Source organism: Equus quagga, chromosome 15 (genome assembly GCF_021613505.1).
Source record: "Equus quagga isolate Etosha38 chromosome 15, UCLA_HA_Equagga_1.0, whole genome shotgun sequence".
Taxonomy (NCBI): domain Eukaryota; kingdom Metazoa; phylum Chordata; class Mammalia; order Perissodactyla; family Equidae; genus Equus; species Equus quagga.
In genome coordinates, this window is record NC_060281.1 from 27,895,744 (window position 1) to 27,967,617 (window position 71,874).

At 44.6% G+C, this 71,874-nt stretch overlaps 1 protein-coding gene across 3 annotated transcripts; it reads right to left on the minus strand.

Annotated features, from left to right (window-relative positions):
• Positions 1–8,742: 8,742 nt before the first annotated feature.
• On the minus strand, positions 8,743–42,285 carry BRPF3 (bromodomain and PHD finger containing 3). 3 transcript variants are annotated; one of them, XM_046640115.1, is made up of 13 exons: positions 41,982–42,285; positions 37,515–38,973; positions 34,452–34,608; positions 32,001–32,132; positions 29,829–29,957; positions 29,242–29,554; positions 28,236–28,538; positions 26,082–26,588; positions 23,125–23,218; positions 19,338–19,435; positions 16,395–16,492; positions 12,524–12,678; positions 8,743–11,156 (listed from the first exon to the last, which is right to left on the minus strand). In XM_046640115.1, the coding sequence occupies exons 2-13, from the start codon at positions 38,966–38,968 to the stop codon at positions 10,973–10,975; spliced, it is 3,624 nt and encodes a 1,207-aa protein (XP_046496071.1). In that variant the 5' UTR covers positions 38,969–38,973; positions 41,982–42,285; the 3' UTR covers positions 8,743–10,972. The 3 variants fall into 3 exon arrangements, 2 of the variants coding, with proteins under 2 accessions (XP_046496071.1, XP_046496070.1); XM_046640114.1 differs by having other exon boundaries at positions 37,515–38,994; positions 41,982–42,283; XR_006885337.1 differs by lacking the exon at positions 8,743–11,156 and having other exon boundaries at positions 12,624–12,678; positions 16,395–16,488; positions 37,515–38,994; positions 41,982–42,284.
• Between the last annotated feature and the right edge of the window lie 29,589 nt (positions 42,286–71,874).

The following is a 71,874-nucleotide window of genomic DNA, read 5'->3' on the forward strand; positions in this document are numbered from 1 at the left end:
TAGAATCAGATAGATAGGCATGAATTCCAGCTCCACCACTTCCCAGGTGTGTGACCTCGCACAGGTTGCTCAAGCTCTCTGAGGCTCAGTTTCTGGGTGAAAGGGGTAGGACTATGATAATCCCTCCAACCCACCTGGACTGTTGGGAAATTGAGACTGAAGCATTTAAAGCATTTCCATGGAAAACAGTTGCTGTAGCTGTTTAACCAGCCAGGGCCTCCCACTCTCCAGATCAGCTTCTGACCTTCCTGCAGGGCACAGGGAGTTCACCTTTTCCTTTCACACGCAATGCTCCAGGCACCCAGCCCATGGGAGTCCCTCCGCCTTTAGGGTACCAAGTCAAAGCAGAGTGTGTGCTGGGGTGGGGGGGGGGGGGGAGACAGAGAGGTGTCGAGCAAATGCAATGCAATGCTTCCTCCCAGAGGAAAAACCCTGTGTGCTAGCTGCTGGGCTCTCTGGTAACTGGATCCAGCTCCCACATCCCTTCGCCCTGGGCTGCACCTCCTTACTCTGCTAAAAACAGCAATCCTCAAACACAAGCAAGCGTGCATCTGAACTTCTGGTGCAAATCAGATTCCTGGGGGAAGAACCTCACTTGGCCCACTCAGCCCTCCAAGATGGAACTCTAGCCACATCTCCCGTGCTTGGGCCCATGCCCTTTACTCTCTCCCCAAATTACTCACTGGTCCTCAAGCTCATCCACCCCTTTCCACCTTCACCCTCCATGCTTCAGATTTCAAGGATCTCTCCCTCAAGAGCGATTTCTCTGCTTGCCTAAATGATGCCTGCCTTGGCAGGCACAGCTCATCCGTCTCCTCCTGGGAAGCCACTCCAATCTGGGCTTCCTTCCCCTTCCTCTGGGTGCCCTCAGACCCTGATTTTGCATCTGTCATAGCACTATCATGACTTTCTTGAATTACAAGTATCCTCAATAACAAGGAAAGCTATGACTTGCAAGCGCATGAACGTGAGGTGCTTTATGAACATTGGCCCCACTCGGCCCCAATCCCCAGAGAAGTGTTACTATCCCCATTTCACAAAGAAGGGAGAGTCAGGGACGTGGGGGTTCACCTGGGGCAGCACAGCTAACAGGTGCTGGGCTGGGATCTATCTAGTCTTCCTGGTGGTTTTTGGTATAGGTAGAGACTGTACACTCGCTAAGGGTGGAGGTCAGTTTCTTTTCCTTCCCCGGATGGTCTTAAGAAGGAGATGCCGGGGTAGGGACCATCCCTGAGGAATCCGTGTGGAGGCAGGAGTGGCAATGTAGGGGCCAACAGGTTGGTTCACAGGGAATGGGGCAGAAGATGAACATCATCCTCTGAGAGAAAAGATGGTGAGACAAGACGGGGCAGATACGCTTCCCACATTGGGGAACTCGGGCAATCTGGGAATTTGCTGGAAACAGGCAGGCACAGGGACAAAGAGGAGCAAAAACGGTCTCCTGTTTTCACCTACACATCTCGAGAAGTTCCCTTGCAAGAAATCGACATAGAGACGCCCCTGTGTGCAGGCAAGCTTCACCATCCATCTACAAAGCTGCTCATCACAGAACTGGCCGTAAAAACTGGAGCCCACTCAGCGTCTGTCAATAAGGAACTGGTGAAATCCATCCGAATTTCCTATAACAGAACATTCTCCAGCCCAAGAAAGGAGGAGGAAGTCCTCACCGCTCTGAGATGGAACAATTACCAAGACATACTTTGAGTAAAAACTGCAATGTGTGTAATCAGGGAAATGAAAATGAAAACCACGGTGAGTTATGATTTCACACATCGCAGTCTGGAACCTTTTAAAAACTGATCATTCCAAGTATTGGCAAGGAAGTGGAGCAAGGGGAACTCTCAAACACGTTGGTAGGTGTGCAGATGGACACGACCACTCCGGAAAACAGCTTGGCATTATCCACTGAAGTTGACAGTGTGCGTTCCCTAGGACGCTGCAAATGCCCTGGGGACATTCTTACCCAAGTGGCCCCTGCCCCCTCCACACACACCAGGAGAAACGATTAAAAGCCTTCACACCAGCGCTGTCCTAAAAGCAAAAAATTAGAAGAACCCAAATGTCCTTAAATAGTACAATGAAAAATTAATCACAGTATCTTCATGCAATGGGATTGCGTACCAGGGTGAGAACGAACCAATCACAGACACCCACACATGTCAGCACAACTGAATCTCAGGACCATAATGGTGGGTGGGATAACAGCAGGTTGGAGAAAACGGCATGCAATATACTTCCTTCTCCTGAAACCCAAAAAGATGAGACACTACACAATATTTATTGTATGGCGATATAAACGTGTGGCAGGACTATAAGAAAAAATGTTGTGTTATAAGTATAACATTCAGGATAGTATTTAGGAGGTGGGGTTGGGAGGGGCCGCATACAGGATTTTAAAAGCCCTGCTTCTTTGTCTAGGGCAGGTGGTGGGTACCTGGTGGCTTATTGTATTGTGGGTCTTTAAAAATTTTTATATACATTGTGTAACTACTAATTTTGTATTTATTCAATATTTAATAAAAACAATTTTTAAAAATGAAGGCTAGACCAATGTGAATAGTGTGTTACCATGTATAATGGACACACACACACACACACACACCCCCCTTGGAAAGGTACACGTGCCACTGGTAAAACCGGTTGCCTCTGGGAGGGGAACTGGGAGGCTGGGGACGAGGAGGGAGAGTTTCCTGAATTTTTAAAATTTTGGATCACATAAATCAATTGAAATTAAAAAAATATATATGAGGGGCTGGCCCCGTGGCTGAGTGGTTAGGTTTGCGCGCTCCGCTGCAGGCGGCCCAGTGTTTCGTTGGTTCGAATCCTGGGCGTGGACATGGCACTGCTCATCAAACCACGCTGAGGCAGCGTCCCACATGCCACAACTAGAAGGACCCACAACGAAGAATAGACAACTATGTACTGGGGGGCTTTGGGGAGAAAAAGGAAAAAAATAAAATCTTAAAAAAATATATATATACGAGGAGAGAGAGACTGAGCGAGGGAGACAGAGAGGGTAAGGAGAAAGAGAAGGGAGGGTGAGAAGGCAGGAGGGGGAGGGACAGCGGGCAAGGGGAGGAGGACTGGCCTGGCTCCGGCCGCCAAAGCCTTCTGGGTGTGCCCAGAATCACCAGTGGGGGCAGAAGCCCCGCCGGCCAGCCCAGGGAAGCCTGTGTCCATCCCACAGCTCGACCTGGACCCAGATCAGGCTCTGCGCCTCAGGACAGGGCCGGCTTCAAACGGTTGCCCAGGTGGACTCTGGCTCTGCCATCTTTGGTTTCCAGGGCTTTGTTTCCCAACAAGGCTCCCTCCGTCTCTGTCCTTGCCCCTACCTTCTTATCTCAGACCTTCACCCCGCTGCCGGTATTCTGAGCAATTCCTTTGAAGTTGCTTCAGAGTCTTCTGAGCGTCATCCTCGATAACTCTGAAATATGCATCTGTGTCCCCAAGGTCAGCCAACTGTAAATAGGCCCTTTTCATCTCCTTTTTAATCCTCCCCTCAAGGACACAGTGTCCTTTGCTATCCTGCCTCATCAAAACCTGCTCGCACATTATTTATTCACGCTGGCATAGAAATAACTCAAAGAAAATAGGGTCACGGTATGTCCCAAGGATCATGGCTTTGAGAGGTAAAGGCATGGGGAGCGAATGGAATTTCAGGCACCAGCCTGAAGGAAGGATTTGGACACAATGTGCGGGGGGTGCCTTCTGCCCTGCTTGTACCCAGGATGTCTGAGGACTCAAGAGTTGGCAGCTTGGGTTTGTATGAGTGGGGCCCCTGCGGCTGGGCTCAGTTCCACAGAGCCCAGTGGCCAGGGATGAGGAGGAGGGGCCAAGGAGGGTTGTGTTACTCTGAACCAAGAAGCACCTTATTCCCCAAAGAGCTGATGCAGGGAGCCAGGTGGCCTCTGGTACGGAGGTGGGTGCTAAGAGAAGGCTGTGCTGCACAGCCGGACAGGCTCAGCTCTTCCACCTCACCCAGCCCCTCAATGGGGGACTCCCCAGGTGAAAAGCACCTTGGCAGTTCATCACTCTCCCTCGGGAGCAAGGTGGTGTTGTAAAGGAAGAGAGAAGCCTTGCTGTATGATGGAGCATCGGGGAAGCCGTTCAACAAGAGGGTCTCCAGCGAGCGCCATGGGCTGACCATACCATGCTGGTGAGGATGCGGAGGCCAGACTCTCACACACTGCTGTGGGAGGGTAAGTTTTGAAAACAATGGAAAACTGGTAGACCCTTCTAAAGCTAAACGCACATGTCCTGTGATCTAGCAATTCCACTCCTGGGGATCTACTGAAGAGAAGGGAGCACTCGTGTGCACCCAATGACATGTACGAGAATGTTCATAGTGTGTTATTCATGACAGCTTCCAGATGGAAACAACCCAGTGCCCACCAGCAGGAGAAAGGATAAACACACTGTGGTGTATTTGCACAATGGAATACGACCCCAAACACACTATAGCCACCTGCAAAACAGGGACGGAGCTCAGAAGTAGTGTTGAATGAAATAAGCCAGACAAAAGAGCGCATACTGTCTGATTCCATTTATATGAAGTTCAAGAACAGGCAACACCAATCTATGGCCACAGAAGATGGGACTGTAGTTACCCTTGGATGGGGGATACTGACTGGGAAGAAACATGAGAACTTCATGTTTCTGGAGCACTGGAAATGTTCTGTATTTTGATCTGGGTGGTGGATTCATGGATGGATGGATACACATGTAAAAATTCATGGCGATTAAACGTGAAGTTTTTGTACCTTAGTTACTATATGTAAAGTTACATCAAAAACAACAAAAATACTCCAGGTCTAAAGCTCCATTGCTCCTGCCCCCTGACCCGACTACTCAGCCCTCAGAAACGCTGTGTCCACCTTGGAATGACCTTTCATGCCAGGTGCTGGTGGCTGTACCAGGGGGCAGAGAGCAGGAACTTCTCAAGCTGGAGAAGAAATATGGCCTTTGGGGCCTCCTCCTCATAGATGTTTGAATATGGGGCAGAATTTGGCCTAGGACTTACTTCTACAGAAATGTACCCCTAATAGCAAAGTTCTCGGGATAGAGACATATAGCTCCCTTTCAACCTCAACTGCTGGAGATTCCCAGTATCTTAGCAAAACAAATGAGGGGAAAAAACCCAAAAACAATAACAGGCAATGCTTGGCTTAAGCCAAATCATGATACATGGCAAGTGAAGAAAAGCCAAATTTGGGGAGAGAAGGTGTTGGGTCTTGTGTCCACTCATGCCAAGAACTTCTGCAGTGATGTCAAACAGCTAACAGCCTCTCAGACCAGCTGATTTCTCAGCTGCCCAGTACAAGAAAGTAAGATACATGCTCTACCTAGAAAAAACAAGAGGTTATGGAAATTACATTAAAGTGGCGGAAATGGTTATTTCTAGGTGATTAGAATAGCCTTACTTTCTCCTTTGCACTTAAAAAATAATTCTCAAATTAGATAGCAAAGACAAAATTTTATAATCTTTCATGACTAGCTCAGATAAAATCCTCTGGGAGTCCGTCTGGACTGTGAAGCTGGTGGAAGAGGCCCTCCCCCGGGCCCCCGTGCATCCTGCACCTTGCCCATCAGGAACCATCAACGTTGCATCCTCAATACTGCCTCTATGTCCCCCTAAAGGGGCCAACACAGAGCAGAAAGGAAAAGGAAGGCGCTCAGACACTACTTCAGAAGTGAGAGGACTGAAACCCATCACTTCCAGCCAGTCTTACAGGTGCCAAGTAAAGGACACACATGTCCTTTGAAATACAACACAACCACACTTCTGAAATTTGGGGACAATTAGCTTCTTCTACTCCATTTAACCTGTGAGTCCTGGCTCTCTTAAGAATATTAAAATTGTAGAGAATACTAATATATGTATATTAACATACTACAGAATATGTAGAATATACTATAGAATACATATATCAATATATAAAAATATATATATATATATTTCCTTTCTTTCCACCCCTAGTGTCCTCTGCCACCCTGGAAGGGAAAAGGCAAGCAGAAGGGTGCCAAGGTCCAGGCAGAGCCCTCCTCCGCTCCGGCCCAGCAGACACACACCTCCCCGGCTCCTCTTCCCCACCATCTTTCGGAAAAACCGTTTCCCTCCTGTGAAGACTTCCTTCCCACACCCCAGCTCCGGGAAAGGCCAGACTGGCTGCAGCTGGCAGGACCAGACATTCACACGCGTTGCCCTGCAGAGACTGTGGGAGGGCCTGCGGACCAGGCGTGGACAGGGCCCCACATTCTATCTCTCTTCAGCACCCGTCCCGGCCTGGCAGTATTACCACTCACCCCCTCTTCTCTCAGAGTCAAAGCTCACAGCCGAGCCAGGTCTGGAGAGCCCGTCTGAAAAGCAAATTCACACTCAAGTGTTCACAGCGACTTACACATTAACGGAAGTGGCCAAGGCGACCAGAGCTTTGGCAAATGCTTTTAATGATATTTTTAAACTTGTTAGGAAAATGAGATTTTTCTATTCCTAGTCAGAGTGCCCTCACATGCTCCAGTTTTGTAATACCATTTTAGACTTGAGTCCATAAATTTTAATCACAACATTGATAAAATTCATTAAGGACAGTTCCACTCACCTTGAGGGCTCTGAACACGTGCACCTGCAGAGTCGAAAGTGCTAGGTTCTGGGTTCTGGTCCAGTACTGCCTTTTCCCGCTCTGTGATGCTGAGCACATCTGACCTGCCTCTTGGTGAGATGAGTTGGTGGGCCCAGGCGATCCTTAGGGCTTGACCCTCTCTGTATGAGGCCCTCCCGGGGGACCAGACCTCTCTGAAGACGCTGGCTCCATCATTTCTCTCCCAACCCAGCCTCTAGATATAAGGGGCTGTCCTGCCCACTCTCCTTGGCTATTCTCCTAACTGCCCTGGTGGGCATCGGTGCCCCATTTCTGACATCTGCTCCTACCTTCCTCTTGAACTCCAGGCCCAGCCCCGTCTGCTTGCTGAAGGTTTTTCTCAGATATCGTGTAGGCAACACAAACTCATCACAAACTAAATTCTTCCTCCTTTCCCTCAAACCCACTGCTGACGCCTCCAGCCACACAGCGACCCTGCACTGATATCCCTGCTTTTTGACTCTGATGTCTAATTGGTTGCCAAGTTCCAAACAAGGCTCTTCCCTATTCAAATCCTTCAATGGATGCTGTCACCATAGGTGCCACCTACCACTTTGGGATTCCCTATTAAGTCAGTCTCAGAGTAGCTCAGAGAGGTCCAGTACTACGCTCGAGGTCACACGAGCGAGCTGTAGGGCTCTTGATCCTGACACACGGCTTTGCCACCTCAATGGCTTCCAGTCAAATGGGGTGGCAGTTAGTCACAGGAGTTGGAATACACGCCACACCGCCTGAGCCCTGCCTTTGCTTAAGCTGCTTCATCTATTTATGAAGCATTCTCTTCTTATCCTTGCCTGCTAATATCCTACTCATCTGGTCATTTTTCCTTTACTTCATTTTCAAAATGTTTTATAGGGTGAGCTTGTAATTTCGCTCTAAATTGCCTTTGTAATTCAAAATATAAATTCATTAATAGGGATTTTTAACCCCATTTTTCAAGGCTTGAATTAGTTACCTCATTTTTCTGAAAGCTTTCGTTATTCCCCCAAACACGATGTCTCTCTATCTCTTCCCCTCTGGAGCCTCACCCCTGCCTCCTTCAAAGTTGTCTGCCACGTGTCTTACAAATCAGGCTGTAAGTGTCCAGGGCTGTGCAGCTTCGCACCCCCAACACGCATCAGCACCGTGGAGGCACTTCGTCCACGTTATACCAAATTGAGACTTTTACACTTAAGTGACTTCCATAAAAATTTCAAAGGCCCTGTGGAGGAGGGGGTCAGGAGAGTCCCTTGTCCTCCAGCCACACCGCGGAGACACGGAACTCCCAGCCAAGCCCAGGAGCCAGGCAGGACCAGGAAGAACGGGACAGGGAAGAGCTATCCTAGGCCCAACCACCAAGCAATTTGTCCCTGGGAACTCTTCCTCTGCCTCTGCTCTTTACAATATCCCTTTTCAGAAATGTTGAAGCCACAGCCACTGAGAGAGGGAAGGAAGGTACAGAACAGGCCAGCACAGCCTTGAAATGCTGTGGAGCCCACAAGAAAGCCTTGACTGGAGACTTGTCCCAGGATTCTGCCACCATTTCTTGGCTGGCTGACCTTGGACAAGTCTTTTAATCTTGCTAATCTGCTTCTGTTTCCTTGTCTGCAAAATGAAACCAGGTAGCCTCAAGGATCCCTTCCAGCTCTCAAAGGGGTTAGGCACATGTTACGCCTTTTGGTGTGTCCCAGCTACCTACCTACAGAATGGGGACAGCAACAATGACAAAGGAGGCCTGAGCATCCCAGAGCTCTGATTTCCGCAAGCTTGGTAAACAGGCGCCGGAGATGTCCAAAGGCCACTCCTCCCACTAAAGGAGGAGCAGACGCTCCTAAAGGAACAGAGCCACGGGGAAGCAGAGGCATGGGAGGTAGGCTGGACTTCCCACAGCTCCCAGAAGGCAGTGCTGTCTGGGAGGGAAACAATGTCCAAATCCATCTTCCCACCCCTCCCAGGGGTCCAAGAGACAGGCAGGCAGAGACAGAGCCCTCTCCAAATGGCAGCCTGTAGCAGCTAGACAACCCCATTCCTAATGGCCCGGGGCCTTTGGAGGAGGGGCTGGGCTGGAGAAATTAGAAAGAGAGGGGCAGGCCCCCACTCATGACACCAAACACAGCACAGCAACTGCTGCCCATTAGAACATTTATTTCTCAGAGAGAAAATAAGTTTCAGACAGTCATATTATAGTAGGTAAAATTAACTTTTGTATTCTTTACAAGCATAGATTTTTCTCTGTTTATTACCTCTCTTATACCATCTGTTATAAACAATTCTAGAAAGCAAATAAAGTCACTTTCTACAATAAATAGAGCATCGTGTGCTTCACAGCAGACGCGACTGAGACACATAGGCCCCATGCCACAGCAGGATCTGAGCCGTTTCCTGTTCTAAAAGAGCAGTTTTAAAAATGAGACTCAGAGAGAGACTGAAAGGTTCAGAGATCGAAAAAAAGAGACTAAGAAAGAGAATGTCTTGGGGGGAAGAAATAGATAGACACAGAGATTGAGAGAGAGAGAGAAAGCCCCGAGATCTTACAACACAGGTTGAGACGAAGGTCACAGAGTCCACAGCCGACCAACTACCTGGGGAGAGGGGGACACATTGGCTCCTTAAATAAACCACACTGTGTGCATTTAAAATACTCAGCCACACAATGGAGGACTCCAGTAATGAAACTATAGGCCTGAATAATTTAGAACAGTATTTTACAATTATATACACCATGTCCTTCCCTAGCCATATGCTGTATTGTATTTTTATTATTGTACAAAAGCCAAAACCCCATCCTTTATGTTATAGAGAGTTTTGTTGGTTCCCTTTTAAACTCTGGCTCGTGTCCCAAATGTATAAGAAGTTGTGGTGGTTGACTGGTTGTATTTTTAAAAAGTCGAGTGTGTAAAAATGGCAGTGATCTCCCCAGTGACTTCGTTTTGTCCAAAACTCCCCTATGAAAAATTTAAAACAATTAAAAAGAACGTCAGGTTAAAAATCAACATGGCGATCAGTGGCCTGCAACCTGGCCCTGCGACTTTGGTGCTTAAGAGGTGAGGTGAAAAGAAACATCCAGAGAACAGACATCGAAGCCTCTGAAAGTTGTGTTGGTTTGTCAGTCAGCATTCCCCTTTTCACAGTTTTTTTTCCCTTCCGTTTTTGAGAAGGTGAAGGAGGGAGGGGGTTGAAGGAAAAGAGGGAAGGGGACAGAAGGTTTGAAATAGAAGCACTGCGTTCCCTGGAGTTGGGAAGCGGGAGCAGCAGAGGCTGGACAGGGCAGAGCAAAGGACAGGAAGATGCTGGACTATGGGTACCACGCCATCTAGGGTGATGGAGAGTGAGGCTAGAGGCTGCAGTGGCACAGAAGGAAAAGCCCACAGAGAGGGAGCAGGAGGGGTGAGGGGCAGACCTAGCCGAAGGGCACAGCTCCACCCCAACAACCCTCAACACCCCAGTGGACAGACAGACTCTCTCACAACCAGCCAGGTCTGCTGACAGGAGCCTGCCCAGCCTCAGCCCACCTCTTGGCAAGACAAGGAAAGGGCAGGAGGGGCACCCCCCCAATCCAAGTGGGCAAGCTATCACAGCCTGGCCTCAGCTGTGTGTCGCAGCAGTGAGAGTCGGGGGGGTGGGGGGCATAGGTGGTATGTGTGCTGGTGGGAGGGTCACCTGAGTGGTAGGCTGGCCTCTGTCCTGGGCCCTGAGGACCAGGCAGAGATACCCACCTAACATAGCAGCTGACCTCAAAGGGAACGAGATACAAAAAAGAAAAAAAAAACCAGTTTGGTGATGGTTTCTGTCAGTTTGGCACAAGAGAAAGTAGGGAAAGGAACATGGGAATAACAGAGCTGGGCAGAGGTGCAGAAGACAGGACAGGGAAGAGGTGTAAGAATGGGTGACGGAGAGGAGAGAGGGTGAGCTCAGTGAGATTCCACCAGGGACCCTAGTGTAGCCACAGCACCTCTGGGGTCACCGACAGAGCCTCGCTCGCCCTGAGGTGTGGTTAGCAGGGAGTGGGGTGGAGGGGCCAGGCACACCCTTGAGAAAGAGCCCGGGACCTCTTGCCTTCCGGGGCCAGGCCCACCTCCTTGGCTGGGCCCAAGCCTCACAGCTGTTTCTACTTCTAATTGGTTCTTCAGTGGACCAGCCCCTGAGGGAGCTCAGGTGGGAGTTTTTGGCACACGGCAGGCCTGCCAAGGGAACCACGCAGTTGGTCAAAACTGGGGCCTTGCCCTTGGGGAGGACACAGCCCAGTCCCTGGCCTGCCATGAAGTGGGGAAGCTGCCGGCCATACGTCTGGCTGGGGCAGTAAGAGGTTTTTCTGCACCCCATGGGACGGAAGCAGAGCAGGCCAGGCCCCACCCTTACAGGTAGCTGGAGGTGACAAAGGAGTGGGGTCCCCGGACTCGGCTCAGGTGGATCATTGCGCGGTCATAGGCCACCTGCACTGACTTGCGGATGCTGGTCTTGCGGCCTTCCAGCATCTTGAGCTTGTCCACGGTGTCTTCCACACCCAGGGGCAGGACTTTGTCCCTCGGAAGCCACTGCCTAAAACACAAGCACAGTAAGAGGTCTGGGCTGCAATGGGTCTCCTCTGGGCCCACTTGCTCAGGACCAGCAAAACCACAGGGAGGGGACAAGGGGGAGGGAGGCAGACTGGGACACCCCAGGCAAGACCTGTTTTGCAGTCAGGCCCTTCCTTGGGCCCCAGGGTGCTCACTCTGCTTAGAGGGTTGTCAGGTCTCAGGAACAGAGAGAGGCCCATGGGGTGCCCTCTGGCATTGGCTGAGCCATCCGGAAGGCTGAGCCTTTTCCTACCTTGAGGAATCAGTGAGCTATAGCTAGGAAGTGGGGCTGATGCCAGGAATCCATGAACTGATCTCTAGTGGGGCCTGTACCTGGCGTTTTTTGGGTTTTGTTTTTTACTGATCCCCGGGTGGATCTAACATGTGGCTAAGAGCCCAACCTTTAGAGCCAGATCTTAGTTTGTATCCCAGTTCTGGCTATGGGGTCTTGCTTTCTGAGCCTCAGCTTCCTCATCTACAAAATGGATTGGGAGGGGATTAGTGAAGATTTCAATGAGGATTAAATGAGATCATGTATGTAAAGCAATTTGCATAAGGACATGGAGTCAACACTCAATAAACGGCAGCTATTATCATCATTATTTTTACCAGCTAGTCCTTCCTCCTCACTCTGTAGAAGCAGAGGAGAAAGAACTCTCCTGCTGGTGTGAAGAGAAACCCGTATGAAGGTGTTCATACACAGGGAGCAGCAGGCCCCTCGTAGTGCACCCTGCCCTGCCCAGACCACCTGCCCTGGACTGAGACGTGCATTCCTGCAGCCACGAGGAGTGCTGGCAGCTTACAGCTCTCACCTGAGTCCCTCTTCAGGACTCACTCTCCACTATGGGGGCTGCCTGGCCCAAGGCCGCCTCCTTCCAGGGGCAGACGGCATTAAAGGACTAGTTGACATGGGGGTGCAAAGGCAAGGCCCCAATTCCTAACATTTCTAATGAGGTGGATCAACTGAGACCTCGGTAGCAAGCGCTACCGTTCAACTTCCTCCTCTGCCCAGTGCTGCGTCCCTCACCCCCACTGCTCTCCCCAAGAAGCCTCCTGATACAAATCTCCCTCTCAGCGTGTTTCCCAGGGAATCTGACCTGCAACACCTCTCAGTTAACGACGAACACTACTCATCAGTGTTAGTAGTAACACTAAGTTACTATTAACATGCCACGTACAGGCCAGCTGCGGGCAGGTAATGCCTCACCCTCACCTGGGTGGAGGCAGGGTGACTGAGCCCACAGCCCCGCTGTGTGCCTCTTTAGCACATCAGCATGTGTACAGCCTCCTGGTTGGGCCCCTCAGCCTGCACCCTGGCATGGGCCCTCCCCGGCAGCAGCGTCCACTCACCATGTGCGCTTATTGTCAAAGAAGAGGACAAGAAAGAGCTTCTCTCCAGCCTCGGCCTGTCTCTGCTCTCCCAGCTTCAGCACATCCAGTGGGGGGACAGGGATGGGGACGCCATTGTGCAGGAGGCCCTCCCGGGGCATCTTGGGATCGATGATCTGGAGGCAGGAAAGGAGATCGCACTCAGCTGGGGGTGAACAGGGTGAGCAGGGTGTCCTGCCCAGGACTAATTGCTGAACCACCCCACACCAAAGCTATGCAGGCACCTGGCCCTGCCCACAACCTAGTGCTGGAGGGGCTGACCTCTTCCATGACCCTCAGTACCCCAAAATGGAAATCTTAACTCTTGTTTCCCCAGTTCATCGTCCCAATCCTCCAGCCCTGCTCAACCAGTCCTTCCAATGAGGGAGCTTGCTCCATGAACAGTGAGGCCTCAGAAGTGAAACAGAATTAATAGGAAGCCAGCACGGAGGGTGTCAGGACCGAGTGAGTCTCTCTGAAGTCCAGGCCAGACAGGCAAACTCTTTCCTCCGAATGTCCCTTGGGGAAGGGGAGTGGAGGCCATTTTTTTCCCTGTCAATTTCCCTTTGGAACCTTTGCAATTCAATTCAAACGCTCAGGGGCCTTCCCAGACACCATGGCTATGAAGAAGGTTCTGCAACAGCAGGAAGGTCCATCCCTTCAGTTCTACCTAACAGAGCCCCTGGTTACCTACCACTCTCCTGTCTGCCTATAATCCTCCCTGGTCCATGCACCAGACACATATGCGGCAACGCCATGGTAAGATCAGAGAGAAGCTAGAAGACTAAGCTTGGAGGGTCACTGAAGAGGGGAAAATGATGTGGCTGGCAACAGGGGCCATTGGAGGAATTAATCTTTGGGGCTGAATGCTCCACATGGGCAGCTGCTTAGCAAAATGCCTGGTGGCATCAACACAATAATTCTTTAGTGCTTTATGGAGCACTAAGTTACCAAAGCTCCTAATGATTCACACACCACCATCTTATTTCACCCTCTTGCTGATCCTGAGAAGTCTGCTGACAGGTATTAGCTGACGAGGAAAACGTCAAGCACAGAAGGAGGATGTTGCTTGTTGAGGCCACGGCTGGGACTAAAACCAGACACCTGGACAAGGCTTGGGCCTCTGCGGCTCGCTACCTCATACACACCCCTGCTTCCAGAGCAGCTGGCTGATAATCTCTGTGTGCTAAAGCCAGAGAGACTTGGAAACTTACTGAGGCAACAGCTTTCTCCAAAGATGGAACAATCTTAATTCCTATATCCTGTCCTAGGGGGCCTCTTCTCATAATAAACTGCTCCCACTATTTACCTTTGGGTGTCTGCCAACTTCCCTACATCCTTCTCAAGATAAGCAGCTGAAAGCAGGTGTGCTGGTTAAGAGTTTTACTCTAAGGAAGAACCACTCCTGCCCCCAGCTGTGTGATTTGGTCAAAACTCTATCTCCCAGCTTGTCTGTCGCTCCTGGGACTGAAGCTAAGGATCCCAATGAGAACCACCATACGAGCCCTCCTGAGCTCCCTCACTTATCGGACAAGACAGTAGGGCTGCTCTGATATGTTTCCTCTTGACTAAGCCTTGCTGGTTCCTGCCTTGGAACGTAGGTCGGATTGTGAAAAATGTCGCACCCCCCCAAGGACAGAAGCAAGGTGGGTAAGTCTGCCACTCAAGGAGAGCTATGCTCTCTTTTTAAAGAAGACAGAGGCAAACGTGTCCCAAAATAATAAATAATGGTCCATTCACTCAAATGTTATGCAGATGAAAAACAACATGAAAATAAAGCTTGTGATAAACTTTAACATATACAATAAATGTATACATACACTATTATTACAGCTATAATACACAAACAATAAATAGAAGGAACAATACAAAATGCTTATAGTTGACATATTAGAAGGCTTTGTGTTGCTTTTCTCTATTTTTCCAAAACTTCTATAATGCAGTTTGATCAATTTTACAGAAAAACAAAAAATATTTTTTTAAAAAACAAGAGCCCCCAAAAAGATTAAAAACTATATTCACGCTGGACGCAAGTACATATTTAAGTATGCACAGGAAAACGACTGGGAGAGCACAAACCAAAATAAAACACAGGTCTGTTCAGGTGGTTGGGCTTTCAGGTGGTGGTTGAATTCTTTAATCAAGAAAGAAAATGTATTATTAAGAAGATAATTAAAAAAGGGAAAAAGACAAGTTTTAGACTGGCTTTTTTGCATTGTGAGATTTTAAAAAAACAAAACCAAAACCCGCACAGCCTTAGTCACTTCTTCAAGGACGAAGCTGAGGTCTCACTGACACAGGGCACAGAGCCCTGTGAAGGCAGCCCCAGGCCCAAGCTCCTCAGTGGCTGGATCACAGCGTGGATCCCCCCACCTGCCACTACTAAGGACGGGGTGAGGCAGGTAACACGAGTTCCAACATGGCTCTAGCAAGCTGTACCACCTCTTGGAGTCACCTTTTGTCCCAAAAGGATCAGAGCTCCTGCCCTCTTTACCTTAAGAGACTGCTGTTAGATTTGAAAGAGTCACAGACATGAAAGAGCTGGGAGAAGCCCAGAGCTCTGTGCCCATGCACGAGGTTGGTGCGGTGGTTCTCAGCCCCACTACAGATCATCTGAGAAGCTTTCTGAAAAATATTAATGCCTGTGTCTGGTCTCAGAGAGTCTAATTTGGTAGTTCTGAGATGGGGCCTCAGTATCCACATTGTTTAAAGAATTCCCCCGGATGATTCTGACATGCCTCAAGGTTAGAATCAGTATCTTCCAGGGCCAGGTGGATGTTACCTCCCCAAAACAGAAAGAGCTCTAAGAAATAACAATCAAAGTGGTAAAAGGGAATTTTTAGCTCTGCTACTATGGAAAAAATGGAAATTTTAGCTACTGCTGTTGGAGTATAAACCAGAACTAACTTTCTAAAGGGCAACTTAGCAATTTGTATCAGAACTCTGCACAGACTGCCCCAAGAAAGCACCCCTAAGAACTCACTGTAAAGAAATAATCATGGATGTGCACAAAGGTAAAGCTACAATGATGTTTACTGATGGCTATTTATCATAGCGAAAAATTCAAAACAATTTAAATGACCAACTAAGGAATGATTAAAATAAGGAACATGCATACAACTGAAGACAACGCAATCATTAAAGTGATGTTGATGGAGAATGTTTAATGGCTTAAGACACACATGTTCATGGTTTGCTGCTAAGTAAAAGGAAGGTTAAACAGAGTATGGTCTCATATATATGAATATTGATGCATTAAACAAAAAGGGGCTGAGTAGATATACACCAAGAGGTAACATCTGAATAGACGGGACTGTGGGTGATCTAGAACTTGGTGGCTCATAACCCAGGCTTTGACATCATACGTTTTGAGCCCTGGGCTCAAACTGCAACTCTGCCACTTAACAGTTAGGCAACCATGGGTAACAAATAGATCCTCAGTTTTTTCCCCTACAAAATGAGAATAACCATACCTTCCTCAGTATTTCAAGAACTTAGCATCACAGATGTTTAATAAAACATCTAAGCATTATTAGCAACTTTTAAAATTCTCTGCAATGAGCACATGTTACCTTTATGCATAAGCAAACAAACAAATGCTATTAGATCCCTGAGATCCCTGGTCTCTGTCTGCACACTTGCAGCCTACTGTGAGTGCCCAAGCTGGGAGCCTTGCTGGTCTGACCCACCCAGGCCGGGGTAACACCTCCCTCCCTTCTGCAGCTAAAGGCACCCTGACTCCCACCATACTCCACACTCTGCTGGCTTGATCCAATCAGATAAGCCCCCAAGGCAAGGCAGGGGCCAGAACCGCCCAGGGGAGGGAGGAGGGTGGCCTCTGGGGCAGACTCACCAAGGCGGGGTAGGAGGGATAGCCTCGGCACTTGGCCCACACCAGCTCCAGGGGCTCCAGGTCTCCACGGTCTTCAAAGGGCATCAGGAGGCTTCTGCCTGGGGGTGCGGGAGGGGAGGAGACAGTGCCCAAAGGGGACTTGGAATGGTGCCCAGGAGGCCTGCCTGTGGCCTCCAGTTGACTGGGGCAGCCCAGGAATAAGTCCAACATCCCCTCCACCCTTCCTTTTCCCTGCCCTTTCCTTAAAAGTTCTTAGACTAGATCAGGGGTTGGCAAACTTGTTCTGTAAAGGGCCAAATAGTAAATATTTTAGGTTTTCTGGGTCACACGGTCTTTGCTGCAATTATTCAACTTTGCTATCGCAGCATGAAAGCAGCCAGAAATAATCTGTAAATGAATGAGCATGGCTGTGTCCCCACAAAATTTTATTTTTGGATGCTAACATCTGAATTTCATGTAATTTTCATGTGTTACAAAATATCATTCTTCTTTTGATTTTCTTTTCAATGATTTGAAAACGTAAAAACCATTCTTAGCTCATGGGTCCTCAAAACAGACAATAGGCTAGAGTTTGCCGACCTCTGGACTAGAACCCTGGGATGGTGTTCCTTAGGAAAATATGACTGCTTCATCACAGGGCCCCAGGGGAAGGACCATAACCCAGCTTGGGCAAAGCCACAGACTGCTCTCTGGGCCTCCCTGAGCGAAGAGTCCTCACGATGGAGGCTTCATGGAAAAAGATGCCTGGAATGAACATCCCAGTAAAACCACTTGCTACATGGGTTCTTTTCTGACAGATCACCCGGATGCACAGCCCTCAGCAGAGCCAAGCAGGTCTGCAGGTCCCTCACATGCCTGCTTTTGTCAGAACCTTACACTGGGTGTCCTGCCTGCGGCAGGTACCGCATCTCTTCAGCTTACTTTGTTCTGTACCCAGTGCACTAGCACACATGAACGGGGACTTCAGAATGCTTCCGAACACACAGAAGAATCTCCCTTCCCCTCCCCACCTCTATAAACTGGGAAGAGGGAGGTGACCACATTCGACCAAACAAAAAGGCCCAAATCCCACAGAGTAGAAATTATGTTTCTAAGGAACATTTATAATTTTTAAAAATATTCCACTAATAATGACGTACTGTTTTCTACCTATTGAGTCAAGAGCAGTAACAACAAAAAGATAAAATCCAATACTGGAGAGGCAGGCTGCGAGGAAATTGGTGCAATCGTATGCTGCTGAGGCAATCGCAGACCAGTCCAATCCTTTTGGAATGTAATTTGGTGGTATGTCTCAAGAGCCATAAAAAAAATGTAGTATGAACCATCTGCTCCAGTAAATTCCTTCCCTGGGAATTTATTCTAAGAAAAATAACTTTTAAAACAAATACGAGGATTTTGAACAAAAACATTCACTATATTACATATAATGTAAGGAGCTGGAAATAACCAAATGTCTAACAGTAGCAGTGTTAAGTAGATTATAATGCATTGACTGGAAGATACATTGTTCCAATAATATGAGATATATAAAGATTATGTTAAGATGAAAAAAGTATGAGATAACATTGAAAAAAGCAGAATATAAAAGAGTATGTATTTTGGGTTAGCATTTTGTTAAAAATGAGCCTGAAATAAACAGAAGGCAACACAGAGAAATGAAGACAACAGTGTTAAGGTGATGGAACGGTGGGAGGTCAATTTCCTTTGGCATCAGTTTAATAAGTATGTAGTTTTTAAAATAAGAATAAAATGTCACTACCAGAAGCACAAAGTATGTGCCAATCTGCTCCCAGTTTTGCACTAGATACTGTACAAATTCATCTAGACAGGAGCCCTGCCTTCTGGGCACTGACAGTCAGACAGTAATGATACACGCAGGCATGCATTCATCAACACACGTGTGAGAAAGAAATGGATGCTAAGGGAAAATAAAGCAGTTGGGAAAAGGAAAGGAGGAGAGAAGCCCCGAAGCCTGGGTGTTGGATGGAAGCTTCAAGGTGAGGGCATCCAGAGTGCACACTCTCACGGGAGAGCTGGGTGAGGGGCGCTCAGAGAACAGCCCGCCTGGCACCCGCTCCACGTGAGTGCCACCCAGCCCTCTCGTTTGGCGCTGGCCTGTCCTTTATTCCCTTGGTCCAAGGAGACAAGACCCATGTATCTTACTGTGTAGACCAGCTGGAGTAGAATGCCTCACAAGGAGAGGGCTGGAAGTGTTGGATCACATGCAATTACAGGGTTACGTGTGAGACTCAGTGATCCAGGCTGTCACTGCCTACTCCAGTGAGGGCAGACTGGCAATATCTATCGAAAGCACAAATGCACACTTCCTTCAATACAGCAACTCCACTTCTACAGATGTACTCCCCAGGGATACAAAACGATCTACGTACAGGGTTACTCACTGCAACACCGATTATAACAAACAAGTGAAAATAATCTAAACATCCACCTGCAGAGGGCTAAATAAATGATGGCACTCTTATATAATGGGGTATCAGGCAGCCAGTAAAAAGAACAATAGAATCTTCAAGATATATTACTAACTGAAAAAAGGCATGGTTTAGACGAACAGCTGTACATTAGGCTTCTCTACTCACTCTCTTAAATACACACATGAGTTCTGGCTTGTATATGTATGGACTATATCTGAAAAGACACAAAAGAAACTGCAAACAGTGGATGTTCGAGGGAGGAGAATGCTGGCTTTTCATTATGAGCCCTTTTGTACCTTTTTGATTTTTATTACTATGGGCATATATTACCTATTCAAATTTAAGAGAAATTAAAAAAAAAAAAAAAAAGAATAGGAAAGACCTGGGAGGGAGGGCCATCTTCCTGCACAGAGCCTGAGGATTTGGAGGAGCTCAGGGTCTGGCTGCAGCCCACAGAGCTGGTTCTTTGGAAGGCCTGGCCCCCCAGATCCACCTGTATACCGCTCCTCACCTGAGCCACTGTAGTCGGAGTCTCCGTTCACACCTTCCAAGAAGGGCACTCGGGACAGGGCTGGCTTCCCACGGCTACGTTTGGGGGGCGTCAGACCACTGCACACAGAGCAGGGAGGGAGAGGGGGTGAAATGAGCAATTTCAATGACTCACACACCCACTCCTGCTCTCTCATCTCTGATAGGACTGGAGCTGCGAAAACTCTTCAACAATGGTTTCTCATCTTGCCTAAAAACTCACAAGAACCCACGATACATTTCTGACCAAAAAGTTCCCCCAAAGCTTCAAGAACCATTTCATCCACATGGAAGGACTCAACCTAGAAAGATGCCCACTTCTCTGCTCAGGGACCCCGGACTTCATCCAGAGGAAAGGTCACCCCAGGCAGCTGTCAATCCTTCTAGAGTCTGAGAAGCCCGGCTGTGAGGAGGGCCCGCCTCACATCTGCCCTAATTCTTTACTCTGTGGTTCACACTGCTTCTTCTTTAGAAACCAATTTCTTTTTGAGGTACAAAAATGTGCCTCTTTTCCAAATTTTCTATAAAGAACATGTCTTACTTCTTTAATTAGAAAAGACATTTTTAAATTGGAAAAAAATCCACTTCTCACTTCCACTTTCTGTGTGTGAAGTTTTTCTTAGACAGAGATAGATTTATTTTTAACTAACAAGCAGACCGATTTTTTTTTTATATGCTACTGCAAGGAGGTAAAAACATATATTAGACAAAGACTTGAAGCTAATAAAAAATATGAGAATAGTAATACCACAGTAATAGAATGACTGGAACCCACCTAGGCATCAGTACTTTTCAAGAGCTCCCAGTGCAATTCTAATGTACAACTACAGTTGGGAGGCCCCAGGTAGGCATGATGTGGCTAGGGCTTTTTCTCACTCAAGCTTTCAAAACTATTACTGCTATATAATTTTTTCAACTAAAAAAAATGCGTGAAAGACAGGTCAACAATCTGCAGACAGCAGAAATGCTTAAGAAACCCCTGGTGGGATAAGGACTGGTTGGAGAGCAGGGTATTCCTGTTTGACTGAATCATAACTGACTTTATCACAGTCTTATACAGAAAAGCTTGCACAACCAGAACCCAATGAATCAGAATCCTTCCAAAACCAGTAGGCCGGGAGCTTTTGTCCTGCTACTCAAAATTAGGACCTGTTTGGGAAAAAACAAATAACAACAAGTTCACCTTTAGGATTTGGTTCCCACTCACCCTACAGAAATCTGTCACTGGGCTTAGAGGCTCTGAGGCCTTATAAAAATGTAAGGGACTAATAGTTTTATTAGGAAACCTCTTAAAGTTCACATCATGGATCTGGGGAGACATTTTCAAATAAACAGAAGAGGGCATAGCAAAGTGGTGAAAAGATAAACTCTGGAGCCAGACTATCTGGGTTCAGAACGTGGCTCTTCTCCTTACCGGCTCTGGGACCTTGAGCAAGTTACTTAACCTCTCTGAGGCTTGTGTCCTCATGTGCTGCTGTGAGGATTCAGTGGATTAATACACAGAAAGTACTCAGTACAGCACACACCAAGGACTCAATAAATGGCAGTTATATAATAAATATTATTATATGAACGGCAGCAAATTTTAATGTCTCACTTTAAATATTACAAACTACTAATGTTGTACCATCAACTGACGAGCTCTAAGGAGGAGGAGCTCAATAAAATAGGATGCAACACGACAACTAGGTCTGTGTGTGCCTGTTTCAGAGAAAAAAAGCACAGGTGACTCAATCATGGCCTCCACTTCAGACTCTCTCCAATTTACCTAGACCTAAGCAGACAACTCAGTCTATAATTATTTTGTCTACTGGTTTACCATTCGTCTCTCTCCTCTGGAAGATAAGCTCCATGAAAACAGATACCCCATCAGTGCTTAGAACAGTGCCTGGCTCACAGTAGGTGCTCAATTCTAGTAACTGAATGAGTGACCCGCAGAAAGAGGGTGCAGCCCCAACCTACTCAGAAAATGATCAGAACAGACAGACCAAGGGGCAAGTGGGGGAATTAGTGACCAGAAGTTCTTTCAAGGTTCTTTCTAATTCTGGGATTATATGATTCCAGTCTAATTAATAAGTAAGATCCTCTTTTACATACTTATCACCACAGTGTGGGAAAAAAGAAAGAGAAAAAAACCCCTGCAGTTGGAGCCCCTGAATCTCCTGTTTTAAACTCTGAAATTCCACTGAGTTAAAGAGAAAATGCTTCCCAAGGGCACTGTTTCTACACTGAGCAGGATCCCAGAGAAATCAGTGGCAGTGGACTGGAACTGTGCAGAAAGGCAAACTCACAGCCTGAATCAGCAGGCTAACCAGAGCCTGGCCCGGCCTGCTTCTTGTGGCTCATAGCTGGGAAGAGCGCCCTTCACGGAGGGAAGAGCCCAACACACCTTCCACCTTTAGTCATGGGCTAGGAGGGGACAGTTTGAAAACCCCACTCCTACCCACCCCCATTGAACTGGGTTTCCAGGGACCATATCTTTGAAGGGAGTCAGGAACTCCAAGCTGGGACCAGGCTAGAAGCATCTTATACGATTCGGAAATCCCTGCCTCTTCTCTATGCCTGGTAACTGTGTTTTTTCCCATCTACTCCCCCTGTATCTTGGGAGGCTGCAACATGGAGAGAGAAAGCTAGGGCAATTTTGAGGCTTAGTAGGGAAGGATATCTCAAAAGAACCACTGAAAGCTTGGCCCAAGGGATAGCTGGGGGCCTTCTGTAGCTCAGCCAGGAGCCCAGCAGCCAGGGTAGAGTGAGTACCTAACAGAACACACACCCATCCTGTCTTGGAGGCACTTGAAACACAGACACGTAGTTTTTTGGTGGTGCCCTGGGACCTTTCCTCCCCTACCCTGGATGGCTCAGCTTCGGTTTCGTTTCAAATCCGCAACACCAAACAGGAAAGAACCCCCCAAGAAAGGGATGGATTGTGGGTACAAGGCCCACGCATGAGCCCCCGCATGGAGCTCCTCCGAGTGTGGGTGGGAGTCCCAGCGGAGTGAGGTGAAATTGGTAACAAACCCAGGATCCACTCAGCAGCCATGTGGAGGGACCAAGAGGTCAGCCTTCAGGACAGGTCATTTTTCCTTTGTGACACTAAGAGTCTCCCATTTCCAAGAGTCTCATACTTCCTTGTGTCTTGCAGAGCACAGCACAGAGAGCAGGGATTCAATAAACTCTTGGACTTGGAAGAAATTTTAAGGTTCTGGTCTTAGAAATCCTCCCTTCAGATAAAAGAATGGGAAAAGAAACCCATCTCTTCCCAGCTCCAGACAGGAGAAGAGCTGGGCCTTTGTCTAATAAAACACAACTCCAAATTTCCTATCTGCTCATTTCGTATTCCCAGACCACACCTCTAAAGGGGCTGCTGCTATGATGCCACAAAAGACAAAGGGCAGAAGTATGTCTGTAAGGAGCTGGGTTATCTAAGTGGGCCAGTGAATGGGTGGGGGACTGGCTCAAATATTAACTTCGCTAAGCAATAGGGATTCAGCTGTCCCCACCCTCAGAGCCAAATTCACTCCACAAACCCTGTAAAGCATCAGCGCCACTCCTCCCCCACCGGGAGGATCAGGCCTGAGGGTCAAGGGTCATGCTGTTTCCTAGGAGCTACTGGAGTTACAGACCAGAGGCCTCAGGAAATGGCAGGGGTTGGGGGTGGGGGGTGCAGAAAAAACTGAGATAAGCAGGAGTAGTTTCGATCTATAGCTGAATGGAGAATAGAGGGAGGGGTGGTGGAGCTGCCAACATGACTGCGGGACAAGTGTTCTTACCTGCAAGCTTCAAATGCCAGTCCACCACTGAGACCCAAACTACATTCTGAGTCGGACCCGCTTTCGGTGTGTTTTCCAAAGCCGTTGGTCACGCCTGCCAAAAACACACAGAGTGAGCCTGGGTGCAGAAACCCCCCTTCTTGGGACACATGCTGCAGTGTGAGGCAGCCACCTCGGAAGGGCTCGATGAAGAGGGGTGGAAAGGATGGCTGTTCCTTCCCCGTGGGAAATGGGTCTGGGTGGTAGAATCTGATAAAGGTTTGGGGGAAATGTTTGCTGGAGCAATGACCAGACACTGCATTTTCCTTCCCATCCTTCTGGTTTTACTGTAAGGAAACATAGCACACAGCTCATTCCACTTACTGTCATTTGGCTACAAAGGGAAATACCAAGATTTCTCCACTCCAGCTGGCCCGCAAGTCCCTGGATCTGCTTCTAATTTCAAGCCTCGATTATCAGGGAGTCTCCTCTGTCTCTTGGGGAGCCCACCCACCTTGCCTCTTCAGATAAACACTCACAAACCCTATCCATCACACAGCTGGCAACAGCTAGCTTCATTCTTTAGGGATGGTGTCGGGGAGGTTGGCCAGGATAAGGGTTGTTGTCAACCACACCCTGAGATATCCAGCAGGGCTCCTCAGAGTTGAGGATGGGGGAACTTTTCAGCAGAACTAAAGCAGACCAGACCTTCCTGGGATGGGGAATCAGAATTCCTTGGATTCTAGATTGGGCTCTGAAATACAGGTCCTTTTTCCTCTTTAAGCCTTGGCCTCTCCTTTTGTGAAGTGAAGAGAATACCTTCTTACTTATGGAAGATGCTATTAAGTATGATGGAGAGAAGATCTGTTTACAGAAGGGAGCCTTTTGGAAGCCAGTGAAGGCTGTCTGGTCATCCGAGGGACATGACTCTCATCTGCTGTGAAGGCTTCAACTCTCCTCTCTATCTATCCAATTCCTAACCACAATCCAGAGTCCTACAAGTCTGACAGTGGAGCCAGGAGCTCTAAGTCACAGATATCTTGACCAGAAAACTGTGAGGCAAGTCACACCTGTAACACTAGGTGTCTGAGCTGTGGTATCTGGACTCTAACCTGGCTCTGCATGTCAATTTAAATTACCGAAGCCAGCTGTGCCTCAGGTGCTTCATCTGTAATGGACCGACACCTGTTCTTGTGAGTTTCCACTAAGGTTGTGCAGAAATATCCCTGGGCACCAGGCAGCTGGACGGTGGAGGAGGAACAGATTCTAGCAGTATCCCCAAGCAGTGGGCCCTCTCAGGTTGGAAGACCCTGATGTCCAGCCCTATTTCCCAATAGCAGGATTTTTCATTTGTAATGCACAGTGTTCTCAGTGCTGTTTGGCTGCGTCTAATATAGTTGAGAGACTGACCACAATAACTGCTACCAACTACAGCTATGTGCCAAGTGCTTTATACAGGCTATTTCCAATCCTTAGAGCCCCACGAGGTAGGCATCACTAGCCCCTTATTAGAAATATGGAACAGGCTCAGAGAGGTTAATTAATTTGCCCCAGGATACAGGGCTGGTACAAAGATGAGACTTGAACTCAGGTCGGCCTAATTCCAGGCCTGAAGCTCTTGACTCTACATACCAATCTCCTGTCTGAATACAGGGAAGCTTGGGCCAGACAGGAGAGGAAGGTATTGCCGGAAACAAAGTGTTAGGCAGGAAGACAGAAAAGCATGTGCCGGCCATACAGCCCAAAGCCATCACAGAAAAGGACACGAGAGGGACATGAGGAGCGGGACATGAGGAGCAAAGCCAAAAGCAGGCCCCTCGCCACCAAGCAAGCTGGCCTTCCATATCCCACCAACACTAAACTACTCTGGCAATGGAGGCCCTGCACATCCAGGCCCACCTCACCCATCCAGCCTTGGCTCCTGATGCTTGGGGAAGCTCCTCTCTAAACTCTCCCTCACAGGGACCCTGTCCTTGTTTCCATACCTGGGCCTGAGCCCTTTGCTCCGTCTACTCCTTTCTGTTCTGCCCTCATCCCCCAGGGCAGGCTTAGGCACCGTCTCCTCATGAAGCCTTCCCACCTTCTCCAGCTCTTATTCCCTGAACACCTCTAGCAGTTCTGTCACCTGACACATAACCACATACCATCCAGCACTGTGACATCTTTGTACCTCGGGAGACCATCTGGTCTCCCAAGTGGACTGTGAACGTTTCTGGAGCTGGAACTGAGTCTGACTTATTTTATTATCCCCCCAGTGACGAGCTTGTGCTCGACATGTGGTAGGAACTCTAGTGATCAAGCCCCTCTTCCCCACCTCTAGGACCCCACCTCCTACAATCCCCTGGCTCACTCTGCTACAGCCACAGTGGTTCCCTCGCTGTTCCTCAAACATGCAGTTTCCACCTCCAGGGCCCGTCTACTTGCTGATCTATCGTTTTGGAACCTTCTTCCCCTGTATATCCCAATAGCTCACGCCTTCAACTCCTTCAGATCTTTACTCAAATGCCATCTCCTCAGAAGGCCTTCCCTGGCCACTCTCTCTAAACAGCACCCCAACATCTGCTATCCCCCTTTCCTGCTTAATTTTTCTCCATAGCTTCTAAGATATAGTTTACTCACTTACTTTTAGTCTATCTCCCCTTCAAAGGAGATTTGTCAGTTTTCTTCATTGATTTTTTTGCCCAGTACCTATAATAACACCTGACATAAATATCTGATGAATGAATGAACTACAGTGAAGGCAGGAATCATTTTATCATATATAGCTTTGTACCCCTCCCAAGGCCAGAGACAGCCCCTCTCAAAATACTTGCTCAAAGCCTATTTCTCCAGACCACTGTGAGCTCTGGAGGCCTCAATGCTACTACTAGCATCCACAGGTACCATTAGGGAGGTAGCTGACTAGGGGAAGTGCTGGTTGGCAAGGCAAAGCAGGAAAGCAGATGACAAGTAGCGAGAGAAGTCACAGGCAGGGTCACCTGTCTCTTCCTCCTGCTGGGGGGACTTTTCCCCTTCGCTCTCACTACCGCTCCTGCTCCTTGGCCGCTTCCGGGAGTGCCGCTCGTCCTCGATGCTGGCGGGAGAGGCAGGAGAGCCCACTGCTCCATGGTCCTCACCATTCTCCAGGGCCCCATCTGGGCTCCTCTGTAGTTTAACCCCATTCTTGGCCTTCTTGAAGAGGACTGAGGTGCGGCGGCCCACACCACTGAGTGGGGCACTGGTGGGGGTGTCAGGGGCCATGAGGGACACCCTGTTGATACCATTGTCACTGAGTAGGCGTTGCAAGGGCTCGCTCCCTAGCTGCAGAGGTGATTTTTCCAAGAGCTCATCTTCCTCCACCTTTCTGGGCTTTAAGTACCGGCTCAGAGGTTTGCTCTCATTGATGGGTTTCAGAGTGGGGGGATCCGGGGGGAATTCTTGCTCAGACAAGGAAGGTGCAGGCCCAGTGGGCTCCAGGGTTGGTGGGGGAGGCAGTTTGGAGTCATCTGTTAGATAAAAATAGAACCTGCTTGAACATTTTAGAAAAAGTCTGCCCCTACAAGCCAGATAATGACACTGATAACCAAGACCCCAAAGCATGGCTATTATAAGACTTGAGACACATCCCAGGTCTCACGTTTGAGGTGAAGAGAATGTAGGATTAAGTTTTATCTATACTAGTAGTTCTAAACTCTGGCTATATGCTAGAATCACCTAAGATGTTTCTTAAAAATTCCAATGCCAAGGTCCAATCCCAGATCAATTAAAACCAAATCTCTAAAGATGGGGTATTTCTTTTTAAAGCTTACCAGGTGAGTCTGATGAAGTAAGGGTGACAAACCATTGCTCTACAGCCGAGAAAGCCGAAAGCCTCCTGCTTCATCAATAATTAGGTAAGTCTCAGCTTCACAGGTTAGGGGTCTACAACTCTCATTAGACTCAATTGTTTTCTCTCTGTCAACGTATTTTGTTTCATATCACCCAAGTGAAGCAAGTAGGACAAGCAGAAAAAACAGGTTTAAAGATGTGGAAAAATGAGAGCAAGTAAGTAAAATCAGTGGTTCCCAAACATGTCTGTTCACTACCGCCTTGAAACTTTTAAAAATTGAGACTTTCAAGCCACAGCCGTCTTTCCTAGTCAGGGAATCTCTGTGAGGTGAGGCCTGGGAATTTTGCTTTGAAACCCTCCAGGAGAAGTGTTACAGCGGGTCCGCTGGGCATGACTCTGCACAGCCACAGCCCAGGAGTGGGGATACAGTGGCATGCTGACTGCTGCATGGGGATTAGGGAAGAGTCACCATGAACACGAGGCCCTCTAACGCCAAATGTGACCTCTCAGCTATGTCCCCATTCTCTGTCAATCTAAAATAAAGTGGGCCATTCCCTGCAATTTGGCCCCTTACGCTCTGGAGATAATTTTCAATCTCCTGGACTGTGTGGATGAGAGGTCTGCCCAAGCTGTAGGCTCAGATGCAAGGGCTGGTATGAGGAAGACAATTCTGTCCCCAGTGAAGGGGAAGGATGGAAAGCAGCTCAGCTTTAAGGCCCCTGTGTCTCTGAGAATCAATTCCCCAGCTGTCTTTTGCAGTCTGGCCTTTCTGCTTAGGATGGGCCCATAGACTTGGCAAGCTGGGGTCAAAGCCATGAGGTAGTTCAAGAGCCGACTATCTTTAGGGTCCTTCTTTCTTTTCTATCCCCCCATACCACAACCTAGCCTGCTCTAAGAGCCTCTCTACATGATGGTATAAAATAGGCTAACATTTAACTGGTATGTGCAATATGGCCATATTATGCGCAAAATATTGAAATACTTTACTGGTTAGTAAATAGCCGCTGGGCCCCAGCATCTGAAACTCCCTGAACCTCCCCACAATCCAGCAGCTAAATATCCACATCAGTGGCCCCCAGGAGCCCACTCCAAAACAACAGCCAACATGTACTCTGACTGATGAATTCTGGTCTCTACTGACTATTAAATATTTTTAGTATCATCCTTGGGTACACATGGAAGCGTGACCCCCCCTAGGGCTTTTGTTTGCCTACAATGCTCAGGCCTAAACTTGAGGAAGGATGCTTCCACTACAGGCTTTCAGCTTAACCCTTACTCTCTCACCCTGGCCCCCAGCCCCTGCCTGCCCTTAACTGCCTCTCACCTCTGTCCCCATCGTCTTCTGGCTCCTCCTGGGGGGCTGGCTCCAGCACAGCCGAGTCCCCCCGGGGCCCTGCTGGCAGCTCCCCATTGGACACAGTCTTGTTCAGTGATGGTGGCTGTGATGGCGGCGGCTGCGCCAGCTTCTGCCGAAGGGCATTGATCTCCCTGCGCAGCAGGCGGACGCGGCGGGTCCGGGCCCCGCTGGACCGCATGGCACTCACCAGGTCCAGTTTTTCCAGCAGCTCCTTCAGCTGCACCTCCGGGGACAAATGGGCCCGGTTCTCTGGGATGAGGATGTTGTCCACTGCCAGGGAGAAGGGAGGACAGAAGGCGCTGAAGGACCTACCCAGCCCAGGGCAAGGGGAAGGAGCCAAATCCTTTGGATGCAAAATATTCTGGAATGCCTGGGCCAGTGGCGTCCAGCAGCGTCACTATGGGACCTTGGCCCTGGCAACACCGCTGCCCAGATGGCAGCCACAGGGACAAGGTCAGAATCGGGAAACATCTGCAGGAAGCAGTTCACAGCCACGATTACAGGCTCTGTGGAGCAGGCACAAGGCAGCTGGCAATCCCCGGCCTGAGTGACTGTTTGGTTGCTGCCATCAAGAAGCAGAGAGCAGGGGCAGGCAGAGTGCGGGGCTCAGAGGCAATTCCGATTTTCTGGTCCTCTACCTGCACTCTTCTGAATGAGCCAGAATATATCAGCATTGCACTCGCCCTGCCCCATGCTCCGATGCCACACAGAGGAGGTCCAGGAGAGGAAGACCTCTGGTGAAGCTCTGGCTTTTCTAACAGACAGCTAGTACATGATTCCCCTTTCCTATCATTCAAGAAGTGCTCAGTTAACCCTTGGAATTATTCCAGCCACAAGCAGGTATATCCCAGCCTGCGCCTGCCCCTAGCTTTGCTTCTGGAGTCTACCCTGTAGCCCCAAGGCCCACCCTGATCCCTGGCTCTCTGGGCTCTGTCCCTGTGCCTTCTCCTCCACACCCACTCAGGCTTCTCACCGTCTTCCCAGGAAAAGCGGTAAAAGTCCTCCAATTTGGGTGACTCGGGCAGGTGGGTGCCCCTCTCGGGGTCATAGCCGATGTTCTCTGCCTGCCGCCGGGCATGCCGCAGGACGGCCCCTCCTAGGTCCCGGAGGCGGACAGCTGCTCGGTGGAAAATTGTGTCTTTAGCATTATACTTCATGCAGTTGGTAACTATAAGGTTAAAGTCCTCCTCAAACTCCTCCAAGGTGCGGTACAGGTGGGACTCCAGCTTCCGCCTCATAGTAGAAAAATCCATTGGCTTGGATATGAATTCCAGGTAATCTGGAACCTAAACATATAAAACCTGTACAATTACAACAACCATTTACTAGCCAAACAAGCGCACCCTTCACCAGCACTCTTGCCTCCCCATTTTCTGGTTTGGCCATCCTGGTCTGCTGACCCCTCACCACGGGCAAGTCAACTGGCCTTGCCAGACACCTGCAAGTTTTGTACACTCTGGGCCCCAACCCCCCTCCTGGCTTACTCAGACCCTGTTTCAGTTCATGAGGGGCTCGCTGCTCCCGAAGTGGGGGTGGGGTGGTGGGGGGGATGGAACTTGCCTCACTCAGGTTGACAGGTTCGGCGAAGATGTGTGCAGGATCCTTCTCCTGCAGCAAGTCCAGTGTTGTCCTCAGTAGAACATTGAACGGCATCAGCTCCAGCTCCATGGCAGCCTGCTGGACCTTGACCTGTGGGGGAGGTGGGGAGAGACCAGGACACTCCCTGTGAAGAGGCACTGAACTTTTTCTTGATAACTTGACTTTCACTAATCATGTGCAACAAATTTTCACAGGGTATTAAGCTGACCAGTATATGAGGAGCTATCACCCAACCCTCAACCTAGAATAATACCAATAGCTACCACTTTGTGAAGGTTTCCTATGCATCAGGCACCATACCAAAACTTACAGTAATAATAATTACAATAGTTAACACTTTTATAGTCCTTACTAAGTGCCAATTAACATTCTAAGCATTTTACATAAAACAAATGAATACATGAGGTAGGTACAGATGAGGTATTTTACAGAGAGGAAACTGAGGCACAGAGAGACTAAATACCTGACTGGCTCAAGATCATGCAGCCAGTAAGAGGCAAAGTTGGGACTCAGTCCCAGATACTCGGGTTCCATAGTGTATGCTCTTGACTACTATGCCACATTGCCTCTCTACTTATAGTACCTCAGTTAATCATCACAATAACCCTGAAGGAGAAACTATTATCATTCCCATTTTACAAATACAGAATCTGAGGTCTGGAAAGAGTATGAGGAGAAGTCACTAACCCAATGTCACTTAGCTAGAAAACAACAGAGACAGGATTTGAACCCAGGTCTGACTTAGTCCAAGGAGCACACCGATGATCTAGAATGTGTCTTGGTTCAGAATTCCCACCTAGTGTGCTAAGAAATTGATCCTATTGCCCCTTGGGGCGTGTGGGTCAGCCGGGGTGACCGGGGCCCCAGGCTCACCACCTCAGGCAGCAAGCAGCCTCACATATTTACAGTGTTATGCATTTTCTATGTCTGCACTAATGTGAAAAGGTTAGGAAGCCATGGATTAGAATATGAAAAGTTCCTGCCTCTTGGCTACATTAAAACAGGCCTGTCTGCTCCTTTTCCCTTTCGTTTCTCTGAATCAGAGGCAAGAGAAAGGCTCAGCTGTGGGACCAGGCCTGGGATAGCACAGACAGTCTGAATCCATGGAGTAGGTCCTGAGATGCCCCCCATGTTCACCCATGCAAAGGATGGCAAGAGCTGCCTCGTTTCAGAGATGGAAACTCAGGCTACTGGCCTGTGAGAGAAGGGCTCGTGCTGGGGCTAAACAGTGAAGTGGAGTCTGGAGAAAAAGAGAAAGAAACATCTTTAACCCAGGCCTCTGAAGCATGCGAGTTAACAGCTGCTATTCCTGGACCAGAGAGAACAGTTTTGGCTCATCATCCATTCAATTAATAGTATTCACTCCCTGCCATGTGCAGAGCACTGCAGTAGTCACTTCAGAGAGACAAGAGTATCAATGATGATGACAGCAGCTGACACTTCTACAGCCCCTACTATATGCCAGGCACTGTTCTAAGGCCGTTATATATACTAAGTCATCTAATCCACACAACAACCATATGAGGTAGGTTCTATCATTACCCCCACTTTACAATCGAGGAATCTGAGGTATAAGGAGATTAAGCAACTTACTCAATGTCACATGAGTGGCAGAGCCAGGATTTAAGCCCAGGCAGTCTGGTGCCATAGCTCCTAATTCTAACGCCTAGCCTATACTACCTATCTCAACATTTCCCATGCTCAGAGGCTTAGAATCTCCTTGAACAGAGGTTAGAAAATTTAAATGACTTAAGACCATAAGTTTTTTAAGGCCAAGTGGGAAGCCTCAGAAGCTGCCAGGCCAGAGGTGATGTCCAGAAAGGCCTGAGAAGCTTTTCAAAATACTCGAGGCTAGGCTCCCCCTGAGATTTCCTAAGTCAGAAACTCCAGGGATGGGCCCAGGCATCTGAAATTAGGCTTATGCTTGAGGCCACCAGAAGCTGAACCCCCAAAGTTAGAAGCTATGAGCAGTACCACACCCAATGCAGAGCAGGCGGGCCTCGGAACCCATAGTACTGAACAGGAAGGGCAGAAAGCTGACACCAGGCAGGGGCTCCCAGGTCTCCTGATGCCACACTGACAGTGGGAGAAAAAGACCCTGAACAAGAGCCTTGGGGCTGGGGTCCTCCTCACCTGCTCCCGTTTGAGCTTCTCTCTTTTCCGAATCAGCTCAATCAGCAGCCGTGCCCGCTCCAAGTCGTGTCGGAGCTTCTGCCAGTATTTCAGCTCTTCTTTCACTGCACTCGTCTTCTCATCCTGCTCTCGCTGCAAGAGGGAAGGGAAAGGAAGGAGGAGCTGGGGGCCTCCTTCCTGCCCAAAGTCCTCTCCCTGTTCAGGCCTCACAGGGCTTTGGTAGATAACAGCCTCGTCCCTTTCCTTGACTCACGGTCCCTGAGAGTCCTCCCACTCCCTCGCCACCTCACACCTTCCTCCGGTGATTCCCCAGCCTTTTGACAATGTTTCTGCACTACAGCACAATAACCATTGCTGAGATCTGAGACTGCTTCTCCCTACCCCTGGGGATACCAGAGAGCAGCTGTGCCCCTAGGGCTGGAAAGAATTTCAGAAGGAAACTAATAGACACCTCAGGGTGGAAAGAATGTCACCCTAGAGCTTTGACTTGGCTAGAAAACAAAGTGAAGTTCTTACTACCAGCTTGTAATAACTGAGTTGAACATACTTTAAAACACCACCACCAAAAACAAGATTCCTGCCCTAGAAGGGGAAGAAAGAGGCCCAAGGTTTGACACAGAAGGGCATAGGAGCACAAAGACAAAAACTAATCAGGAAAACTGAATATAAAATACTGAAAGGATATAAAATAGAGGATCTGAGTGGGCTGGGCTTAGGTCAGGGCAGGCTTCCTGGGAAAAGCAATCTTACTAGGGCTTTACATGTAGTGATGCACATGGATGAACAAAGCAGTGAAGAAGGCCTCTTTTGGAACTGAAGGGACCACAAGGCAGAAGTGTGAAAGGAGAATTACTGATTCTTTGCTTGGTGAAAAATATAGGCAGGCCAGAGCAAGGAAGCTAGAGAACCACAAAAGCTGAGGAAGACCCAGGATCCAGCTGGCAATAAGTCTCAAACGCCAGGCAAAAGAGCCTGGATGTGGCCTGCCTGGAGATGTGGAATAAATTCTGGAAAAGGAAGTGACAGGATGGGAAATGGTATATAAGACATTACCACTTGTAGAGCAAAGAAAGAATTACAGGCTGGTGACCACCTAGAAAGCTATTGCTGAAATTAAGGGGGCATGGGTGAGCAGGATAGCTGTAGAATGGAGACAAAGGGCCATATACTGGTAGATCCTTCAAAACAGTTTAGGAGATGATCAAGCTTGTTATGGAAGAAAGGGTCAATAATAATTCCAAGGTGGGGAACATCTGAGGTCAGGAGGGAGAAGGTTCCATGACAATAATGGGGAAATATGTTTCCAGAGAGAAAGAAAAATAATGAATTCAGTTTCCAACATCTGAGTTACAGTAATCTACATGGACATCTATAGTTCCTCTGCTCTAGATGGACTGAGGGCAGGAAAAAAGGGATGAGGACAAGATGAGAAAACTGCAGCAACTGCCACACAGTTATTTACAAGTAGGAGAGTGAACAAGCTCTCCAAGTGAATGAGCAGACCACAGAGCCCCTGGAAATGTTACCATTAATGAGTAGTAAGTGGGACCAGCACAGGGTGCAATCAGCGAGGTGGAAGAGGTGGGAAATGGTGTCAGAGGGAAGCTCTAAGACAAGGTCATCCATGGTATCAAATGCAGCCCAAAGGTCCATAAGGTGAGAATCTGAGGAAAGACTTACTGGGCTGGGAGGAGGTCGCTGATGCTCTAGGGAAGACTTCAGAGGAGTGGGGGTGGACCGTTTCAAGAAGGGACCAGAAATAGACTTGCTCTTCAGGACTTTAGTTACAAAAGGCACAAGTGAAATCAGACAGAACACAGCAGGCACCAGTCACATAAACGTTCGCTTCCTCTCTAGAGTAGTGGTGTAGGAATGTTTAAAGGTGGAAGTAATGGAGCAAGGGATGAGGGAGAGAGAACTAAAGACTTTTTTTTTAAAGTGTCTCAGGAGGCCTCCACCATCTCAGAAAACACTAACCATGCTGCAACTCAAGTTGCTAATGGCTAAAAGGCCACCACGATTGGGCAGGCTGTGCGCTATAACTTAGATGGCAAATTTGTGAATTTCCTATGAAACCTTTTTGGCATACAGTATCTGGAGGAAAGTGGGCCTTTTCTTAACTCATGCTCCATGGCCACCTGGCTCTCAGTCAGCCCACTCTTCCTTTCTGCCATATCTAAAGGGTATTCCCCACATATATGGAAAGTTGGCCTTGCTCTCCGCTCTCTCCTAGAATTTTCTCCGAAGTCAGGCTTCTCCCATCCAGAAGGAGCTGCTGTCTGGTCTGAAGAGCTCTACAGTGCTGCAGCTTGTTCTTGGGACAGACCACCTAAAGGGGCGATCGCCTATAGGCAAAGGCTCCGCAGAGGGCTGAGGGAGGGCTGCTCCAACAACCACTCCTTCTCCTTCACTCACCTCCCTCCAGTACCCTCACATCACCACTTCACCTACCTGCTCGGCATTTCTTTGAGACTGCAGGTGGGAGTGCAGGCGTCGGATGAGTGGGACACCATTCCGTGCCTGCCGCTTCAACAGCCAGTAGTTGTGAAGCCGCTGCATGAACTGGTTTTTCCTCTGAAAGGAGAGACCACTACAGATCTTGTTCAACCTTGAGTAGAGGCACAGGGAAGTGAAAGACAGGGTCAGTGTGCAGCCCAGATTATGGCCTCCTATCCAGACCCTGGTTCATTTCTGAACCTTACAGAGCGAGACAGAATAAAGTGGCCAAAGGCCTCACCTCAGAGAAAGACTTGAAAAGGACAGCGAAGTTAAGCAGCTCAGATTCAGCATAAGATATTTCGCTTGATTTTCCATCTCCTGCCTGCAGTCCTGATCCTCCAAAATACCCTCTCCCAGAAACCCTGTTTCCTGCGGTCCTGGACTCCTGAGAAACAGGCCTGTACCCCCAACACCCCCTACCCTTCTCTTGATAAAGGCAGCAAAAGAGAACAGGAACTTGAGTAAGCAATGGGCAATGTGATCACTATTTCCTGCCCCCTGTGGCTGAGGGTCCCACTAGACCAGGGAGTAGTCCACAGCCAAGCTGGAAGGAAAACTAGTAGCAGTGCAGCAGGCTATCGCTTTCCGAGCCCAAACGCAACCACTTGGAGTTGTCTGACCTCTGACTTTTCATTAAAAACCTCAGTAGCCCAAAAATCTCTAATTTTGAACCAAATGAAAAAAAATTGGATCTAAAGGTATAAGGGGATGAAGAAATCTGAAAACTTAGCTGGCTAACCTACCCCAAAAGAGAAGTCTTAAGGTCAGGGTTTAAGCCAATAACAAGTGAGGGAAAGGGAATGGGGTAAAAAGGAATTAATGAGAACCGACAATCTCAATCCTAATGCCCATCCGCAAGGTGGGTAACATTATTCCCATGCTACAAAAGATGGAAAGGCAGCTTAGGAACAGAGGCTGAATAAATTGTCAAAGTCACTAATGTAGCTAATAAGATGGTGGAGCTGAATGGGATTTGAATCCATAATCTCTTTGTCACACCATGCTGTGTCCCAAAGTTGGCTATCCACAGGGTAAGCAAGGCCTCAGTGTTCCTGTGGTGTTTCCTCCACTTTTCCTCTTCATCTCACTCCACTGAAAGGAAGATAAGCGTGGCTAAACTAGAAGGTGAAACCTAAGAAGGATGGGCATGTTGGGCTGAACATTGCTCACCAAGGCCTTGTGCCTTCCCACGGTCAGACATTCCTGCCCCAAAGCCAAGCTTACAAAATCAAGGCCGAGGCCTTTCCCCCAAAGAACAGATCCCCAACCAATGCCCATGCCAAGCACACCTGCCCAGATGCAGGCAGCCCCCTCCCTCTACAACCTCTTGGCCGTGGAGGGTCCCAACAGCATTTGTGCAGGTAAAGAATAATAATAATAAAATAGCAGCAGCAGCAGCCACCGTTTATTGAGCGCTTACTATTTGCCAGGCACTGTGCTAAGTGCTCTACTTATATCATCTCATTTATTTCTCACAGCAACCTTATGAGGTCAGTTCATTTACAAGTAAATAAACTAAGGCTTAAAGAAGTTAAGTAACTTGCCAAGGGTCACACAGGTAGTTAGTAATAGAAGCAGGTCTGTCTGGTTCTTAGCCAGCTTGCTATGCTGGGCCCGGCAAAAGACATCTACAAGAACAGATATGACAACCAAAAGATCTAGCCCCAGGACAGGATGAGGACTAAGCATGGACCCTCACTCACTAAGCATGGACTAAGCACTCACCTCGGGGAAGAGGGTAGCTTAGATTGCTCTATGACTAGAAGACACATTACCAGTCACCTGAATTCTAACTCCAGCCATGGCTCGCAACAAGGCCTCTTCCTCCTGATCTTCTCTGCTCTCGTGTCTTCTCAGACTGACAAGTCTGGTTGCCTGTTCCCCTCACACAACTCATTCCCCACTACCCTCCAGTACTCCTTTCTCACTATCCTTTCCATCTAGAGAGACAGACAGCAGGAACAGAACCTAAAGGCGTCATGAGCCCCAGCTTGTGGTCCAGAGTCTGTCGCTTTCCACCTGGTTGTAGCCCTCAGAACAGGACTTGGCATATAGTAAGTGCTCAATAAACATCTCGTTGAATGAATAAAGGAGTGAACAACTTTACCTCCCGTGGCCGCAGTTTCTTCATCTGGGGGTGGGAGAAGGTGCAAGGACTACATTAGATGAATAATCTCCAAGATTCCTTCCTGCTCTAACACTGCATACTTTTTAAGGAAAATCACCCTTGAGATGAGTCTGCTGGAACATCTTCCCTGTCTCTTGCTTCTCTACCAAGCTCCCATCCCTCGAACAGCTCCTTACCTCGCTGATGGTTTAAAACAGGTGCTGGTCTCTCTACAGACTCAGTGGGGCCAAAGTGGCTGAGTTACACAGCTGAACTGAGTGATGCTCTTTCTCCTAAATCTAAAAGCTTCTCAAGAGGAGGAATAGCATGTCCTCCCCACACCACCACCCTCTCACACAAAGTCTCCATCATTCTCAGGACAGAGCTTTCTGGACAGCATGTTCCCATACCGACCCCTTGAAACAGTGGTTCTCCACTGGAAGTAGTTCTATCCCCACAGCAGTTTTTGGAAATGTGCGGAGGCATTTGAGGTTGTCACAAAGACCAGGCAATAAGGGAGGGGATGGAAATGGCGTTTACAAAGACTAGGGATGCTAAACATTGAGAAATGTATGGGACAGTCCTAATAATGAAGAATCATCCTGTCCAAAATGCCACTTGTGCCCCTGTTGAAAAATAGTCCCTTAGACATCCCGTCACCTGGGTTTCTAAGTAAATTAAGTGTTTGTCTCACCTTGAACCAAAGGAAATACATTGCTCTGAGGACACAATCAAAACCACAAACCAGACCAGGCCAGCCCAGGGTCCAAAGGAGAAGTCTAAATTTGAGGGCACAGAAGAGAACAGATATTCACCAACCATGCTTGGGGAAGGAGGCCTGGCTCAGGGCCAACACCAGCCCAGGAAGAAACCGTGAGTCCCTGGGGAGCCCTCCTTGGCAGGCTCACCTGTAAGAGGGTATCTGTGGGACAGTGACCATGGGGAGAGTGGAGGGCGTGTCTCGGCCCACTTCCTCTGGCTCCTTCTTGATCTTTTGCTTCAAAGTCATCTTGTTCTTCTTGGGCACTCCTTTGAGCTGGCCACCTACCCCGCCTTGGCCTTCATCTTCCTCCTCCTCTTTCACCTCTTCCTTCTCTTCCTCCTCCCCACAGCCCTCCTTCAGCCCTTCCTCATCCCCAGCCTCACCGAGGCTTCCAGGGGAGTCGCCCTTCCTCCTAGCAGCGGCAGCACTTGGTGGTGAGTGGGCCTCACAGTAAGCAGTCTTGCGCACTGTGAAGATGGTGCCATTGAGGCTGGTTTCACGCATGGGCTCAATCTTCATGAAGAGCCCAGCCCGCTGTGCACACGTCACATGGAAAGCCGTGTAGCAGTTCACTTTGTGGCACTGGATGGCAGCACCCAGCCCCTTCTGCTTGCAGATATAGCAGGTTAGTTTCCAGCGGGCAGGTGGGATATTATCAATGCCCTCGATGGGCTCCAGGAACACGGTGTTAGCAAAGCAGACTTCAGGGATCCATATGGCACATACCACATGGGCCCAGTGCCCATCGCTGGTCTGTTTGAAGGCGCCACCCTTATTGGGGCAGAGGACACAATCCACAGGCCGGGAGGGAGACTGCAGGCAACAGCGGCATAACCACTGACCCTCGGGGATGTAGGGAACGCCATAGCACTCCTGGTGTACAGCCAGGTTGCAGATGTCACAGAAGAGAATGACGTTGCTGTTGTGGCATTCGTCATCCAGGCACACACAGCAAAAGGCGTCTTCATCAATGAGTGACTGTTGGGCCCCGCTGCTGCGACTCTCCAAGTATGACTCCTTCTCAAGCCGGTCCACCAGCAGCTCGAAGGTGTCTGCTGACACCGAACTGTGCCCATCTACTCGCCGCCTCTCATTCACCATGTCCAGCCAGGCAAGGTCCTCCTCGTCCATGTCATACTCTACCTCTGCATCCAGGTCTTCAGGTGGCTTCTCAATGTAGCGGTAGTAGGCAGCAGGCAGCGGCGGAGCTTCTGGCTGGCTGCCTGAGTCCACCATGCGGAAGCTGGGCTGTGGGAGGTGGAAGGAAGCGCCGGACGCATGCTTGGAACAGGACTCCTTCTTCTTGCCCTTGGATGAGGGTTTCTTAGACTTGCCAGGAAACTGAGGCTGCTCACTGTTTTCCTTGTTACTATTGCATTCAGTGATATCCTGGGCAGTCAGCTCATCTTCTGTGATGATCTTGAGTGGATCATAGATGCTGATACGATGCAGGCGTCCATCAATGTCCACCTCAACGATCCGCTGGGCCTGGGCGTATGTTAGGGTCTCCCGGGTGGGTGAGCACTTCAGACTGTAAGGGGATGGGGAGCGCCGGCCCTCGGCATTCTGCCGTGACGACTTCCGGCGAGGCTTCCTCATGGCACCTGGGAACCAAGGGGACAGGCCTAAGGAAAGAAGGCCAGGAGACTGTGAGCTGGATGATCAGGCATGCATGCATTCACTCACCCTTCCAGCTGAGCAAGTGGCCACCGGGAGGACTGGCTATTCCCTCTTTCTAAACATCCTGCGCCTCAGACAGCCACAGGGCTTGCTTCTTCACCTCCTTCAAGTTCTTCCCACAAACACTGCTTCTCAGTGAGACCTTCTCCAACAATTCTATCTAAAACTGCAAATCCCTTTCCCCCACCAGCAATCTTTCATCCTGCTTTATTTTTCACTATAACACTCACCATTTTTTACTGTGCTATGTAATTTACTATTTATCATGTATGTTCGCTTCCTTCCACTAGAATGTAAGCTCCATGAGGGGAGGAATTTTGCCTGTCTTGTTCATTGCTGTATCCCCAGCACCTGGAATGGTGCCTAGCTCCTAAAGCTGAATGAAAGAAATCAAACACGCATGATCCCTGCCCTCTAGGAGCTCTATCTGACCGAAGGGACAGAAAAATAAACAGATCATTACAATGCAACACAGGGAGAGATCTAATGTTCTAATGATGTGCATAAGGCTGTGGGACAGCTAACGATGGAAAAGGGGGTGGAAATGAAGAAAACAAGAACAGCATCCACTTTCAAGCTCTGTATGTGAACAGTGGCCCGATCAGAGGATCAAAAATTCACAGGTCTAGAGCCCTCTCGCAACCCATCTCACCATGATTAGAAATCCTATCCCCTGACCTTGCCCAGGGGTGAAAGGGTGAAGGCGCCTGAAATGTCTATCACCTTCAGTCTAAGGACTTCAAACTACAGCATGCAGGGTTTTCTCTTCAAAGGGCAGCATTCAGGATGCACTGGCTAATACACCACTAAACAGAAACCCTGGAAGCTCTGGGAGTGACCCCAAGTGGCAGTGAAGTTGTAAGTTGCCTATCTGTGATCCTCATTGGACCTAAGGCCAAGGCGACTGGGGCAATATCTCAGGTAAAATCTCAAAGCATCCTTACCTCAAAAGTCCCCCTCTCCCAAAATACTTATACCTAGTCTACCTTTGTGCAGCAGAGAAAGCCCTCAAGTTTCCCACATCATTCTCTGGATGGAAGGAACCCTGACAAGCTCATAAGGAGCTATGGTAGGCAGTTACTGAGGCCATCACTACCAGGAAAGACCTTTAGGGATCTGGTGCCCCACGGTGTGGGCAGGAACTTGGAAGGGCATGAACAGAGACAGGATTTCAAGGAGAAAAAGAGTTTGTCACCTTGGTTGTGGGATCTACCATCTTTACAAAGCAGAGATGATGATGATAACTTGGCACACTTTTACAAACTACAAAGCCCTTTTACTTTTAATATTTCGCATAACTAGCTTGAGAGGTAGAATAGATATCATTCCCATTTTACAGATGAAGAAACAGAAGCTCAGAAAGGTGTCACTCAAACCAAAGCTAGTCAGTGCCAAAGCTACAGTTCAACCCGGATCTTCTGATCTGCTCAACTCATCTCACTAGGAGGTAAGAACACCACAGAGATGCCAGGGTCCAGTACAAAAAGAGGCTCTGGGGCAATCCAGGTTCTAATCTCGGCCCCAGGTGATCCGGAGAAAGTCACAATCTCTCTGTGTCTCCATCCTCCCTCAGTAAAATGAAATTAATAAAAGCCACCTCTTAAGGGTTGCTATTTGTTAATAAGATATTATTAACATCCTTAGTTAAAAGGCCTTCCAATGCCAAAGTGTGACTGAAACAAACAAACAAACAACTTGGCTGAGGAACAGTGCCAGGCGGGCACACACCCCATTTGGAACCGAAGGAAACAGAATCATCACAGCAATCCTGTCCAGGTTCCAGAGCCTCTTGGCCACTACATGCCTGACAAAAGCCAACTCCCTGGGGGCAGCCCAGGCCAAGAGACCTGCTTTGTCGCCCCCACCCCCTCCAGGGCAGGGAGACCCTCGCAGAGCTGTGACAATCCACCTCAGTACCTACTAACTTCAAATAGTTGAGAGAGAGGGTGTGGCCCCTCCTTTGTTAAAGCCACTGTGTGTCCTTCCTCCCTACCTGCTACCTCCTCACAGCCCGGGTGACTCTCCACCAAACAGCACGTTATCTGTGGAGACCTCCTGAAGCCTCCAGACGCTGGGCGCAAACTCTAGAGGGGAAAGGGCTGCTGCGGCGGAAAAGGAAATGAGTTTCGCCCACAAGGAGCTTACAGTCTAGTTTTTTGGCGGGAGTTTCTCATCCCACACAGCCCTTCCCACACACACGCCTCCAAATAACTCCAACACCCCCCAGAGGTCTCCTCGGCACGTCCTGAGCACCCACTCACCCACCCCACCCAGGTCCCCGAAGAAGGAGTTTCTGAAATTAGACTGTATCCCCCCTCCTCAAGATACTCCCCCCGACGAGATACTCAGGAGACAAGGGAGGACCCCAGCCCTGGTTCCTGCCCCTTTAAAGGGGCACCTCTTCCAGAAGAATCTTGACCCTTCGGAGAAGGAGAAAGGAGGGAAATAACATCACCTCCCCACAAGGGAGGGGGCGACCGCGCCAGAGACAGCCTGACGCGGAGTCCGACCCTCAGACAGAGAAAGCTAGCGCCAGAGAACGAGCGGGGCAGAGAGGCGAGCGCCCATTGGCTGCCTCACCTGCCCGTCAGGAGGAACCGGGGTACCAAGGGACCTCCAGGGGGGTGGAACTCTCCTCGGGCCTGACCAATTGGAACGCGTGGCGGGGGCGGGGCTCGGCGGCTCCGCTTCCAGGGCCGGGGGGAGGGAAACAAGATGGCGGCTGCGGGAGGGGGTCCTCGCTTTTCAGCTCCCCCCCTCACCCGCCTTCTCCTTCTCTGCCGCCGCCCTCGCTCCAGGAGAGAGCTTTCGCGCCGCCCCCACCCCGCTCGGGGAGCCCCCGCTTCCCTTCCCCCCGCACGGAGTCCCTGGTCCCCGTAGGCCCCGCTGCCCCCGCCCCCGCCCTGTCCGGCCCCGCTGCCGCCCCCATTACCTCAGCCGCCGGCCCGGCCCCACCGATCGGGGCCCCTGGGCGCGGGCGGGCCGGCCGTCGAGCAGGTCCGCGCGGCCCGGGGAGCGGAGCGCGGCCTCCTCCCGCGCTGGCCTCTGCGGCCACCGCCGTGCCCCCTCCCGGCCCGCGCTGGGGCCCCGGCCCGGCCGCCGCCGCCGCTCCCGGGGGAGGAGGGGGAATGGAGCCGCCGCCGCCGCCGCTGCCGCCACGGAGCCCGGCCGAGGGGAGGGAGGGATCAGCCCCCAGGCAGGATCCGCCCCTCCGGCCTCCCCCCGCCACCTCCACCCCTTCCCTCGCTCCCTCCCTGGCTCCGCGGGCTCTCCCGCCGAACAGAAGCAAGAGCGCGAAAGAGGGGGAAACGGGAAAAAAATCCCCCCGCCTGTGCCCGGCGCGCCAGCGGCCGGGGCGGCGCGGAGAGGAGCGCGGAGCCGCCGCCGCCACGGGGCACCGTCCCCTGCTCGGCCTCACGGTGGCGGTGCGGACGCGGCTGGGGCGCGGAGCCGAGACGGGGTCTGCGCCCGCCGCGGCCCCTGCTCATCCCGGGCGAGCCCCGCAGGAGAGCTGGGGACGTTCGGGTCTAGTTGGGGGAGACGGGGGCCCCAACTCTTCAGGGTGGTCGGTCGTCCCCTCCCCCTGTCGCTGCGGGGGAGGTGGCTACGGTTTGGGGCAACAAACCCCCTCCCCGAGCTAGAGGACCCCTCCAAAGGTTAAGCCAAGGCAGTCATTGAAGTCAAAACCAGTCTGTAGTTTCTTGGGGTGCAGGTGCCTGCCCTACCCCCAGAAAGCTGCCCCCTCTCCGCCCCCGGTGCTCAGGTCCGGAGGACAAAGGTCTAGCGATGCCCGTCCCCTCCCCCAGTGAGGACAGCCAGGAAAGACCTGCCTCTGTTGTGTACAGGTGAGCGTCTTGTTCCCCACAAGACATCCTTCTTAAGACACAGACGTGACTTTTCGTTGTGTGCCATCCTCTCCCTTCTGTTTAAAAAGAGTAAACATAAAAGTTTGACAGTCTGTGTAAGGACGTTTTGTAACTCGTTTGTCACTGCAGACATGGGAAACACTCCTTAAACGTGATTTGGCTAGGAGTCGGTTAATTTAATGCAATAAGCAGCTTTCTAAAAGATGCTTGACACATGGTAACTTCAGACTTTCAGATGTAATCAGACGGCTTTGGTTTTGATAGATTTAAGAAGAGAACAGGTCGCCTTTGCCACCCCCTCTTTTGCCTATAAATCGCAAAACTTACCTCCTATCACTGAAGTCTTAAGCACCAATATTGAATGATGTTTATAAAGGATGTATGGATAGACTGCCTTTAAATGTGAAGATGAATGACATATTTTGAAAGCGTTTCCTCTGCCGGCGCTAGTGGTGTAGCTTGGTGAGACTTTCACGATTTCTTGCTTGGTTCTGATGATTAAGGACACAGATTGTAGAGTCAAAGGATGAAGGATAAAGTCTTAGGGTCCAAGTCTTCCAAATATTTAAACTGAACGTACTACTAGTTTTGAAATATAGATGTTCATTATCCTAAGGAATTTAAATATATTGTGTTCTGAATTTGAAAGTTTGATAAAAGTCAGGAAGCTAATTTGTATTACCAAGATTCTTTTTTCCAATTACATGGTAGCACCTTCTGCCAGAGTGAAAGCAGAAATACTTCTGTTAACCGATTTTTAAAAGAAAAGGGAGTGGCTTGTGGAACTAAGCAAGGGCAGGCAATGTTTTGAAAGCTGTAAAGATGAAATAGCATGAATTGATGTCAAGTGTTCTAAGGCTAGGGGGAATAATCATTTGGAGGGAAGGTGTGGAAGAAAAGATGATTAATTGTGGAAGAGAAAGCCCCAGAGGCAAGAGAATATTACAATTACTTTAGTTAAAAAAAAAAAAACAAAAACCACTGAAGACTAATAGAAACAAGAATGCTGAATTTCATTTCTTGTTCTTTTAAAACGTGAAATATAACGATTTATACATATGATAAGGAACTTTTATTTCTTGATGGGTGTTCTCAAAATTTATTAAGCACAGTTCCTATTTGTGTGATTGGGAGCTATCTTTTTCCACTAAAATTAATTAATAAATACCTTGAGAAAATGCATTGGTTTCCACTTGTAATAGTAAGTAAAATAATGATTTAAATGCTGTTGAAATACATTAAGTTAACCTAATACATATGATTTCCACGTTTTTCTGTTCAAAGCTTTCACAGTAAGACCTTATTCAACTTAAGTGTTTCTCTTCTGTTTTCAACTTCCACTTTCTTAACGGTAGCATTACAGTTGTCTTTACTTTTATTTTTGACATTTGGAATTGGTTTCTGTTGGTGTAAGTGCACACATAACCAGTTCACTATGATGTAATCTTAAATGTAACATGGAACAATTATGTCATTAAAAACAAATTTGGAACATGTATCAAAAATCCCAGAGGCACTAAATTTAATTCACTTTAATTTTTAGCTCTTTTAAAGAGTTTAAATTCACCAGCCCTTGGCCTTTCCATTAAACCATACAGCACATAAGTTTCAACAAACAGAGGCACAGACCTTGATTCCAAATAGTAGTTTTTTTGAATCCTGCATTTCTAAGTAAAACTAGCTTATTTGAAGTAGGAGAATGTTTTACCATTTAGAACTAAACAGGAAACATGAATACAAAAAGTTTCCCCCAAATTTTGTTTTCTTCAGCATCTCAGGATATCTTTGTTAACACTTTACTATTATCATTAGTTTAGCAAGGCAAGAAACCTCTGAAGGATCAGATGCAATACCCACTGAATTAATAAAATATGTATGATGAGAAGAAAATAGGCTTTGATTGATTGTTAAATTATTTTTAATAGAATATTCCTTCCTTAGACCTTGGCTAAAAGAATTCTGAAACCATAAATGGGAAGAATGTTGGAGGTTGGAATCACTGTGATATTTTTATGCTGTAATGAAATTGGTTTAAGAATATAAAGTTTGCTTAGAAAAAGGAAAAAGTTTAGCTGGGCTAACAACAGGCTTTAAATTGAATACCACACCCTCTAAATTTAATTCCATTCCTTTGCTCCTGTAACAGACACTTATTGAACACCTATGGTGTGTCCAAAACTGTACAAGTTGCTTTGAAAAATAATGACCAAATCTCAACCTAGAAAGGATGCAGTGATCAGATGTAAAGAAAAAATATATATTTTTCCTTGCCTTGAGTCAAGAAGCAAGCTAGAAATAACTAGAAAACACATGCAGGAGAAATTAGATAAAGCAGTGAACAGTGTGAAGCCACCGTTATTCAAATGGAGGATGGGCAGCTCCTTTCAGCCAAGTTCTCAATAGTGGTAGATGTGGATTGTGAAAAGAGCATAGAATGACATCATTAGGTTGGTGACAGGGCAGCCCAGCCAGGAAATAATAAGGAAATTATCCTAGCTGGTCTGTATGGGCAGATAGATGTTAAGATAGAAAAGGTTGAATTGAATATGAGGTATGGGAAGGGCATGAGGACAATAAAATAGCATGCTGTATGCAAGGGACTGTGCTTAGTGCTTGACATACTGTATTTATCAAAAATCTTCATTGCACTTAGAAAACGAACTCAAGCTAGTTTACTTAATAAAGGAAATCTATTGACTCTCATAACCAGAAAGTCCAGGGGTACATCCAGCTTTAGGCAGGGTCAAGTCAACCAGAGACTCAAATTGTGTCATCAGGGTGCTGTCTCCTGCAATCTCTCAGCCAACTTGAGCTGAGAATTGTGGCTGGAAAGATGTGATAGTCTGATGAAGTCTGGTACCAGAGGACACGGCCAAGAGGTGATTCTCCAAAGATATAGTGGGCATATGTACAAAATAGGTCCAATATGCATGCCGTGTCTCATTTATCCATTTATCAACTCTGTGAAATTATTTTATTATGGTCCCCATTATGTATAGGATAAACTAGAGCAGGAACAGTATTAGGTAAACTAGGAAGAATTTGCTATAGGTAATTAGGCATTATGAAAATAAAAGGGCATTAACCAGCATGGTGGAAGAGAGGGTAGAGAAAGAGGAGGGAGAGGAGGTGTCAAATCAGAAGACAGATCAACAGTTTGGTGACTGATTGGACTTAGGAACAAAGAAGATGATCAAAGATGAACCTACGTTCACATTTATGAAGTTTTTACAATGCTGGTAAAATCGTTACAAATTACCAAGTGGCAAAGGCTTACTCAGGAGCTCCCGTGGGTCTGAATGCCCAAGGATTGAGGAAGTGATAAGTCAGATCAAGTACTCTGGAGCCTCTTTTGGTCACACTAAAATAGATATTCATTCAGTAATTATTTCTGAGCTGCAAGTAAGGTTCTAGTTTACACCTGTGAAGACCACAAAGGTGAAAAGGCTATGCTCTCAGACTTGAAGGCACTTAAAATCTCATCACAGGAATAAAGCAAGTATATTAATAACTGAAACAGACACCAGCATGTAAGCACCTCAGCAGAGATACAGGCAAAGTGGCATGAGGGTTTTGAGAAGGAGGAAGGCTCCGTGAAGAAGGTGCCATTTGAGTTCCACCTTAAAGCCTGAGTTAAGTGTCAAATAGGAGGATGGTAGAGGGAGTGTGGCACAGGCTGAGCACCAGCATGAGCAAAGGTGGAACACCATGAGATTGATTTGGAGAACAGTGGGTTACCTTGTTTGACCCAAAAATGGGAGATGTGAGAGAAAAGGCTGGAAAGGTGAAAGTCAGAGACTGGAGGCTGTTAGGTAGGGGACTGGATGTGAAAGGGCGGTAGTCCCCGATGACTTTTGGAAGAGGGAAATGAATAGTTCCATACTTTAAGATCTAGTCAGGCAAGAAAGTATGGTACAATGTGGTTTAAATTATCCATCTAGTATGGCTTGCATTATCCCTTTTGGACTTGAATTCTAGCTAGAACATTTTACCATATACTCAGTGGAATGCTAAACCACAAGCCTGAAAGTAGTTTGTGGCAAGTGTAAATTGTTCAACCTGATTTAACATCTTTTCATTTCAGCCTTTAATTAGCATTTCTGTTAAATCTTAAACTCAATCATGAGGGAAGTCAGGACACCATAAAATATGTTATTTCCATATTTTAGCAAAAGAACCCACCATGCAAGTAGCCATCCACTTGGTATAATTTTACTAAAGAGAGAGAAAATACGCAAAAGTAATAACACCCACTAAACCAGAAACTGCATTTTAACAAGATCCCCCAAAGTGATTCATATGTGTGATGGTTAATTTTATGTGTCAACTTGGCTGGGCTAAGAGATGCCCAGATAGCTAGTACAACATTACTTCTGGGTGTGTCTGTGAGGGTGTTTCTGGAAGAGATTAGCATTTGAATCAGTAGGCTGAGTAAAGATCACCCTCACCAAGGTGCTTGGGCCTCATCCAATCCCTTGAGGGACTGAACAGGACAAAATGGTACAGAAAGGTCAAATTTGCTTTTTGCTTGAGTTGGGACATCATCTTCTCCTGCCCTTGGACATTGGTGCTCTTCGTTCCTGGGTCTTTGGACTTGGACTGAATTATACCAGTGGCTTTCCTGGCTCTCCTGCTCGTGGATGACAGATTGTGGGACTTCTTGGCCTCCAGAATTGCTTGAATCAATTCCTATAATATCTTCATTATATGTATCTATCTCCTGTTGGTTCTGTTTCTCTGGAGAATCCTGAGTAGTACAATGTGCATATTAAAGTTAAGAAGCAGTGGGTTAGAGGATATTAGAGAATTCCAGGATTAAAGTGTTTTAAGTTCCTTGCATTGTCTGGGAAAAGGGTAAAGTTCAAGGATTATTATAGCCTTTGACTAGTCAAAAATACCTGTTGCAACATAGTGTGATTCCATTTATATGAAATTCTTGAAAATGCAAACTAATCTACAGTGACAGAAAGCAGATTGGTGGCTGCCTGGGGGTGGAGGAGAAGACTGACTAGAAAGGCATGAGGGAACTTTTGGGAGTGATGAAAACATTCTATAAGCTGATGGTGGTGGTGGAGAAACATTTGTCAAAAGTCAATGAACTATTGAATAGCTATATTTTATTTTGCATAAATTGTACCACAATTAAATTGATAGAAAGTAATACCTGTTGTAATTTTTAGACTAATCATTAAAAGAATGAAAAAAACAGGATATAACTCACAAACTAGTAAAAAGGAATAATAAGCAAATGTTCAACCAATCAAAAAGAAGAAAAAGAAGGAAAAGGGAACATAGTAAAGATGGAACAAATAAGCAATGAAGTGATGGCAGATTTAAATTCAGTCTACATTCTACACTAGTAGTCTACAATGAGAGAGACCTTTCTGGGAAAGTATAATGATAGATGGTTAAAACATGCGGTTTGAGTACATGCATTTATTCCCAAAACTTCACTATATATTAGTGACGGATTGAAAAAAAAAAAACCCCACAAGATAGTAAAATCCACAAGAACAAAGAGAATGGGAGACAAACAACAGCAGATGAGAACTGTCAGTAGAAGTTTGGAGAATGGAAGTAGATGGATGAACAAATCAGAGAAAGCTAAAACTCGTCTGCAGAAAATGCTGGTAAAAACCAGCTGATTCACATTAGACCGCTAGAAAGGCTCAGAAGTTGGAGACGACGGTAGGTACTTCTGAGGGGGGCAGGGGCTGTGGCTGGGAGAGTGAGCCTGAAAGTAGGACTGGCTGAAAAATCTACAAAAAGGGCAGCGAGACACCACCAGGTCTCCCCACGACTCCTTGGAGATTTACCATCTCAACAAATTCAACTAAAGACATCTGGACTTGGGGACCCCAGGCACCAATGAGAGCAAGGACAAAGTGCCATTCTGAAAATGTAAGTTAAAATGAAACTGTACATACCGAATGGTGAGACACCCCCCTCCTGACCCCATTTCCCTTCTCAGGGCTGATAAAGAGGAAGGGAGAAGCTGGGACAAATTGCTGGGATCTGGTGGTCCAGAAGGGGGCTAAGAAAAAAATCCCATGAAAATATTTTTAGCCAGTTCATCCTTTCAGTGGGGAGTTGAAAAAAATGTTTTCATGAGATCAAAATCTTCAGTGGCCCTCTCCCCCTTCCCCTCCCCCCGCCACTTTAGAACACTGGGAGCCAAGTTTATGTTAGAACCTTACTACAGATTGTTGTCCCTGAACCAGTAGTGATCGTTAGAAATACAGAGTGTCAGGCCCCACTCCAGACCTACCTAACCAAAACTTACATTTTAGCAAGATCCCCTTAGGTGATTCCTATGCATTTTAAAGTTTGAGAAGCCGTGCATTCGAGGATATTAGAGAATTCTAGGATTCCTCTCTGAAAGTAGAGAAAAGACCTATTTGTGAATATTGATGGAGGAACATCCTCCCCAAAAACTCCAGCTTGCCATTTTGCCTTATACTGAAGCCCACCAGATACCCAGTACTCCCTCCCCCTCCCCCAACACACAATTTTAAACAGCTTTTTTTATTACCTCAATCTCAAAATTGAATAGTCAAGAATCAACAGATATTTCAGGAAAATCTCATGAAAGTCAGAGCCCAAAACGGAGGGACAGAGGGAAAACATTGCAGAGAACCAAAAAAGTCTTAACAAATAAACATAAATGTCAGCCTCAAAGAGTAGCGTCCATGAAATGAGAACATGATAATATTAGAAAGAGAAGAGGAAAAAGAAGGAGTCAGAAAATAAGAGCAAAGTCTTGCAAATTAAAAATATGAAAATAAGAAAGATTTTTAAAGGTATAATGGAAGATTTGGAAGATGAAGTCGTCTCCCAGAGAGTAGAGAGAAAGAGGAAAGTAGAGAAAAGAGAATTTGAGGATGAGTTCAGGAAGCCCAATGTCACTTTTGTAGTAATTCTAGAAAGAGAAGTGAGAAATTTTCCCAGAAGTGAAGGGAATGCGTTCCCCGTGCCCTGGTACAGTGAATGCAAAAAGACCTAAACCAAGAACACTAGTAACAGAAGAAGGGAGGACCCTAAGAGCTTCTGGAGAGAAAAAGCAGGTCACAAAGAAAGGACTAGGAATCCAAACGATAGCAATGGAGAAGACAACAGAATAACCCCTTCAAATGCTGAGAGAACATTGTTTCCATGTAGAAGTCTATGCCTAGCCAAAATGTCAATCAAGCGTGGGAACAGTTAGTATAAAGACATTTTCAGACATGCAAGGTCTCATTTATCTACTCTGTCTCAGGAAGCAGCTGGATGACATTTTCCACAAAAATGGAGAAAAAAATCAAGAAAAATAAAAGTCATGGCATCCATGAAAGAGGATCCAATACAAGAAATAAGCAAAAAGGCATCCCCAAGATTATGGTAAAGGGCAATCCCAGAAAGAGAGGTGTATGGAGGCCTGGAGGGCAGCCATTGGAGTTGGAGGACAGAGGGAAGACTCCAGGAACAACTGGAATGGATAGATCACTAGATATATTTGACCATATGAGAGGAGGCTTTTCAGTACTGATGGAGAGTTTGGAGATGAATTTAATAATATGTACATAGAAAATGAAATTTTAAAGCAAGCAATTATTAATTCCAGGAAAGACAACTCACATGAGAAAGAAATATAATTTCTGTTGAGCCTATGTAGCTCATTTACAAACATTTATATGATCATAATAATGAAAAACAGAATAGAGATATAACTAAAATTATGATAAAACAATTTTGGTAATATGAGGTGAGAGGTAGGAGATATGAAAGTTAAATCATCATTGTCTATAGTTGAAAGATAATAGATAATGTACAAAGTTGAAAAATCAAGAACAAACAGTAAATGCATGTTATTTGGAAACGAAAGATAGGGCCAACCCAGTGGCGCTGTGGTTAAGTTCACACATTCTGCTTCAGCGGCCTGAGTTCCCCAGCTTGGATCCCAGGTGCAGACATGGCACCACTTGGCAAGCCATGCTGTGGTAGGTGTCCCACATATAAAGTAGAGGAAGATGGGCACTGATGTGAGCTCACGGCCAGTCTTCCTCAGCAAAAAGAGGGGGATTGGCAGCAGATGTTAGCTCAGGGCTAATCTTCCTCGAAAAAAAAAGCAGAAAGAAAGAAATGAAAGATAAATACTGGAAGAAATTACTAAAGAGTCTGAAATAGTTGCTTTTGGATGGGGTGAACAGGAATTGGGGTGAAGCAGGGGATCTCTGGTTTTATTTTTGAGCCTCATAATATTATTTGACTTTTTAAAACTATGTAATTTCATAAAAGTTAATATGAAATATATTTAAAGTTAAATGATATTATACCAGAACTAAGTGAATGGACTGAAAAGTGCTGTAATAAGTTAGATTTCCAATTCACTATGACAGGAGGAATGCACATAATGCAGAAGAGAGTTGCCGTAACAGGCCTGACTGCTGTCCTTTGAAATGCCTGCTTAATGAGGTTGGCCCACGACTGGCATCTGGGAACTTGGATTTCAGGAAGGTTCTCACCACCCTAGCTGATAGGAGTGGTTCCCTGTGCCTAAACTATTTGTGCAAACAATATGGTCTGTATAAAACACCTGCTCTCCTCTGGAAGTCTGGAATTTGAGTACACGCTAGATGAAGGGTGCCTGTGTGACCAGCCCCCGGTAAATACCCTGGATAGTTTTTAATGAGCTTCCCTGGCAAACAACACTTGACGTGTGTTGTTACCACTCGTTGTTGAGGGAATTGAGTGCATCCTGCGTGACTCCACCCGGAGAGGGGACTCATGGAAGCTTGGGCCTGGTTTCCTTCAGGCTTCACCCCATGTGCCTTTCCTCTTTGCTAATTTTGCCCTGTAGCCTTTCCGTATAATAAATAGTAGGCACAAGTACGACTGCACGCCAAGTCCTGTGATGCCTCCTGGTGGAATCATTGAATTTGGGGGTGGTCTTGAGGACCCCTGACACACACATTTTACTCCAAATACCCATTCAAATAATAGTGTCGTTACAGGATGTGTGCTTGCAAAGCAACAAAACTCAGTTCTGGCTGTCTCAGGCAAAAAGAGACTTTACTGGAAGGATTTAAGGAGGGCTCAAGGAACTGACAGGAGACTGGAGGAGCAAGCCAGAAATCAAATGTAACCCAACTGGGTCATGGCCGCCGGTGCCTATATTGTAAATAGTGTCTTGAATTTTTTTCTATTAGTTGCTAGTGTTGGAAATATAATTGATTGTTTCCTATTCATCTTATATTTAGCCATCTTGCTAAACTTTCTTAGTATTTCTAATAGTTTGATAGTTTTTTAGGGGTTTTCTCTGTAGGTAATCTGTTATCTGTGAATAATAGTTTTGATCTTCCCTTTTCAAACATTAGGCCCTGTTTTTCCTTTCCTCCCGTGCCCTCCCCTCCTTTGATTTCGTCTTGCTGACCTTCATCACAACGTTGGATAGAAGCAGTGAGGGTGGACATCCTTGTCTTGTCACTCAGTTTAAAGGGAATACTTCTGACATTTCCCTGTTAAGAATGATGTTTGTTTTAGCTGTATGCTAGATCCCCTTTAACAGATTAAGAAAGATCCTTTCTATTCTTACTTTGCTAAAAGTTGTTTTATCATGATGAGTGTTGGATTTCATCAAATACTTTTTATGCTTCTATTAAGATGATAATTGGTTTTCTTCTTTACTGTTAATGTGAAGAATTGGTTCTCTAATGTTAAACCATTCTTGTATCCCTGGAATTAGCCTGACTTTGTCATGATTTATTACCTTTTTTATACATCACTGATTTGGTTTGCTGATACTTTAATATATTTGCATTCACAAGTGAGATTGGCTGTAATTTGATTGCTCTAGGAATTAAGTTTTATTAATCTCATAGAATGAATTGGTAATATTTCTTTTTTAAATTTTCTGGAAGAATCTGTATAACATTGAAATGAACTGTTTCTCGAAAAATTGGTAGAATTCAGCTAATAAATTATTTAATCATGATGGTTTCTTTGTAAGGAATTTTAATTATCTTCGGTTTCTTTATTGGGTATAGGATTATATGAGATTTTTCTTTCTTTCTTTTTTTTTTTTTGAGGAAGGTTAGCCCTGAGCTAACATCTGCCGCCAATCCTTCTCTTTTTGCTGAGGAAGACTGGCCCTGAGCTAACATCCGTGCCCATCTTCCTCCACTTTATATGTGGGACACCTACCACAGCATGGCTTGCCAAGCGGTGCCATGTCTCCACCCGGGATCCGAACCAGCGAACCCCAGGCCGCCAAAGCAGAACGTGTGAACTTAACTGCTGCGCCACCGGACTAGCCTCAATTTCTTGAATTATATTTTCCCAGGATTTTGTTTATCTAAGTTTTGCAAAATATTATCTTTTAAATCTCTGCTGCATCTGCAGTTGTGTACCCCTTTGTATTACTAATATTTTTTCTTCTCTCTCTCTCTCTTTCCTCTCCCCTCTCTCCCCACCCCCTGTCCATTTTATTAGTATTTTTTCCCCAGATAACCAGCTTTTGGCTTTGTTGATCCTCTCTATTCTGTTTTCTTGGTTGTTGTTCTAATCATTTTTATCTGCTTCTACTTTCTTTGAGTTAATTCTGTTATTTTTCTAACTCAAGTTGGGTACCTAGTTATTTAATTTTCAGACTTTATTTCTTAATATAAGCATTCAAGGCTATAAGTGTACCTTGAATTACCACTCTTTTTTGTTTGTTTCTCAAGTCTTGATACATAGTGTTTTTATTATTTCTCAGCTTTAAATACTTTTTACACTTCTATTATGATTTCATCTTGGATCCAAGTGCTGTTTTTGCAGTGTGTGTGTGTTCAATTAAATTTTTTATTTTGAGATAATTGCAGATTCACATGCAGTTATAAAAAATAATACAAAGAGATTCCGTGGACACTTTATCCAGTTTCCCCCAATAGTAACGTCTTGCAAAACTATAGAAAATATCACAACCACAATACTGGCATTGATGAGAATTCAGCTACTAGTCTTACTGAGAAACCCTGCATTTTTTTTTTTTTTTTTTTTTGAAGATCAGCCCTGAGCTAACATCTGCTGCCAAATCCTCCTCTTTTTGCTGAGGAAGACTGAGCTAACATCCATGCCTTTCTTCCTCTACTTTTATATGTGGGACGCCTGCCACAGCATGGCTTGCTGAGCAGTGCCATGTCTGCACCGGGATCCAAACCAGCAAACCACGGGCCACCAAAGCAGAATGTGCGAACTTAACCGCTGCGCCACCGGGCTGGCCCCTGAGAATCCCTCTTATGTGATGAATCACTTCTCTCTCGCTGCTTTCCGCATCCTCTCTTTGTCCCTGGCTTTCGGCAGTTTGATTATTGTGTGTCTCTTTCACTTTATCTTATTTAGAGCGTGTGGAGCTTTCGGTATGTACATTAATGGTTTTCACCCAATTTGGGGACGTTTTGGGCCATTATTTCTTCAAATATTCTTTTTGCTTCTTTCTCCTCTCCTTCTGGGACCTCCATTATTTGTATGTGGGTATGCTTCATGGTGTTTCTGCAGCTCTGTTCATTTTTCTTTATTCTTTTTTCTTTCTATTCCCCTGACTGGAGAATCTCAATTGACCTGTCTTGTTTCTGCCAGTTTGAATCTACAGTTGTGCCCCTCTAATAAATTTTTTATTTCAGTTATTGTGCTTTTCAACTCCAGAATCTCTATTTGGTTCTCTTTTATAATTCTATCTCTTTATTGATACTCTCTATTTGATGATACGTTCTCCTACTTTCCTTTAGTTTTTTAGACATGATTTCCTTCAGTTCTTTGAACATATTTATAGTAGCCGATTTAAAGTCTTTGTCTAGTAAAGTCTGTCTCCTGAGCTTCCTGAGAGACAGTTTCTATTAATTGCTTCCCCTGCCCCAACCCGTGTATATTGTTTTTCACCTTTTTTTTTTTTGCATGTCTCAAGTTTTTGTTGAAAACTAGACATTTGACATAATATGTGGCAATTCTGGAAATGAGATTCCCCTCACTTCTCAGGGTTTCTTGGCGTTGCTGTTGTTGCTGCTACTGCTGTTTGTTGGCTTAGTGGCTTTCCTGAACTAATTCTTTGCCTTGTGTGACCACTATAGTCTCTGCTTGCTTAGCTTAGTGATCAGGTAATGAATGGACAGAAATTTCCTTACATGCCTTGAGTTAATGACTCTCCCAGCCTTTGGCAAGGTTATTTGTGTGTGTGTGTGTATGTGTGTGGGGATATATCTTCAAGACTCCAGCACACTGTGGACAACTCTGCTTTAGTCTTTACTTCCTTCTTGTGCAGAGCCTCAAGGTCTGCCAGCAGTGAGAGAGAGTAGAGGCTTCTCAGACCTTTCCTGGGCGTGCATACAGCCCTGCACATGCATGTGGCCTTCTAGATTTCTGGGAATATGTTGGAACTTTCCAAAGACTCCGGCATAGATATCTTATTCCCAAATTTTTCCTTTTAAACTTTTTCTCAACTTCTTCTTTGCCCCACCCAGTTATCACCTAAGGCACCTGTGATGTTAAACAATTGACTGCTGATTGTTTTCCATAAATGCTCCAGGGAAAAGGGAATGGTCTTGAGTGAGTTCAATTAAACACAAGACCTGAGGTTGGTGGTTTACAGGGAACTGCAGGACGGGTCAAATAGTGACAATTTCTTGAGGATGGGGCCATTGAGAAACTCCAAGCCACTTTGCCCCTCTCATCACTGTTAGGCTGCTGGTTTTCCATGATTGCAGAGCTGTTGGTTTCCAAGACCACCATGGAACTAGAGAGAGAATAATGGGAATAGGGCAAGTTAACATGCCACAAGGTTCTCCTTTTACTGAGATTTAGCCATTTTTTTGTGAATAAATACTCCTCAGACTGTGCTGAGCCTTTGATTAATTTCCAGAGTACTGAAAATGTTGATTTTTGACAGTTTTTGCTGGTGCTCTCATTGCTTTTATGGAGGAGCAGATTTTTGAAGGTCCTTACTCCACCATTTTGGAACTGGCTCCTATCATAACAACATTGATATGTTGAAGGTAAGACAATTCCATCACTATAAGGATCCCTTGTGCTGTCCTTTTATAGCCACATCTGTTTCCTTCCCAACCAGCCCTCTTAAGTCCCGACAACCAATAATCTGTTCTCTATTTCTATAATTTTGTTATCTTTAGAATGTTATGTAAATGGAATCAAACAGTATATAACCGTTTGGAATTGGGTTTTTTCACTAAGCATAATTCTCTGGAGATTCATCTAGATTGTTGCCTTTATCAATAATTTGTTTCTTATTATTGCTAAGTAATAATCTATGATATGGTTGTACCACAGTTTAACCATTCACCCACTGAAGGACATCTGAGATGTTTCCAGTGTGGGGCTTTTTTGGATAAAGCTGCAATAAACATTCATGTACAGGTTATTATGTGAACATAAGTCTTATTTCTCTGGGATACATGCCCAGAAGCACAATTGCTAAGTTATATGGTAATTGTATGTTTGGTGTTTTTAATAAACTACCAATCTAGAAGACACTAAAAAATGGAAAGATATTCCATGCTCATGAATTAGCAGAATTAACATTGTTAAAATAGCCATACTACCCAAAACAATCTACAGATTCAATGCAATCCCTATCAAAATGCCGATGGCATTTTTCACAGAAATAGAACAATCCTAAAATTTGTATGGAACCACAAAAGGCCCTGAATAGCCAAAGCAATCGTGAGAAAGAAGATCAAAGCTGGAGGCATCAGACTTCCTGATTTCAAACCATATTACAAAGCTATAGTAATCAAGACAGTATTGTATTGGCATAAAAATAGACACATGGATGAATGGAACAGAATGGAGAGCCCAGAAGTAAACTGATACCAAACCGCTTAATCGCAAGTTCGTGTGCCCAATGCACAATAAGCCAAACACTGAGATTTTGGTGCTTGGAGATGGAGAAACGTTTATTTGAATTGGCCAACGTGATAAGGTAGGAGCATGGGTTCACTCAAATCTACCTTAACAAGAGAAGACAGCAGGGGCCTTTACAGAGATAAGGCAGTTGGCAGGAGGAGCTTTGAGAAACAAAGGGGTCACTCCTAATAAGCTCCTGGGCAGTCTGACTTCTGGGCTTCAACAGCAGGAGGGGGGCAGCCATCCGGTAATCACAACCTCCCCGAAGGCATTCTCTTTTTTCTGCAAACCAAGCTTGTAAATCCTTGAGACCCTTGAGTCACTCCTCAAGTAAAACAAGAAAGCAGCAAATTGACAAGATTCCTTTCTGTCTGTGTTGGGAACAAGGTCAGAAGGCAATCATGTTCTTAGTGAATATCTAGAGTAACCCTCAGGTACCTGGCTTCCAACCCATGCAAATATGGTCAATTAATTTGTAACAGAGGAGCCAAAAATATGCAATGGGGAAAGGACAGTCTCTTCAATATATGATGTTGGGGAAACTGGACAGCCACCTGCAAAAAAGTGAAACGGGACCACTATCTTATACCATACACAAAAATTAACTCAAAATGGATTAAAGACTTGAACGTAAAACCTGAAACAATAAAAATCCTACAAGAAAACACAGGAGGAACATGGCTTGACATTGGTCTTGGCAATTTTTGAGGGGGATCTGACACCAAAAGCAAAGACAACAGAAGCAAAAATAAACAAGTGAGACAACATCAAACTAAAAAGCTTCTGCACAGCAAAAGGAAACCTCAAGAAAATGAAAAGGCAACCTGCCAGATGGAAGAAAATATTTGCAAATAACATATCTGTATATTTTTGGTATTATATATAAAGAATTTGTATAACTCAGTAGCAAACAAACAATCTGATTAAAAAACAGTCAGAGGCTCTGAATAGACACATCTTTCCAAAGAAGACATACAAATGGCCAACATGCCAAGGTGCTCAACATCACTAATCATCAGGGAAATGCAAATCAGAGCCACAGTGAGACATCACCTCACATCCATTACAGTGGCTATTATTAAAAACACAAGAAATAGCAAGTGTTGGTGAGGATGTGGAGAAAAGGGAATCCTTGTGCACTGTTGGTGGGAATGTAAATTGGTACAGCCAGACATTTTGCCAAAGAAGATATACAGATGACCAATAAACACATGAAAAGATGTTAATATCATTAGGTGTTAGGGAAATGCAAATTGAAACCACAATGAGACACCACTTCATGTTCACTAGAGTGGCTACGATAGAAAACAAAAAGACAGTAACAAGTGTTGACGAGAATATGGAGAAACTCCCACTCATTGCCGTGGGAATGTAAAATAGCTCAATTACTTTCGAAAACAGTTTCAGTCATGCAAAGGATTTTGTTTGCTTGTCTTAATTTCCTTGTATATTGGAATGCTATTTTTGTGGTATATTTCACATGCTGTTTCTTTTGATGTAAAAAAATTTTCTTACATAAAAAATATTTTAAATCCTTTAAAAAGTGAAATAGCTAAACTTAGATCTTTTTTGTTGTTACAATAACAAAAAAGAAACTGCCAATCTGTTTTCCAGAGTGGCTGTACTATTTTCCATTCCCACCAGCAGTGTGTGAATGATCCAATTTGTCTGCATCCTTGTCAGCATTTGATGTTGTCAAAATTTTTATGTAGCCATTCTGATAGGTGTACATTGATATTTTAGTGTGGTTTTAATTTAAATTTCCCTAATGGTTGATGATATTAAATATCTTTCCATGTGCTTATTTGCCGTCTATATATCCTCTTCAGCAAAATGTCTGTTAAATGTCGTTTACCCATTTTCTAATTGGATTGTTTGGTTTTCTACTGTTGAATTTTGAGAGCTCTTTGTATATCCTAGATATTAGTCCTTTGTTGGATATGTGGTTTGCAAATATTTTCTCCCGGTTTTTAGCCTTTCTTTTCGTCTTCTTAGTGTCTTTTGCAGAGCAAAATGCTTTTATTTTGATAGAGTTCAATTTATTAATTTTTACATCAAAAGAAAGAGCATGTGAAATGTACCACAAAATGGCATTCCAATATACATGGTTTTTCCTTTTATGAATTGTTCTTGGTGTCAAGTCTAAGAAATCTTTGCCTAGTGCTAGATCCTGAATATTTTGTCCTCCTTTTTTTCCTAAAAGTTTTGTAGTTTAACATTTAAGTCTGTGATGTATTTTGAATTAATTTTTGTATGAAGTGTGAACCATGTCAAGGTTCATGGGTTTTTTTGCCTATGGATGTCCGATTATTTTAGCAGCTTGTTGAAAAGGTGATCTTTCCTCCATTAAATTGTTTTTGGACCTTTGTCAAAGATCAGTTGGGCATTTTGTGTAGGTCTATTTCTGAGTTCTCTATTCTGTTCCATTGATCTATGCATCTATCCCTCTGCCAATACCACACAGTCTTGATTATGTAATTCTACAAAAAGTCTTAAAATTGGGTAAACCGATCTTCCTATTTTGTTCTTCTGTTTCAAAATTATTTTAGCTATTATAGTTCCTTTGCTTTTTCATAAAATTTTAGAATAATCTTGTCTATTCTACATAAAACCGTGATGGTATTTTAATAGGAATTGCATTAAACCTATATATCAATTTGGGGAGAATGAATGAATGGACGTCTTTAGAAGTGTGCTTTTAAATTTCTGAATACACGGAGAGTTTTTTCTTTACCTTTTTGTAATTAACATCTAATTTAATTCCATTGTAGTCAGAAAATGTGATCAGTAATATAGCAGTTCTTTCTGAAATTTGCTGAGACTTACTTTATGGACTAATGAATATTTAATTTTTATAAGTGTCCCACATATGCCTGAGAAGAATGAATATTCTCTAAGTTTTAGGTTCTGTTGTATGTCCAACAATTAACTGTGTTCTTCATACCTTCTATATTTTTACCAATTTTTTTGTGTACTTATTACTCCCTGGTATATTTTTAAAATTATGTAGTGAACTTCTTCCTCTCTGTTAATGTTTTTGTCTTAAAATCCATTTTCAGTGAAACTAATATAGTTACTTCAGCTTTCTTTTGTTAGAAAGGCTTCTCTGTCCTTTTACTTTTGACCTCTTGGTGGCCTTATGTTTTGGGTGAGCCTGTTGTAAACAGTATATAACTGGATTCTGTTTTTTATTTTAAATTTAAGTATCTCCATCCTAAGTGGCACTTTGGGTTCATTAATTTTGTTGTAATTATTGATATATTTGGGCTTCTTTTTATCATGTTGCTTTGTGCTTCCTATTTGTCCCCTTTCCCTATATCCCCCCACCTCCACACTCACACTTCTAGCCTCATTCTGGATTTTTTTCAGTTGATTGTTCTTTTTCCCCATGTATCCCCTCCCTACTGGTTTGGAATTATACATTCTAATATTGTTCTTGTGTGGTTACAGTTGAAATTTTTACCATGCATATTTAATAAAGTCAAGCTAATCAATATCATAAGTCCTCCTGAATAGTACAAGGAACTTAGAACTCTGACTATCCAGTCTTCTGATTACATACTGTAATTTTCTAGTATTTTAACCTGTCCTTTTGAATTTAATTTTTGTGACTAAAGTAATAAATTCATATGGTTCAAAAGCCAGATATATAAAATGGTATATAGCAAAAAGTTTCCATCCCATATTTGTCCCCCATCTGCTCAGTTCTCTCTCATAAGAAATCACTGTTCTTAGTTTGCTATGTATCCTTCCAGATTTTATTATGCATAAGCAAATATTGACATAGATTTTTAGTACTCCACCTCTCCTTCTTAATAAAAAAGGTAGCGTGCTGCATTAACTGCTTGTCATCTTACTGTTTTTCACTTAGGATCTTGGAGATCTTTCCATATCAATGCATAGAGATCTAATCAGGCAAAGAGATGATTGTTTTAAAAACAGCTATCCATATTTCATCATATGGATTACTGTAATTTAGTTACCAGTCCCATTCTGATGAAATCTCGGTTGTTTTGAGCGTCGTTGTTGCAAGCAGTGCCATAAAAAATAACCTTATACATAGATCATTTCATACATGTAAAGTATATCTATGAGATAAATCATCCAAAGTAGAATTCCTGGGCCAAAGGCTATATGCATTGGGAAGCGTGATAGCTGCTCGTAAGGACTGTACCGGTTTACACTCACGCAAGCCATGTAGGAGAGTACCTGTTTTCCCAAAGCTTCGTCAATAGAATGTGTTAGAAAACTTGGATTTTTCCAATCCCATAGGGGAAAAAATGATATTTTGTTGTAGTTTTAATTTGAATTTCTATTATTATGAGAGAGTTTGAGCAACCTTTCATATGTTTAAAGCCGTTTTTATTGTCTTTTCCCTGGGAATTGACAAGGGTATAAATATATTAATGAGTGCACACATTTGTCAAATGGGACTGTGCACTTAAAATTGGTGCATTTCACTGTGTGTAAATTATACTTCTAGTATCATTTCTTAAAAAGGCTTTGCTTTCTCTGTTTAATGACTTTGTCAAAAGTAATTTAAGCATATATGTGAGGGTCTGTTTCTTAAATCTATATTCTGTAACATTGATCTATTTGTCTTTTTGCCAATGTCATACTGTCTTGATTTTCTTAGCTTTATAGTAAGTCATGAAGGCAGGTAGAATAATTCCTCCAAATTTACTTTCCTTTCTCCAAGGCTATTTTGAGTATTCTATGTCCTTTGCAGTTCCACATAAATTTTTGAGTTGGCTTGTCAATTTCTATAATAAAGCTCGCTAGAGATTTTCATTGAGATTACGTTGAGTCTATATATCAGTTTGGGGGGACTATCTTAACAGTATGAGTCTTACAATCCATTAATAGAGTATTTTCTCCATGTCTCTGTGTCTTTAATTTTACTCTGAAATGTTTTATAGATTTCAGTGCAGGGGTTTTGCACATTTTCGTTAAACTATCCTAAAATATTTTCTATTTTTAGATGATCATATAGATGATGTTTTGCTGGCTATTCTTGTTTGCTTTTCTATACCTATTTTGGGATGAAATTGGTTTAAAAAAGAAAGAGATTTTAAAAAGAAATCATCTCATATTTTTAAAGGGAGAATTGAAAGCTCTTCGATATTGAGCCTCACTGTTGAAGAACAGGTCTTCTTTTTGCTCAGGTCTTTGTGTGCTTCAGCAATGTTTAGATCCCACCCTCCCCCACACTAGGTCTTGCACATTTCTTGTTAAGGTTATTCCTAGGTATTTAGATTTTTGTTGCTATAATAAATGAGGCCTTTCCATCCAGTCTATCTTCTGATTATTGTTTGCATATATGAAAACTACTTATATTTGTATATTTGTTTTTTGTATTCTGCTTTACTGGATTTTATTATTACATGCAGCAGTTTTCAGTTGATTATCTTGCATTTTCCATGTATGCAGTCACATTGTGTGCAAATAGTAATGACTTCACCCCTTCCTTTCCAATTTCTATACTTCTGCTTTTTTAAAGTCTTCTCCAAGTGTGTTGGTAGTGTGTTTAGCATAATATTAATAACAGTCATGGTGGTAGACATCTTTGTCTTTTCCTGATTTGGGTGAAAATGCTCTTCCTGTTTCTTCATTAAGCATGATATTTGTTCTCGGGGTAAAATAAATTTATTCTGTAATGTTAAGGAAGAAGCTATCTATTCCTACCTTGTAGAGTGTTTTTAAATCAAGAATGTTTGTTGGACTTTATCAAAGCCTTCTTAGTATCTGTGAGATGATCTGCTTATATTGTACTATCCTTGTATTTCTGCAATCATCTTACTTGATCACAGTGTGTTGTCTTTAATGTAGTCCTGGTTTTGTTTGCTGTATTTTACTTAGTGTACTAGGCAGCATTCTGCACCCTTGGATAAACTCCTTCCCTTGAGCGTGGGCAGGTTCTGTGAAACATGACAGGGTACATCACTTGCGTGATTGTGTTATGTTATATGGCAAAGGTGAAGGGATTTTGCTGATGCAATTAAGGTCCCCAATCTGTTGACTTTGAGTTAATGAAAGGGAGATCACCTTGGATGAGCCTGACCCGACCAGGTAAGCCCTTTAAAAGAGGGCTTCGGACCTTCCCTGAACTCAGAGAAGTTTTCCTGCTGGCTTTGAAGATGCCAGCTGCCCTGCGTTTTATAGCTGCAAAGAAATGAATTCTGCCAACAACCACGTGAGCTGGAAAGAGGATGTGAGCCTCAGATGAGACTGCAGCTGGGCTGAAAACTTGATTGTTACGTTCTGAGACTCTGAAAAGAGGACCCAGTTAAGCCATGGAAACTGTGAGATAATAAATGTACATTGTTTTAAGCTGCTATGTTTGTGGTAATTTATCACACATCAATAGACAATAAATACTCAGTATTTTTGCATCGATACTCAGAAGTGGGTTTGGTCTGTAATTTCCTTCCTTCCTTCCTTGTCAGCTTTTGGTATTAATGTTATACTTGTCTTATAGAAATAATTTGGAAGTTTTCTTCATTTTTCAATGCTGTGAAATAGTTTAAAAAGCATTTGGGAAATAACATTGGACAGTTGTCTGTTTTTTTAAAGGCTTGATAAAGTTTCCTTGTGAAACCTGGGACTGATTTTTGGGGGAGGGGTGTTCTTTAAAAACTTTCATGCTTTCATTTTATTCCTATTTGGGAGTTTGTTTTGATAAATTATATTTTCCTCAAAAGTTATGTATTTCATATAGGTTTTCAAAATTGCTTGCATAGAGTTAAACAAAGTAATTTTTAAATGATTCTCTAAACTTTTTTTGTTTCTATGGTTATTTTTTATTTTGTGTATTTGTGCTTTCTTCCATCTTTTCTTCATTAGGTTAGGTTAGGATTATCTGTTTTATTTTTTTTTCCATGCCTTTTCCATTTATTTATTTTTTTTTCATTTTTTTCTAACTTATTAATTTCTGCTTTTACTCTTATTTTTCTCTTCTTTATTCTTAATTTGTTACTTTGTTCTTTTTCTAACTCTTTGAGTGGGATGCATAATTTATTTATTTTCATGCTCTTTCACTGACAGAAGTATTTAAGGCTGTGAATGTTCCTTTCAGCACTGCTTTATCCTACAGGTTCTAATATATAGTTTTATATTATTATTTTCTAGAAACTTTGTAATAGCAGTTCTGAGTTCCTCTTTGACTGAAAGATTGTCTAAGGGGTGTTTTTAAGTTGCCAGGAAGAAGGAGCTTTTGTTTTCTGATTTTTTTTGTTAATTCCTATATTTGAATTCAGAGAATACGGTCTGTGTTATCTTTACTTTTGAGAATTTAGTGACGTTTCTTGTGTGTTTGTGTGAGTGTGTCTTGATAAATATCCATGGTCCCTTGAAAAGAAAGTATATTCTCCATATCAGAGTATAAAATTATGTGTATGCATGCACTAGGTATGTGTGTGGATATTTTCTGCATGAGATCTTATAAGTACTGAAAAGAGTAAATTAAAGTATTATCCTGCTAGTATATTTCTATTTCTTCTTATATCTTCTGACATATCTTCTTTATTAATTTGACTGCTCTATTTGTTACATAGATGTTCAAAATTGTATCTTTATTGTGAATTATGCCTTTTAGAATTATGAAGCAATCTTTGCCTCATTTAATTTTTTTGGGCTTGAATTCCACCTTTCTGACATTAAGAGCAAGACCTCCACTTTTCAAAAATTTGTATTTACCTATTATATTTTTTAAATTTACCTCTCGTATATTCTTTTATATTTTACCTTTCTGAATTATTGTTTGGGTAAATCATTTTCTTTTATGGGTGATTTAAGCTTAGTTATATTTGTTGATATGACAGGTATATTTGGTTTGAGTTGTCACCTATTTTATATTTTTCTGTTTAAGTCTGTCAGTATGTTCACTATGCTTTACTTTTTGTTGTGTGGTTCTTCTGATATTTGCAAAAGTTTTCATTTTTGTTCCAATGTTAACTTTTATGATTATGATTTTACATAAGATCAGTAATTCTCTATTTCTTTTGGTGTTATGAATTTCCTACTATGACTAATGTTGAAATCAGTGTGTTTTGGGGCTGGCCTGGTGGTGTAGTGGTTAAGTTTGTGCCCCTCATTTCAGCAGCCTGGGTTTTGCCAGTTTGGATCCTGGACACCAACCTAGCGCCACTCATCAAGCCATGCTGAGGCAGCGTCCCACATAGAAGAAATAGAAGTACCTACAACTAGGATATACAACTATGTACTGGGGCTTTGGGGAGAAAATTTTTTTTCAAAAGTTTTAAAAACTCAGTGTGTTTTGACTTCCCATTACCCTCCTTTTCTTCTACATTCCAATATTAGTCAATAAAATTCTTTCTTTGTGTTTATCTTTGAAGAGTTAAATATGGTTCTACTTCTGTTACTTGATTTGCCAGCTCTAACTGGTATTGTTTGACCCACAGCTGTTACAGAAGAGGCAGTTATTCAATTTAATATATTTTCCATCCTCTTCCCCTCATATTTTTTTGTTAATCCTATTATTTATGTATAGTCAGACAATATTACATTTAAATACTGATTTGCCGGCCTGCTCTCCACCTTTGTTTTAATCTTATTCCAATAGTTATATATTAAACTAAATGTTCATCACCATCATTTAGTCATGGTCTTTGCAATCATCTTTTAGTTGACTGAAGTTCATGCTTTAGACATTATCTCAAGGAGAGCCCTTGGGAACAATATTCCCTGAGTTTGTGTGTGTCTGTAGTCTTTATTCTTGAAAGAAAGCTTGGTTGGATGGTAAATCCTTGGCTTGCATTTTCTTTTCTTTAGTATCGTTTAGCTATTGCTGCACATTCTGCTGGCAGTGAGTACTGCTGTGAAGAAATCTGAAGGCAGTCTGAATTATTTTTTCTTTTATAAGTGACTTTATTTTGGGAGGGAAAGATACCTGGCTGCCCAACTAATTCTTTATTTTTATGGTCCAATAATTTTACTAGGATACGTTTGAATCAATTTTCCATGGCACATGGTATGCCCTTTGACTTGAAAAGAAGATTCAAGTCTTTTAGGAAAGGTTTTTAAATTTATATCTTGAAATAGCTCTTGAACTACATCATAAATACTTAGATGTTCCACTGGTTTGGTTTTATTCTTCAGGGATTCCGATTATGTGTGGGGTCAGCTCTCCTTTCCTGTCTTCTACACCTATCATCTTCTCACTAATCCTGCACTGTCCAGTATGGTAGCCACTAGCCACAAGTGGCAATTAAATTAAGAATCCAGTTCCTCGATTACTAGCCATATTTCACATGCTCAATAGCCACAGGTAACTAGAGGCTACCACATTGGATAGCACTTCTGTAGATCATTTCATCATCTCAGAAAATTCTATTGGAGCCACTTATTTGAACTTTTTCTTTACTTCCATTTCGTTTTGTTTGCTTTTGTCACTTCTGTTCTCTATGTCCCTTACTGTGTTTTGCATCATGTCTACTATCCCTTGAGCTCTTACTAATTAGATCCTGAATTCAGAGATGGTTTATTTTTCCTCTTCTACCTTTTTTCCCCTCCAATTATATTTAGATTTATTTATCCAATTATTAAACAAGTGGGGGCTATACCAACATGTATATGCTTCTTTTTTTTTTTTTTTTCCTCTTCTACTTCTTAAGTTTGGCCAACTCATATTCCATCTCCTGTTTTCTTGCCGTCTCTTCCTTGATTACTTGCATTTCTGCTATGAAGCCTTTCTTCATTGAGGCAGTTTCTTATTTTGTTTTATTTTGTTTTGTTTATAGTTAATTTTTGGTCAGAATTTTAATCTGTTCTTTGTCTGCTGCTTCATCTCTTAACTTTTACTATTCCTTCCCACCTTTTTTAAAATAGTATCTTTGTAATGATGGAATGCCAGTTCCTTTTTTATTACTCTTTATACAATGAGTTGGATTTTTCTGGCCCAGCTGTTAGTAGAAGCTTCCCTCAGTGAGTGTATTATGTGGGCATTTTCTGAGATCTGCCACCTCTGGGTCCTTTCTCTATTCTCCTTTCATCTTTATCTTACTTCCACCCACACAGTTTCTGACCAGTTGCTTTCTGCCTGGTGATTTCCAGCTCTCTCAGCTCTTGTGGTATGTAAAGGATGTAGCTTGCTCACTTTGGGGTGAGCCCTTTACCCACAGGAAATGTAGTTTTACTAATATTTTCTGAGATCTGTTGCTTCTGGTCTCTTTCTGTTCTCTTAACCCCCTGTGGTACCTATTTTACTTGATCCCCATGCAGCTTCTGTGATGCTTTTTGGCAGCACTTATGCATTTTGGGGTATATAGATTATATCTGCCACTCAGACTTGCCAAAAATGGAGTTTACTGGTTTTTATCCCTCATATGTCTGCAGGTTTTACAAGACATCTTTAAGAAGAGAGAAATTGCTCTCATCAATCTCTTTTTACTACAGGCATTGACCTTTTATTAACCCTACAAATTAGACATTTTCATTATTACCATTTTACAAAATGTTTGTTTAGATTTGCCTACGTGTTTACAATTTTCTTTAGCCTACCATTCTTTCTTGCATCTCAGACTTTCTTATTGGGATCATTTTCCCTCTACCTGAATTACGCTCTTTAGAAATTCCTTCAGAGATAGCTAGTTGATTTTTGTTTATCTGAACATATCTTTAGCTCACAATTTTTCTTGAAAGGTAATTTTCTGGTGTATAATTTTAGGTTGATAGGTATTTTCGCTCAGCACTTTGGGCACTATTTCAATACTCTAGAACTTGCTGTTGCTGTTGAGAGGTCTGTCTTGGTTAGTTTGTTGTTCCTTTGTAGGCCATCTGCTTTTTCTCTTTAACTGCTTTTAAAGGCTTCTCTTTGCCTTTGATGTTCTGAGTTTTACTATACTGTGTTTATTTGTGGTTCTTTTTTTATTTATCCTTCACGATATACATTCCAAATCCTGGATCTGAGGATTCGTGTCTTTAATCTGGTCTGGAAAATTCTCAGTAATTACTTTTCCAAACATTGCTTCTCTTCAGTCTCTTTATTCTCTTCTTCTAACACTGATTAGATGACATTAGACCTTCTCAGTCCATCCCCCATATCCCTTGAACTTTCTTTCAGAGCTTTTCAACTTCTTATCTCTCTGTGCTCCATTTTGGTTGTCTTGTTGCTCACTCATAGTATGATTGCATTTTTACTGCTTTAAGGTTCTTATAGATTTTTAAATATTCTATGCCAAATGAAAGATGCCAGAGACAAAGGGGTACAGAGTATACAAGTCCATATATATGACATTCTGTAAAAGGCAAAAGTATAGGGCCAAAATTCAGATCAGTGGTTGCCAAAGGCTGGGAGTTGGGAGAGAAACTTGACTTCAAAGGGGCATGAGGGAATTTTGGAGGTAAAGGAAATATTTGATATTTTGATTGTGGTTACATGACTGTACACTTGTCAAAATTTGTTGAGCTGTACATCTAAAAAGGAATGAATTTTACTATACTAAATTATACCTCAATAAACTTGATATTTTAAAAAAATTGTACAGTTAACCACTTACATGCCAAATAAAAATAGTGGAAGTGGGAAAGAGAAAGAAAAATATTCATTAAAATGTATAAATATATACAGAACCAGGAAAAAAAATATGGGTAGAGGTGACAGTCTTTATTCTGTTATTGCTTATGAGGATGTAGTTGGTATGTAGGACTTTCCCTCTCTGTAATTTGTGCCTTGTTCCCTTTGCCTTCACATGCACTCACTGAATTGGGATTTCTTACCAAACTTACCTTCACAAGGGACCTGGGCCTTTGATATTCTCTCCTTATGAGGGTATGGCTGTCTTCCATTAACTTTTTCCATTGGATGTGGTAGTATAAAACCTTCTCCAGAACAACAGATATGAGTCCTGTTAAGATTCCCCTATGCCCACTTTGAAGCTGCAAGATTTTTTCCCCTTGATAGTGAAGATTGCTTAGAATCAGTCACCACAGTTAACACCACGACCCCCTTTTTTGCCTAATCATTTGTGATATAAAATGACCAGCAGTGGAGACATTATTTTTTTCCCCTTGTATAAGCAGTCATTTCTTGTATCCCCAAATCCCAAGTCAGCAGAGCCCCAAGTTCATGGAGATGAGAAGCAATTATTTGGTAAGTCATTTGACTTAATTATGAAAGGCACTATCCCACTGCTACCTCATAGTTTCCATACCTGCATATTCTAATTATATGAGAGGCAGTGCATACAGATACATTTGTTCATACTCCCAACATATAATACATCTTGCAGACCAGCATCGCAATCTCATGAGGTGTTGTCCCAGTTGGAAGCTCAAGTGGGTCTTCAGCTGGCCACTCTGCTGTTCTATAAGGCAAGCTGCTGGTTGAGGCATGGAGAAAATGTGAGTAACACACTTATACAACTTACTATGCCTTCAGAAATGACTGGAACCTAATCCTGTATATTATACCTCTGTCAGCTAATCATAAAGTGTTTCTTGGAATGCCCAACTTTATAGATAGGTGGTTCAAATAACTCATGGTGGGCAACTTTGATATGTACACCAGCATTTGGGCTCCCCAAGGACCCAGGAGCACGGCTAGAGCAGTTTCTCAAAATGAAAATAATCTCTCTCCTGAGAGGTCATAGCTTTGCTCCATGACTCTAGGGGCTTCTGCTCAGATTCCTATCGAGGCCTGCCACAGACTCCCCAAATGGCATTCTCGTCTGCCACCCATTCGTGGAACACCATTGGGTCCGCTGGATCATAAATGGCAAGTGAAAGAATTCCCTGCCTCTTCGCCAGGGTTTTTCCGTTATACACATCAAGTAGGACTTGAGTATATTGCTCACCTTCTTCCATCCCGGGGACTCACCAGGATGCTTTTCACTACAAGAAAAACCTTAACTCAAACAGTCTTAAATGATAAGAAAAGCTACAGTCTTATGTAGAAGTCTGGAGGAGGGTGAGTTGTGATTCATCATGGATTGTGATTCAGTGGGTTCATCCCGATCAGCACTCAGTACTATCATCACAAAGCTTCTTTCTGTTGCTTTACTTTTCATCCCTCTGTGTGGTGGCCTTGCTAAGGTTGGCTTCCCTCAAAGTCACAAAGTGGCTACAGTAATTCTGTGTGTCACATCCAGACATAAGTTCCAAAGGAAGAAGAGAGGTTCCCTCCTTACCCCTTCCTATGTGGGTGTGGATGTCTTCTTTTAGGATTGAGTAAACATTTTCTGGAAGCCTCCAGGGGCATTCCCTTCATATCTCTGTGGCCAGAATTGATGACACATCTAGTCCTAAACCAGTCACTAACAAAGGGAATAAGTACCATAACTGACTTAGAGACTAATCATTTGGGGTGGAATGTATGTTGGAAAATCAAACACCATGATGAATAAGACTCAAACTAAACACCCCTAAGATCTCTACTGCTTATTTGGGTAACCACACCCACTTTGCTTGTAATGGTTAAGTGCCACTATATGACCTCTACCACTTTAGAAGCTCCCAACCCCATTAAATTTAGACATTCCATCTCATTTTCATGTTCAAGCAACATCAGTGGCTTCCAAAGGAGGGACATGAAAGTGCTTTTTCAAAGATGCTGGCACCCCTTCACCAGTGTTGTCTTAAGCCTTTGCTGAAAGGAATATCTTCTGGGCTCTCTGGGGGCTCATAATTGTACATGTGTGGTGGTAGTAGTGGTGTTTACGTAGGATAAATTGTTCCAGCCTTTCTGTCTTCCTAAATCTTGAAGTTTCTTTTTCTGCATTGTTTCAGGAAACTTCTGACACCTCACCTTGGTGTGGTCCATGGTTAAGTGGAGACCAGGGTGGATCTGGGTTTTGGTTAACCAGCTGAGCAAATGGTTAGAACTACTGCCAGCTGCTAGCACAATGAATTCAAAATCTTGAGTGAGGACACCCAAAACAATCAATTCAGTCCCAATCTAAAATTACTGTTCTCCCAACTTGGTGGGCAGATACGGAATCCAGTCCGGCTATAAATTAGCAAAAGCCCTTTAATTATTTTTTGTGTGTCAACCTTCTTCTCTAACACTTGACTTGAACTTTTCTCTCCCAGAGCATGCCCAGATCTGACTCTAGTAATAGAGGATTGGCTTTCTCTTGCAAGGGAGGGAGGTAGATATGTTTTCAAGCAAGGGAGAGACGGCTCCATGAGATAAGGGAGGAGAGATTGTTTTAATGGGTAAATGAAAGTGGGAGTGAATATTGAGGCTAAACACAGGAGAGTAATTGACAATCCCTTCTACACAAGTCCTAGTACAAAGAGCACAGAATAATTCTCTGAAAAGAACTGAACACCAAGTGCAGAGGGATCTAGGGCAGCTCGTGTGGTTTTGGCATCCCAAGTAAAGCCCTCCTCATCCTGGAACTTGAGGACTTGGCTATCAAGCAAGATCCTGCACCTTACCCAAAGCCATGCAGGCCTCCCGTGTACATGGCCCTCAATGAGAGGGCCTCCTTTCTATTTTTACAATATAAACATGAAACCAAAGATCACCCAACACTGAGAAAGACCTATAGCATGAAAGTGGGAAAGCAACATAAAAAAAAAAAGAAAAAGGTGATGACAGAGACAATTCAAGAAATAGAATAGCCACAGTAACAACAGCAAATTAATATTCTAAAAGGTGTAACTTTTTTACAAAACCAAGTCATGATACTGGATACAGTAAAGAATCTTGAAAATTAAATATATAATTGCTAATTTTAGGAAGATGGTGATGGCAGCATAGTTTTTTTTAATTAAAGCTTTATTGTGGTATAACTGATATAAAATAAATTGCATATGTGTAAAGTATAAATTTATAAGTTTTGACCTATGTATATACCCATGAAACCATCACCACAATCAACACAGTGAACATACCCCTCATCTCTTTGTAATTTCTTTCTCTTATTCCCCTGCCTCCCCTCCAAGGCAACCTATGGTATATAAATGGAATGATACAGTATATACTCCTCTTTGTCTGGCTTCTTTCATTTAGCATAATTAAGATTTACCCATGATGTGGCATGTATCAATAGTTTGTTCCTTTTGATTGCTGAGTAGCATTTCATTGTATGGCTATACCACAGTTTGTTTATTCATTCACCTATG

Excerpts from the sequence above, each read along its gene's own strand:
- BRPF3 (XM_046640115.1), bottom strand. The coding sequence starts at position 38,968 with ATGAGGAAGCCTCGCCGGAAGTCGTCACGGCAGAATGCCGAGGGCCGG. Across the intron at positions 32,133-34,451 it reads CTCAAAGAAATGCCGAGCAG|CGAGAGCAGGATGAGAAGAC; the intron begins GTAGGTGAAGTG and ends TCCCTCTTGCAG. Across the intron at positions 11,157-12,523 it reads TTTGACAATAAGCGCACATG|GCAGTGGCTTCCGAGGGACA; the intron begins GTGAGTGGACGC and ends CTTGTGTTTTAG.